The 72,089-nt window shown below is 36.1% G+C and overlaps 2 protein-coding genes across 2 annotated transcripts; one reads left to right on the top strand and one right to left on the bottom strand.

The window, feature by feature from the left end:
• Window positions 1-46,407: 46,407 nt before the first annotated feature.
• Window positions 46,408-47,704, bottom strand: LOC115961574 (zinc finger BED domain-containing protein RICESLEEPER 1-like). Its single transcript, XM_031080533.1, has 4 exons — window positions 47,320-47,704; window positions 46,807-47,222; window positions 46,616-46,709; window positions 46,408-46,478 (listed from the first exon to the last, which is right to left on the bottom strand). The coding sequence occupies exons 1-4, from the start codon at window positions 47,702-47,704 to the stop codon at window positions 46,408-46,410; spliced, it is 966 nt and encodes a 321-aa protein (XP_030936393.1).
• Window positions 47,705-53,475: 5,771 nt separating this feature from the next.
• LOC115961575 lies at window positions 53,476-54,264 on the top strand. The gene has a single exon (XM_031080534.1). The coding sequence runs from the start codon at window positions 53,476-53,478 to the stop codon at window positions 54,262-54,264; it is 789 nt and encodes a 262-aa protein (XP_030936394.1).
• Window positions 54,265-72,089: the final 17,825 nt, after the last annotated feature.

The raw sequence follows: 72,089 nt of genomic DNA on the forward strand, positions 1-72,089 counted from the left end.
AGGCTAGTAGATCTGGAAGGGGTAGAAGAAGAAAGAGAGCTGGCCAAGAAAAGGAGTCAGAGATACCAGCAAAGAATGACTAGAGCATATGCACAAGCAGTACGCCCAAGAGTGTTCACTGAAGGGCAATTAGTACTAAGGATGGCGGAGCACGTGGGGAGGAACCTGCCAGGGCCTTCCAAGTTCACCCCAAAATAGGAAGGACCCTACATCATCAATGCAGCTCATGAGAGTGGTTATTATTACCTTACCAAAGAAGATGGGACAATCCTGACAGAACCTATAAACGGGAAATGGTTGAAGCAATACTATGCATAAGGACGATGGGATCCCGGTACCTCAGGGTCCTTTTACCAGCTTCACTATCTGCTAAGTTTTTTTTATTTTATCTTTTTATTTCAGCCTTATCATGAATTCTGGTCTAAAATGATTATGTTCAGGAACATATGATAGATTGACACTTTGTGGTCTACTGCATTAAATGATTTTTCTTTGTTCCTTAAAAATGACCATGTTTTAATGAAGTTCCTGTTTCTTCAACATTTAAGTTTTTCTTTAAATACTACAAAAGACCAAGTTTGGATAGATTTAAGGAAGGATACCTGAGTCAAAAAAAAAAAAAAGGTATGTAATACCCTTTTACATATGGCCCAGGATCCACCTCACAGATAACTTCAGATATCCCACAGACAGTTCCAAGTGCATAGGTCTAAGATCACAAAATAAAAGTAAAGTATCCAGGATACCTAGCCTAGCACTTGGCAAAAGGGGAACCTGTCAAAGGTCATGAACTGGGACCGTATCTCAAAAAAAATATACATAGGAAAGGACACCAATGTACCCAGTTCAGTACTTGCATAATAGATTACTGGGTACCTGGAATAGAACTTATAGTGAAGCCTGTGGAAACCATGGTCCAGGACTCAGGAAAGAAAAGAGTCATAGGAAAGAAAAGGCAATATATCAAAGAAAAATGCAGATTCACATACTAAGAAATGAGAAGCAGTTTTGAAACACAAAAAAAAAAAAAAGAGAAACAAAGAGTAGAGCAATATTCAAAAAAAAAATTATACAACCCCAAATTGTTTATGTAAATCTAAAATAAGCTAAGGAATGAGGCCGGCCAACAGGGAGGCATCCGGAGAAATAACAGGCACAGTCAAAGTAGAAAGGATCCTCTGCCACTTGACCTTCAAGTCTTGTAAAACCTTGTGAGCATGAGCCAAAACTTCCTCAGCAGCAGCTATCTTAGTGTCTATACTCTTGAATGATTGTCTCTGAAACAGCATATGAGCCAGCAGACGCAAGTGATCCAGCAGAAAAGACAAATTGAACTTGGCCTCCAGAAGGTCTTGCCTCACTCCTCTCCACTCCAGAAGCTTTCCTTCAGACAAAGAATCTACAGAAGAATTCCTCAGGGAAACCAGCACAGCACATAGCAATTCCATCAAAATATTGCCCAGAAAAACGCCTCCCCTGAAGCCACTGGTGAAATCCCCATGACTCTTGAGCAGACTCTCTAACAGCGGCAGGCCTTCAACAGGAACAGAGAAGCGCAGGAAGCTGCCATAGGAAGACCCAAAAACATGGAAATGGCTGGCAGGAAGACTGTTAAATTCCAAGAGATCAAAGCGAGCCAGGAAGGAGGAAAGCCTTGAATCAAGATCTGAGGCAGCCACTTTCGAGGCGTCCCCCATCACTGTGTCACCACTTGCAGAGACAGGAGGACTTGCAGCCTTTCTCTCTGAATGAAGGTCAGCAACTTGAACGGGTCTCACAATTCCTTCAGGGATAACAGGCTCAGAGCCTGCAAAGCCTGTATCAATATTTAAAAAAGAAAAAGAAAAGGAAGAAAAAAAAAAAAAAAAAAAAAAAAAAAAAAAGGGAGAAAGAAGGACAAACCAGTACTGGCTTCTTGGGGCAGAGCCTCTTCTTCCTGATCCCCTGACTTCCTCAAGGATTCTGGGAAAGAACATAAGGCAAGTTGAAGAAAGGGTGAAGAACCAATGGCAAAGTGGCTAAAGGAAGGAATAGATGCAGGGGGCTTCGCCATAATAATAAAAAAAAAAAGAAAAGAGAAGGGCGAAGGGAAGGAAATAAGGAAAAAGGAAACACAATGGGAGCAGCTCGCACTCATCTTTTGAGCTTTTTGATTCTAAAGAAGAGGCAACACTGGAAGCGGATTTCTCACTGGTTTGACCTAAAAGGAGAAAGAAAAGGAGAAACTCAAAAAAAAAAAAAAAAACTGGAAAAGAAAATAAAGATATAACGCTATTTCAAGGAAACAAGGCTCACCTGTTTGTTTTGATAAAGGAGTGTCTCCCAAAGCGCCTTTATCTGAAAAGGTTTGAGGAAACACAGTCCTGATGGGACTAGGAGTGCGCTCTAGATGGGGATTTTGAGATGAAGGGATCCTAGAGGCTTTGGGATCCTGAGAATCCTGGGAACCCTGCATCGGTTGCCCGGTTTCCTCAGCCAGACCACCAATAGGGGGCTCCTCCCCCACAGTAGGAAAAGTAACAGAAAGAGCTGTGACAGTTTCCTCTCCCAAAGCCTTGCCAGTCATAGGAGGAGATACCTCCACCTTAAGAAGAAGAAAAAAAAAAAAAAAAACAGTGCCAAGTAAAAAATAGCGGGGTAATGCTAATAACACAATGCCAGAACAAAAGGGAGAGAACAAAAAAAAAAGGGGGACACACATACCACGTCGTCACCAGAAGATTGGCTTTTGCCCTTCTTGTAATTAGACTTGCGCTTGGACTGCAAAGGAAACCACCACTCGTCAGCAAAATAGAAATAAGTGCAACAAGGTGAACAAGTGAAAAAGAGAGAAGAAGGAAAGAAGTCTTGCCCTTCTCTCTCTCTCTACAGATTCTCTGAAAGTCTTTTGCTTACTACGGGTACGCCCAGAGGATCCTAAAGGAGGCTGGGATACAAAATCAGAGGATCCTAAAGAACTATGGACTGAAGCAGTCACAGGAACCTGGGAAAAAGAAGACTCTACCTTGGTCTTCTTCCGGGTCCTTGAAGCCAAAGGTTCCCTGACATCCTTGCCTTCCTGAGATGCTAAGGGTGTTTGAGATTTCCCAGTTTTTCTTCTTTTCATCTCAGAACCTATCTCCACACCCCCTGTACTTTCATCAACATCAACAGCTTTCATTTTCTTCGGCCTGACATCCTTACCTTTACTCGGAGCAGTGACAGCACCTATTGTCTCCACTGCACCTTTCTTGATGGGCACTCCAGAGGAAGCGCCAATGATGAGACCATAACCCAGCCAAGTCTCAGGAAAATCCTGTCCATAAGTCACCCAACCTCCCCTGGAGGCATGCCACTCTGCAAACCCAGTCTTGCTGCTTGCAGCAACAGAAACAATCCCAGCAGTAGGAAGGGATAAACGCCTATTGGATGTCGGAGCAGAAACAATACTAAGATTTGGGGTTTCCCGAACTGTACCGGAGCCAACATAGTCAACAAAAGACTTCTGTACTCTTCTCCAATAACTGGTATAGCCACTAGAAGCAAAGACTCCTCTCTGGGAGTTAGGCACTACAAATTGGAGGCTCCTCCGTGACCAATATGAAAAGGCCTGCAGCCTCAGGAAAGGATCCAAAGAAGGAAGGGACGGCACCACATCCTTAAAAACTGGAGGAACGTCCTGGTCAAAACCAAACTGTCGGAGCACCCGGTGTGCTGAATAGTGGATATATTTTGGGCCACTCGAAGAAGGCACAGGAAGCCAAGAGGGGCTAATGCAGGCAAGATAAGCTAGACTGCCCTCATCACCACGGCGCAAGTCAAAGGTATTACCTGTAGAAGATAAAAAAGAAGACAATACAGAATCACATGCAAAGCCAGGGCCAAACTCACGAGGGGATCTCCAATGTAAGTTCCCTACTTGGTCAAATAACTCCACAAGATTGAGGCCACCACCTTTCAAGCTAATCCAAAGAAAGATAATGGGAAAGGCATCAGTAGAATTGCCACAAAGACCCTTCACTATGTCAGGGGATCCTTGGAATTTGTCCTTCACAAATTTCAAATTCCTGCACTTGGCCAAAGTAGCTGCAGAACGGTCCCACATGAAAATCTGAAGGATAGCACAGTGAAGAGATGAGGTAATCACATAACAAGAATCACCCTCGGTCTCATCTCCATGAAGCTGGTCCAATTGAGAGTAAACATGACCCAAAAACAGAGGGGTCAAAGGATATTGGGTACCTCGAGCCAACTTGATTGCCAACGGAAAAAAGGAAGACTTAACTCCGTACCCAGGAAACTCACTAAACAAGAACTTACTAAGCCAAAAAGCCAGAAAACCGCCCTACCTCACTTCCTTATCTTTCTCACGAGAGAGGGTCATCACCCATCTCCCCATCCTAGCCGGCTTACCACCAGAAGAGGCAGCACGACCACCAAAATGACCAAACAATTTATCTTCCACCACGAGATCCTCCCCAGAAAGGTTGATATCAAAGGGGCTCTCGTCACCAAATACCAGGAGGAGGAAGTTATTAACCACATCTTCCAAGGTAATTGTCAATTCACCAACAAAAAAGAAAAAAGTATGAAGGGAAGGGCACCAACGACGTACCTGATGCCTGAGCCCTTTGGCGTCTCTGAAGCCCTTAAGGTTTCTGGAAATAGCCACTGCCTTTAGGATATCGGCACGCTCCAAGCGACCCACAAACTCAGCATCAGACAGTTCCTTGTCTACCCAGATAGGCCAGCCCTGAATTTTTCTCGGGACAAAATCAAAGAAGATAGGAACCGCCTCTCGAATTCCTTGTCTAATCTGAAGATCAAAAATCTCTCTAGGATCAGGAACCTGGGCGGAACCAGCGAAACCCGCTTGGCCAGAAAACATCCAAGCATGAGGAGATGGAGGAGCCTTACCATGAGATACATGAGGGAAAAATGAACTGAGAGAATACCAAGGATCCCGTAAAGGGAAGGCCGGATGTTTGGTAATCTCGCGAGAATCACTCGGAGCAGAACCAGAAGAACCTTCACCCTCAGAAGGACTGGGGGTACGCTCTCTCCTCTTTCGGGAAGAAGAAGAAGCCATTGGAACAACAACGTACAATGAAAAGAGAAGAGATTGAAAGTGCGAAAAAGGGGAAGACCGGAGTAACAGAGAAGAAGAGAAAAAGAAAGAGAAACCCAAAGAATGAAAGACTCAGATAAGCAAAGTGATAAGATGAAACGGCTACAATAAAGGCACAAATAGCAGTTGGGAAAGACAGTGTATGGAAAGATGCGCCAGTTGCCAAAAAATTTAATTTGAAGAAGGGATTAATCAGCCGTTATTAAGGAGAAGTAACGGGACGAGAAAAGTGGGTAGAGGAGTTTTACCTCAAATACTCAACTGCCACATCCCGTGCAAAGAGGAAACTGCAAAAATAATAATTGTAAGGGAATGCGACACACAAAAAGGAGGTGACCAAAAGCAGCAGAAAAGGGCTGGGATCCCAAGTAAAAAAAGAAGGGAACCCAGTAAAAGTTAAAAAAGAGGGGATCCTACGAAAATCTTAGAAAACCTAAATCACTCACGCGTGGGCTTCAGGCAACCCACGAGTTCGGGGGGCTAAATGTTGAGGTCTAAAAGTGATCATAGTGAAGGAAGCCCAAAAGAATGAGTCAAGCCCAAAAGGAAAAATCAAGCTAAGCCCAAAGTAGCAGATGCAGGAGACCCATGAAGGAATAAAAAGGCCCAGGGGATCTTGAAGCCCAAACAAAGAAGCATCCAAAAAAGAGGACCACGGCAAGGGATAAGAAGCAAGGATCCTCAGGAACCATCAAGAGGCGCGGATCCCTTCAGGCACAAAGACAAAGGAAGACTAGGACAGCTCGAAAGAAAAAAGACAGAAGAAGAAAACAAGAAACAAAAGCAAAAAAGAACGCAAACGCCAGTAGAACCCAACGACCTCTCATGGCACAGACAGAAAAAGCCTCGGGGAACCAGAATGGAGAAGCATAAAAGAAAGAATGATAACAAGCGGCTTTCAAAATGGCAGAACAGGATTCCGCCCAGATGGGAAAGAAAAGGGAAAAGTGGAAAACGCCAGAAACGGGGATGTCGAGAAGGGCATACCTCAGCACATCCCAAAGAAAATGGCTAACCAGGAACTTTCAAAAGAATCAGAGCTAAAAGAAGGAAAGAATGAGAAAAAACAGAAATGGGACTTACCAAGATGATGGATACAGGACGTGCTCTGTTTGCAAAAGGGTAAAACAGGGGAACCAACGGTTCCCCGGGAAGACCAAAAACTCCATTATAAAAGGAGGGGATGGTTTGCGAAGAAAAGGCAGCGAAAAAAGGAGAAAAACACAAAAAAGAAGAGATTCTCTAGAAAAACTATCAGAAAAATCTAGAGTGAAGAGAAAATACTAAGGAAAAAACAAACATTGCTTCCCGGTATCTTGTAAAAACCACTATTGCACATACTCGGATTCAACGAGAATCAAACTTTGCAAGTTTTGAAGGCTGAAATAGCCATTCAAGACTGCAATTTTTGAGCTTGATTGAACCTTGTATCATGTCCTAGTGAACTTTCTGTAATTAAACAGATAATGTATTAATGAAACATGCTTCATATTTCCCGAGATCCCCTCAGCATCAATTTTTTTATCGCTTTGCTAATCCTGTTTCTTTCCTTCTGAATTTACCTTGTTGATTTTGGCATTCTTCGATACGAATATCTTTGCTTGTCATTTTTTTTTTTTTATATTGTCAGGAGCATCCTCTGTATTCCACTTGATTCTTAAACAGCTCATTAGCTGTGGTGAGTCAAGGCCCGGTTCACCAAACTCTTTTCATTTAGGCCCGGGATCCTTAGGCTTGAGTGTCATGAAAAAGGCACTCTCACAATGTTATATTTGGTTATGATTAAGTTATTTGGGTTAAATTTGTTCATGTTTATCTATCTATGTTGTCTAGGTTAAAACACAAGGGAATGAATTTAAAGAACTTCAAGTCTCAGTCTCTTTTGGACAATTTGAATGTCAAAATAGAGCAGGAGATTATTCTAGACAAAGTTATAAACAATACAAATCAAGTTGGAAGGAAAAAGTAAATTGAGAGTTTTTCCTTAATCCAAATCCTATAGTAACGTGAATCTCTGTGGAGGGAAGGCTTTTCAATTTCTTCAATTTTTTTTATCCTGTTGAAAAATGAAAGAATAAGGTGATGAATTTAGAGGGTATAGGACATATTTTGTTGAGTTCATTTTTATTGCCAATTAGTTATGTATGGTACAATCTTGGTATTATAGAAATAAAATAATGTCTTACCTTAAATGTGGCCTCATGACTGAGTAAGATGTGTATTCAAGTCATGATACTTTGTGATCAATTTATATTCTAATCATGCACCACAAATGTGTAATACTAATATCCATATTCCCAAGTCCCAAGAGCATTGACTTTTTATCTTTTGTGGCTACTTTGCTTTAAGTGGATGTGTTTTAAGACTAATTGTGAGAATTAACACAAATCTATCTTTTGAGAAAGGAATATATTTATCTTCAAAAGAAAGATAAGCAGAGAACTTACTAGATAGGACTGCTTCATTAATAGAAAAAATATTCCCTACAGCCACAATTAATTTGCAAACAATCAGTGAAACTCAAATGGAAACAAATGCAACTTAGATTTATGGGAGAAGCTGTGTTTCATTTTTGTTTAATTTGGTAAAAGTCTTGGAGGTGGTAAATGTTTGTGTGTCAAGGCAAGTGTGTGGTATGGAGTCTAATACGGGTCAGCCCTCTTTTTAATGCTATTTCTTGGTTCTCTTTTAGAATAAGTTTTTGTTATTGCCTTTTGGCTTTTCTTTCATATTTTCTATTAAAAGTTTTTATTGCCTTCCACTCTATCTGCATAATTAATGCGGTTAGGTACTTTAAACTTTTGTTTTAATGGTAAACAATTGCGGACAATGTGTTTTGTTATTGTAGTTTTACAGTTGCTGGTGTGTGAATCGTATTAACACAACCGAAAAATGAGTGGTCACTATTAAGTTTGCAAGTAATAAAAATACTGCAAAGATGCACTATTCATGTACTTCTTTTATACAGAATAGGTACAATATTATTCTAATAAGTATTGTTTTGGTTCTTAAGCTCATTGGCATATCCAGCTGAATTCCAATGAGCCAGAAAATCGTGTTTTAGTGGTGGAACTCTCCCTCTCAATATTCATTCATTCTAACTACCAACTACATTGTTCATTCTTTGCCCTATCCCTTCCCTTCTAATTGCCATCTGCTCTATCCGTACTTTGCCTCAATCCTTGCTGCTCTGTTCATTTTTCCTACCCCTATCCCTTCTCTGCAATAGTATATCTAGAAGGTAAGCACACTCTTTCCCACTTCACCCACTATTTTCAATTCCTGTAACTTTTCAATAGTACTTTTCTTATTTGAATTTCTATATTTAAAATTTTCCACTCTTGCTGAATTTTCTAGGGTTTTCCTTCGATCCCTATTGAAGGATAGATGGCTTTATTCTCTTTCTTTGGATGATTTGGTCTCAAATTATCATCTCTATATTTTGGTTTGGGTAATATTAGGGATTTCACTCTTGATTTTAATAGTTAGAGTAAAGTTCAAAACTTAGTTTTTAACTAAGATCCTTGCAACATTTTTTCTTTGTGAATGCACTTGAAATTCCAATGTCTCTTTAGTTTCACAAGTTTACATAATTTCTGTTTATTTTTGATGGATCAAACCTTTCTTTTGTAGTCTCTCTTTCATCTTTCTCTCCTATAATTTGAAAAACCTTCTAACCCTACATTTTGTTGAAATATAGATTTGCTTAGTTCTTTGCCAAGCACAACACTTGGAAAATTTACAAGAAGAGTCGAGGAACAAACTGAAAGGTAAGGACAGCCTGTTTTTCTCTTTGTTTATCTCGTACTTTGTACTAGATTTTGTCCAATATGGTCCGTTTGGATTGAGGGGGAAGGAGAGGGAGTAGAGTAGAGTAAATTTGGCCCAAAATTAGCTTAATTTTAACCAACTCTACTCTACTCCTCTCCACTCTCCCTCTTTCTCCCCTCAATCCAAATAGGCCTTTAGTGTATTTGTGTTTGAATTGGCTCTGATTTGCATATTTTAGCCAGCTTTCTCTTCAAAGAAAAAAATATTTTCTTTCAATTAATTCTTATTCTGTATTCAACTAACCTGTCAAGCTATTATGTTCTCTTTTAAAAATAATTGCCACAAACCATATTGGGTTTTTGATTTTTCCTAACTACATAAGCTGTTTGCGATTCTCTTTCATTAGTTTATAGCATTAAAAGCTCCACAACAGGAGATTTATTTGCATGGGAACAAAAGAAGGCAAATCAAATGAGTATTCAAAAAATAAAATACCTATTGAGAGGGCTTTTGTAGAACACCTAGCAGATATAATAATTTTTTTTTACTTACATAATCCTTATGGAAAAAAATAAACAAGATATATGGTTCTATAGAGCCTAAGTATTAACAACCAAAACATACCCTATACTTTTGGCCAAATTAATTAACAGCAAAGTGATGCCATGTTGTCTTTGGCAAGATGCTAAATGGGATGGATGTTGTCTACAAGAGTGAAGTAGAAGGATATCTTCCTTTGAGTTTTATAGAGTGCAACTCAATGCATCATTTATGTGTTATGCTAATGCTATTTTTTATGAATATTTTATTCTTATTTTGCTAGGTCTTAATTGATACTTAGAGCCAGAGAGTAGTTGAAAAAGAGGTAGAGAAAAATAAGAAAATGAATCTTGGTGATATTGAGAAAAGTGCAAATTTTATCAAGATCCTAATGAAGTAGGAGTTGATGGAAAAGGACAGTAGTAGGAAGCATCAAGAAATTGAAAACCAAATGTACACAGCTCAAGGAAAGAGCAAGGCAATGCAAATTTCTATTGGTACTGGCTCTTATCTTTTAATGATTGCTATTAAGAAAATTCTATAATGGAAGACTTGGTTAGGCCTACCATAGCCACTTTCTTTGCTTTTACATAGGCTTGGACATTTGATCTTGAGGGACCAATTTTTAGTTTCAATCAATGCAAGTGCAAAATAAGGATTGGCTTTAAGGGATCTCATTTTCTCTCCCCCCTACCTCAAGATATATATATATTTTTTTTGACCTTGAATTCTTGGAATTAATTGTCCTCTTTGCAACGTAAATTGGGGAGCTATAGTAAGAATCCTATAATGGTGATGAGGTGTTTTGTATTTTCCTCATTATGTTTCATTTGAATATATTTCATACATAAACACAGATTAAAAGGAATTTTATAATCTCCTTAAAAAAAAAAAAAAGGCTGGTTATGAAAAAAAATAATAGGGAATATTTTTGTCATTTGAATAATTTTTGTCTTTTTCTTTTTTGACAGAAGTATTTAGTTTTCTATTAATCATCTATAGAGCTATCATAAGATTTTTATGATATCATATTTATGATTAGTTGGCTTAAGGAGCTATCATGGAGTTTTTATGATATCATGTTTATATTATTAGAGAATAATATTGGTAGGATTAAACACTTAGTGAAAATAGCAATTTCCTAACAATAGAATTTAAATATTTTATTATTATTATTACTTTTAAATATTCTACCATGAATAAGAATTAAAGTGTCCCGCGCATTGCGCGGGTTGAACGCTAGTTAAAATAAAAGGAGATTCTTTTTTAAAAAGTTCTGGGATGTGCTGATTTGTATATTATAGCTAGGAGAATTCCACTTGTTTTGAAGGGGTTATAATTAGGATGTGTTGTGGCTAAGCGTTGAAAATTTTGTCTAGAAGGGGTGGATAAAAATGGGGAGGCTAAAGGTATAGAAAAATCTTTATACAATGATTGTTTAGGTTGGTAAGGGGTGTAGACAAATATTGGGGAGGGTTGGGAAGCTGTCCCCTGTGACCTTTTTATGGACTGAAGTTGTGTCAGCAATTGCTTTCTTTCATTTTCTTTATGCCCTATGAGAGAGAATGAAATAGGCATATTTTTTATTGTGGATACAATTGTTGCAAGCTCTTGTTCAATCATCTTGATTTTTTTTTTTTTTTCAAATTATTGATAAGAGTCTAAGGATGAAGAGGTGTGGGTAACTACCTCAGCTAACTTCTATTGGTTATCAAGGATTTTTGGAAGAGCTTGTTTTGTGTCACAACATTTCTGTTTGCCCATTTAAAGCTGCTTCTTAGGGTGCGTTTGTTTTCTTAGGGTGCGTTTGTTTTGGGGGAAAATGATTTCAGGAACGGAAAATGATTTAAAGCTGCCTATGTGTGTTTGGCAGCAACGGAAAATGAAATTTTCCAGAAAATCATTTCTTGTTGACCAACATTTACTCCTTTGACTCGGAAATGATTTTACACCCTCATTTTCACTTCAAATCATTTCCGGAGAGAGAGAGAGAGAGAGAGAGAGAGAGAGAGAGAGAGAGAGAGAGAGAGAGAGAGAGAGAGAGAGAGAGAGAGAAAAGAGAGCCCAAATCGGAAAGAGAGAGAGAGAAGAGAGAGCCCAGATCGAAGAGCACCGATCGTCGATTGCGCCGCTTGTCGGACGATCGCACCACGCTGATCGTCGATCGACGAGTGGCGCGATCGACGAGCAGTGCGATCGTCCGACGAGCGCGCTTGTTGATCGCGCCGCTCGTCAGACGATCGCACCGATCTCGCCTACGCTCGATCTCGCCTTCACCGCGCGATCTCATCTTCTCCACTGCCGCGCAATCTCAATTTGACCGGATTTGATGAATTTTTTTCTTGGTTTTTGTTTCTTTTGTTGGATTTTTTTGCACGATCTCAATTTCACTTACATGAGTGTCTATGGAAAATTGGGTATGTAAAGTATTTTCTGTAAAAATGTTTGAATGAACCAAACACCAAAATTGATTTTTCGTAAAACGAATTTTGTGGCAACCAAACACATGAAAACATTTTCCTTTCCGGAAAATAGCATTTCCGGAAAATAGAATATTTTCCGAAAATGCTTTTACATGAACCAAACACAGCCTTAAATCGGCCGAAATTAAAGATTCTTCCAGAATACAAAATTATAAAGGCACCCAGTTTGGTGTTGGCCTTTTTCCTCAAATTTTTGCAATATTTCTTCAGTCTTGAGTCTTTGACTTTTGGCGGTCCCCACCATGTGTTGCTCCTCTCTCTCTCTCTCTCTCTCTCTATCACGTCACTCTTTCTCTCTCTCTCTTACAGCCGGTCCAAAACAAAAGTTCTACATTTTATTTTTTGGGTAAAAAGTTCTACATTTTAGATTTTACCCTTTTTTGCTAAATACATTCTACCCTTTTTGTTTTTAAAGGGTTGCATAGTTTTATACATAGATATTGAATAACTATTAGTAGTACATATACAAGCATTGGTTCTAAGTTTTACATTTTTAAACCTATTTTACATGTGAAATACAGATATAAAGTATATTATTATTTAATTAAAATAATATAGCTTTATTTATGTTTGTTTCTTTTTGCCAATCCACTAACATTATAGGAAACAAATTGTCACAGCCCATTCATCATTGGAAGAGAGAAAAAAAAAAAAAAAAAAAGCAAAGCAAAGCAAAGCCAAACCCCCTTGAATGAAAAGAACCACTCTCCCTTGATTTCGGGTAAAGACTAAGAAATTAAGAATTACTCCTGTTCGAAATGCAAGACATGTGTTCTTTTCTAAAAGGCCTTTTGAGTTTTGCCAATGACTTATCACTGTTCACTTAACCCTTTTATGTTGAACCCTAAATCTGAACCCCACTTCGAATTTTTTTTTTTTTTTTTGCTGTTGGTTTGGGAATGATGGCCTTGCGAGCTTTTCCCATTCTGAATTCGTTGCATAATTTCTATTCTGTGTCTTAGCCATACAAATGCTTATAACAATAAGATTTGTTTCTTAGGGATATATTTTTTTTCTTTATATTGCATTAAATTGAAGTACTGGTCTGTTATTTTGCTGAATTAAATGGATTTTGTCTAATATATGACCGTGGTTGTCGTAATCCTCGGACAACATGACTCAGTGGGGTGACTGTAGTGAATGGGTAGGGTTACTGGTGTCAAACGGGTCCACCTATTATATTGGGAATCAAGCCATAAGGGAAACTAACAAAAATTAATACCATAAAGATGGACTTTTTGTCTGAAAATTTGCTTGATTATCTAAAAGAAATGGATCATCTCTTTTAAAAATTTCACCGTTAGGCCTTAGGGGTCAATAACAAGAACCCAAAACAAAAACAGGCTGTGCTGTTAAGGTTGCCGTTGTCCTGTAATTGCTGAAAGAGTCGGCTGGCTGTTTTGTTTTGTCAGGGAAATTCATAAACATAACTTAGTAATTTTCTCATGTACAAGGGCAGCAAAACGCAAATATTCCCTGCTTTAGAATGGATTGAGGTACTCCAATTGAAAAAAGAAAAAGTTTAAAAGCACACTCGCAAACTCTACCGGATCACGCAAAGAAGCGGCGCAGCCGCGTCTCTTCCCGAGACCTGGTGGCGCTGAAACCCACACCGCCGCCGCCGCCGCACCGTCAAGCCCAACAAAGCGAACCCCCACGCGCGCACACAGCCCATTCATCCCACCAAACCAGACACAAACACCATTGCCCCAAAAGGACCAAAACCACCCCCACAGACCACCAATCGGTCCCAATTGACATCAGCACATCGCAAATTTTCCGATGCGACCAATTGATCAAATACCCAGTAGATCCAAAGAAAACTAAAAAGGAATAAAACTCAAAAAGCCTTTCTTTGTAAATGCTCTGTTCCATTTTTTTTTTCTTTCATTCCTATCTGGTATACAGAAAAACTGTGTCCGGTAGAGAATTCGTAGAATTCACAATTTCACATACAATAATACACTAGACCCACTAAGCAAAATCAAGGCAAACATTCAAAATCGAAAATTTTTGCACTCTGTAATTGTAAGTGCTAAAACTGGATACTAATAATTCACCCTCAAATACACTGCAGACCAGTCACAAAAAACTATTTAACACATACGGAGCACAAAAAGGCTAAAATAATAGTGCCGAGGTACTAAACTATAGCATGTGCGGCTGAATAGGCGTAGCCTCACCGTTGTTGACGCAGCATGAGGCTACAGACGAAGAGAATAATTGAGCAAAGCGCTCAAACACCATTTTCAACACAGATTTCTTCTTCTTCGGAATCACACTTCCGAGATTTGCTTTGTTGAGACATGGCGGCTTTGTGTCGAACCCTTCCGCAGCTGGGTTCAATTTCACCATCTCCACCTTCTCTGACTCTGGCTCTGACAGTTTTTTGCTCATTTCCATACCTCTCTCTTCTTTGTAATTTTCAATCTCAAATTGTGAATGGAGCAATCGTGCGTATTTAAAGAGAGACAAAACTTGGGCGCCAAGCTGACAAAAGAGATGTATAAGAGTGAAAGTGAGTGAGAGTGGCACTAATAACTGTATAAACTATATACTTTGAGCTAGGTGGAGCCGACGCTTTGACCGTTCTTAATGATAAATACAGAGATTGGAATGGTACCTTTTTTTTTTTTAAGCTTATACTACTGTTAGTTATGAATTTATGATTGGACTTCCCTTTTCCCATTTGTGGCTAGCTCTCTGTTTTTTACTTTTTTTTTACCTTAAGATTCTTCTGGATGCTGAGATGATAAAAAGAAATAGTAATTATTGCCTCTCATTCTTCCGTGTTTTTATTTTTTTTTTAATTCAAAGGATTGAAGGCCAAAATGCCAAAACAAAGACAGCAAAAATAAACTTAAAATTGTCTTTTTCAATGATAGTGGTTGGCTTGGCTAAGCCTTGTCTCAAGCAAAAAGAAGGTATAAAGACAGTTAGATTGTCGGTTTGCTTTTGCTTTTGCTTTTCCCATGGTCTACAAATCCAATCCACTTAAAATGGGTTCTATCAACAAATGTTCTCGTTAATAAATCAATTTTAAAAAAATTTGACATCAAATTTGCGAAGAATGTAAAAAATTGTCATAAAAATTAATTAAATTTTCTTATTTCATAAAAAAAAATTTCATAAATAAATACTCGTAGAATATCTATTAATTTTTTTTCCACTTGTAATAAATATGAGATCCAACCTCTTTATTAAACCCTTATACTATTATATAAGGACTTCGACCCTGATTTTGCGCTGTTCTAGTCTATTGCGGTAGTGTGGCAGTGGTAATGGTAGATGGACGTTTGTGAAAAAATGAATAATCTGCTAAATCATAGATATGGCTGACGTTTTGTTCCATTGTTTTATTCTTTGGTTCACATCATTCTCTTTTTCATCGATTTCATCTAAAAAATTTTAATTTTTAATAAGCAAGCTAATTTTTTAATGCACAAAACAACTATTTAGTGAGAAATACATAACCCTGTGCTAGACAGCTCAAGACCCACAAAACAGAATTTAGAACTGTATAAAGCCCTGTTAAATAACAAACTACAAAGAAAGAGACAGGGCAAACTCAAGTTAACTCTAAGAATTAAAATAAAAATAAAAAAGTAATCTAAAATCACTTTAGGGAGATTCTTGAAGCATAGCAGATGAGATCCCCCATGAACAATGTAAAGCTATATTGATGACAGTTTTTAAAATCTTCCTAGAGATTTATCCTAGATTTCACTTCCCACTTGACAGCTTGGAGTCCACTTTCTTCAATTTCAAATCTTCTACTTAAGATGATTTCTAAATAACACAGTCCAATTTTTCCGATATGGTCACATTTTGTTGTCAACCAATTTAAAAATGTATGAATGACTTATTGTATCGGTTAAAGTCTGAAAGACTACGTATTAACCTGTACATAATAAAGTGCAATGGTCTGTCTTATATATAAGTGAAAATTGTGTGATGTACAAATAACCTAAACTATGGGCTTATATTCTAACAGTATCAAAGTATATTAATAAAATACGGGACTGTTAAATAAACAATATATGTGTACTGTACCAATAAGGGTCCGGTTCCATTTTTGAAAACATTTTCTTAGAAATTGAAAAAGTTGTCAATACTTTTTCAATTCTCGAGAAAAAAGTATTCGGTACAAGAAAACCTAGTATAGGTACATTGGGCCTAAGCCCCATTATGCTTATATTCTAACACAGTTATTTATAACGAATGAATTTTTTTGGTATTTGATGGGATTGGTTCCGTTAAGATATCCATTCCTTTTTTAGTTGATCCCCTTCTCCGATATGTCAAGGGTTAATGTCTATTGAAATATTATATTTTTCCCATTTTTAGTAGAGTAAATTATGTACATTTTAAGGCATTCTAAAATCTTTTAAGGTTGGTTTGAATTAAAAAATTATATGATTTTAAGAATTTCACGTTAAAGTTTAGGAAAGTTACAAATTTTTTTTTTTGAAAGCTAAGAATGTTACAAATTAAACTTTATCAAACTCTAACTTCTAAAATTGTACCGTATTAATTTAACCTTTAACTTTTTGGGTTTGCTTATTACGTTTAAATTTACATGGTTTTAAAAATCTAAATTTCAAAGAAAAACTAATGGAACTATGAGGTTTCATATATATCTTAAATATTTAAAATTTTCAAAACTATAGAATTTAATCACACACTATCCCTAAAGCAAAGGAGTTAAAATGTTAAAAAAAAAAAAAAAAAAAAGAGTCTGAAAAGTAACAGATCGTAAGTTCAAAAAATGTGCACTTGTGTTAGGTATTGCAATAAAGAGGGCCGGGGGGGGGGGTGACAAAGGAAGAAAAATAACCAAATGGGCTCTTTCGAGCATGTTGATACTTATCACGATGAAAGAAATCCATCAACTTTTATGTCTATTAGAAAGACAATTGATTGATTGCTGGTTCAAGCTAATTAGCTCAATTAATGAAGTCTCTTATTATCAAATAAGGAACTATGGATCAAATTCAACTTACATAAAAAACAAAACCAAAAACTATATATATATATATATGGTAAAGACTAAAAACAAATATCTTAAAGTAACTGCTATAAATTTAGATCTTATCCCATCTATAAGGTAGGGGAAAAAATAGTGATTGATAAAGCTATGGACAAAATAAATGCTAGTATTTGAATTGGATAATGATTTTTTTTTTTTAGAGAATTTTAACCTATGATGTTTACTCCTAATGATAGCTCTTTATCAACGGACTAAAACACCAATTAGTTTTTGGTATAGTTGGGGATTAAGTCCCAGATCTCTTATACAACCATCAGAAACTTTACCAGTTGAGCTAATTAGAACCCATGGATAATAAATTAATGATTCTCTCACCTAACTTATTTCACATTTACTTTTCATATTTAAATGTAAAATGTCACTTTTTTACCTTTCAAAAATTGTGTTTTTTTTTTTTTTTTTTTTGGGTAATAAAAAAAAGTGTGTATATAGGCATACAATTATGAATATTAACTGAAGGAGTGTATGTCAATGAATGTGAAAATATTAAGTGAAGGAGTGTATGTCAATGAATGTGAAAAGAATATTTATTATTCGCAATTTGATGCAGAATTCAATAATCAAGCAAAAGCATATCTAACCAAGAAAAATAGAGTAGAAGACAATCATTATAAAATCTACGTAGACTTTGGTCTTTCAAGAAAGCATCATAGAATGATGCTACTACTACCTTTTCAACATATGAAAGAAATCCATCAACTTTTATGTCTATTAGAAAGACAATTGATTGATTGCAGGTTCAACTAATTAGCTCAATTAATGAAATCTCTTATTATCAAATAAGGAACTATGGATCAAATTCAACTTACATAAAAAACAAAACCAAAAACTATCTATATATATATATATATATATATATATATATGGTAAAGACTAAAAACAAACATCATAAAGTAGCTGCTATAAATTTAGATCTTATCCTATTTATATAAGGTAGGAGAAAAAAAGAGTGATTGATAAAGCTATGGACAAATTAAATGATTGATAAAGCTATGGACAAAATAAATGCTAGTATTTGAATTGGAAAATGAATTAATGATTTTCTCACTTAACTTATTTCACATTTACTTTTCATATTTAAATGTAAAATATCACCTTTTTTACCTTTTAAAAAATGTGCATACAGGCATACAATTATGAATATTAAGTGAAGGAGTACTGTATGTCAATGAATGTGAAAAGAATATTTATCATTCGCAATTTGATGCAGAATTCAATAATCAAAGCGAAAGCATATCTAACCAAGAAAAATAGAGTAGAAGACAAGCATTATAAAACCTACGTAGACTTGGTCTTTCAAGAGAGCATCATTATATTTATATGATGCTACTACTGATATTTCAACACATGTCGGCTATATCATGTACATTCTTTAGGCATACTGTACTAATGTACGTAAATTCATAATAAATTAGTAATGTGTGTATTTAATAAAAATTATATTTGCCAACTTATTTTATTATTAAGCTTATTTTTGTTACTATTCATAGATCACACTACACTTTTTGATACTATTTATGAATTCTACTGTACTATTTCAGCTAACTTTTACCTTTATCTATAGTACTTTCAGCAAAAAGTTCTCAATTTTAGAAAAATAAGTAGATCTCAAACAAACCTAGCCTATATTTGGATTGTACTGAAATTATTTCAGTACCAGCATTTGGCGTTTTTGTGTAGATCTCGTGCACTGTTCATGATACCCACAAGTATGAATTTCAGCAAATCTAACTTTAAAACTGAGTTTCATGGCACTATTCACATATTTAAAAATTATTTCATTACAGTGTTTTCAATTTTCAATTTTGAGCAATAAGCAGTATCCAAACAGGCTCCTAATGTCTCACTTTATTTTATTATTTATGAATGTACTGCTTACTAATTTATTTGCACTGTACTATTTGTATTACAGTACTGTATTATTATATCCTTGAACTTATACTCCTCGAACAAGGCTGACCGGTCCCTCTCTATTTATACGCACCCTCTATACGATTTCAAAATACCAAAATTTTAAGCAATGATGTGAGTCTTAAAAGGTGAGGAGTGAGTGAGATTTGTGGAAAATAGGGAGTAAGGTTGCCGCGGTTTACTTAAATGGTTGTAACAAAGGGACTGCCCTGGCAACTTATAGGAAGTTTCCTTGAACACAAAATCTAAACACTAATTTCATGATATATAGTATCATTTTTTTTTAGATAGATACAGTATGCTGCTAATTCTGCAGCTCAAACATTTTTTTTCTTAAACTCTCAAACACTTTGTTCATGAGGAAATACCAATTAAGTTACAAGGTTCTATAACAATATCTCAATATCATATTAACTAGTATTAGTAAATGTTAAGTGTAGGGACGCGATTCGTGGCGGACCGTAATAGTGTCGGGTTCGCACGTAAAAAAGGCCCCTAACAATGTCATTTGTAGAGCGTGGGTTTGGAAGGCTAGGCCTTGATCGACAGGCGGTGGGTTTTCGCGGTGTTCGTACAAGTTTAAGTTTTCCTTCACCCTTGGAGTCTTTTCTCCTGGAGGTGGGCTGGGAGGCTCTGGTTTTTGGCCATTTTTCCCAACCCCCTTCTTTAGGTTACTTATTTTTCCTTTTATATTTGCCTGCGTTCATTGTCCTTCGTCCACGTATTGGATCAACCTTTCCAAGATTGATACTTGTCCCATCAGCCCATATTCAAAGTCGTTGGGGGTGGTTGTCAAAGCCAAAGAATGCGGCTCTGTCAGGTTAAGAGCATTGAATGGCAGTAAGGGCAGCTTTCCCTGGATATTTTAGATCTTTCTTCCAAGTTGCAGTCCTATACCGTTTTTACCCTTATTTCTTTTTGGGGGGACTTTGGGTCTGCCGAGGACTGAGCTGTCCTCGGCGGTATCCAAAGGCTATTTTGTCGAGCTTGGGCCATAACCCTCCTCGGCTTGGGCCTCTGGATTCTCCTCGGGTAGATGGGCCTGGCCCATAAATCATTTGGGCCCCACAATAGCCCCTCAAAACCCGGCTGTCCAACATCTTGGTTGGAAAGGGGGGTTTTGGTGATGTCCAACCTCGTCCTACGGCCCAATCAATTTGGCCTATTAATAATGCTGGCGGCTCTTCATCTGTCCAAGAAATGCACCGGTCTATGAGACGGTTTTTTGATTTCGCGCTTGATGCGTTCTTATCGTTTGGGTATCCAAAACGCGCTTTTAATGACCACTATTTACGAGACTACTTTAATTCGGCGGTTTGTTTTGATGGGGTGGAGAAACGGAACCGGCATGTTTGTGTTGGCAGATTCCTTTGGAGATCTGAACCTATTAAATGTCTCCCGCTCCACCCTCTGTATAAGAAGGAAGGGAGGAGGTTATTGTTTTTGTAAAGAATTCCTTTTCATCCTTCTGAGATTTGAAATACTTGGCCTCCCCTAGGGTTCATTTTTCCCACTGGTTCACAAACTAAATCGTGATACACTTTACCATAACAACGAGTGATGCAGGAGCCAAACCCCTCCCATAAACGCCGTGTTCCAATAAAGCTCATTATGGCTCGATCGGGGCAGGGATGGCGAAGACTCAAAATCAACCTCACCCTTCTTTCAGTCAAAATCCGAAGCAGGGACTTGTCACGTCAAACTTTCGGCGTGACTGAGTCGAGAACACCCATCATCAGTACCAACCGCTCTCCTATGAGCATACCTAGTATGGCTCCAGTGTGTTGGGAGTCAGGATCGAGGCAGGGACTAAGTGTCTCTACTTCTTCCTCTCTTCCTTCACTGGTGCTATCCTCCGTCTCCCTTTCTTAGTCTTCCCAGCACCAGATCCATCCTGGTGCTTTCACTTCTCCTTCTTTTGCTCCTTTTTCTTTCTTTTCATCTCTTCTCTCTTCTTCTCCTCCTTCTTTACTTATGTCCTCCATCTTCTTCATTCATCTCCTCCATCTTCTTCATTGATTTCTTCCTTACTATTTCCTTCTCCTTCATTTTTTTCCCAAAGAAGGTTCTTATCGTAATATGAGCAGTATTGAGGCAGAGATTGGAGAGACTTTGAAGACGAGTTTAAAAGACGCCTGACAGTTTACTTATCTGTACTACGGATGTAATTGTTGTTTAGGCAATTCACATTTTGTATAGGCTCGTTTGAGCCCCTCTTTGTACGTTGTAATAATTTTTCGTATTAATAAAAATTGTTGTTATTTTATTTCGCATGTTTTGTCTCTATGCCTTTTCTCTTTTTCTTTTAAATTTACAAACGCTACTCGGCACAATAATATAGCATCTAAATCAATGACGACTAAGACCAAAATACTTGATAATAAAAAGATATCGCCATAACCTTAATAGAAACGCTTGGCACACTAAGGCCGACCAGTGAAAAGTAATACTTACCCCATGCTAGCCGAGGAGCAAAACGAAGGTTTGATGCCATGTGAGGAATAACCATTTGAAGATATATCACCCACCAAATGAACAGCCTTCTTATACGACTAAACGCTGGGGCGTTTCACCACCTTCCTTACAACTTTATTGGTCTTAACCTTTTATGGTGTTTAAGCCGTGGATGAAGTGACCTGACATTTTTATTAAGTAACCCATCTTACAAAATTCAAACCTTTTCTTGTCCAAGTATTTGGTTTCCCCATTGGCTTGGGTCCGAGGACCATACAACGCCTTGGTTCTATCCAAAACTTGTGATTTTTTCTTTTTTGTACTTGGTTTCCCCATAGGCTTGAGTCCGAGGACCATGCAAGGCCTTGGTTCTGTCCAAAACTTGTGATTTTTTCCTTTTTGTACTTGGTTTCCCCATAGGCTTGAGTCCGAGGACCATGCAAGGCCTTGATTCTGTCCAAAACTTGTGATTTTTTTCCTTTTTGTACTTTGTTTCCCCATAGGCTCGAGTCCGAGGACCATGCAAGGCCTTGGCTCTGTCCCTGGGCCCATATGCCGAACGGGCCTGGGCCGCGAATTTACTGGGCCCAGAAATTAAGAGGTATTTCCGTAGTCTTTGATCACGCGGTACTTTTTGGCGTCCTAGTGTTCGAGGTGCGCCTTCTCGAGACTCCTTTAGCCTCAGGGTTGCAGACGACGTTGGAAATCGAGCCAGAGACGTTTTGTTTGTAGCGTTCCTTGGGACGCTACGTGAATTAAATGCCACCGGTTTACTTCTGGGTATAAATGGGATAGAGGATCACTTCACTTGCACATGACCTCTCCTGTTCCCTTCAGAACCATATTTCTTCCATATCCGCGATCTCTCTTTCTAGTGCCACTGCCTCAAAGCAAGATGTTTGAGGCGTGGATGGGGATGAAAGGTCTCCGCACGCTTCAAAGGCACCGAATCCTCACGGTGATATGGTATGGATAAGGATGGCACAGATTCAAGCCAGCCCTCCGTCTTGACAGGAGGAAGATGGTGTTCCTCCTTCTTTTAGTCAAAATCCGAAGCAGGTTCTGGTCATGCCAGATTTTTGGGTATGTCAGAAAAAGGAATTTCCGCCATCAGCGTCGTCTGCCCTGTAGCAGGCAAATTTTTGCGGGGGCTCCCCAACTTCCGGCTCCCTGCACCTTTTCTGTAGATGGTGTTAGCCTGAGGTCAGGTTCCCTGCACCTTTTCTTCACCGGTGCAGGCCCCAAGTTGGGTTCTTTTGCTGCCTGAGTTATGGGCGTGCAAAAGCGTTGAGGAGGAACAAGGTCTCGAGGCAGTAGCCAACTTCTCCTCTGAGCTACCTCCTCGACTTTATCTTCACTCTCTTGCATTTTTCTTTTACTTACGTAGTTAACTTTAATGTAAGCTTGTTTCAGCTTTTCATTGTACATTGTAATGTTCCTTTGTCTTAGCAAAAGATGTGTTTATTTCTTTATACATACTTTTCCTTTCTGCAACAACTACTTTGTGCATGAATATTAAATCTAAGCTTGCCCTTAATGATACTCCGGGCAGAAAAATGCCTTAACACAGATTCCTATTGGTTTAAACTCACAAGTATTATCAAGTATAACAATGGTAATCCTCAGTAAATTAAACTCTTAGAACTAACTGGGATAACTGCTGAGTGCTGCGCGATGCACGCTAGACCAATGTCCAAAACTTAGCTTCCCTCCTCCAAGTAGTTGGTTTCCCCATAGGCTTGAGTCCGAGGACTATGCAATGCCTTGGTTCTGTCCAGAACTTAGTTTTCCTCATCCAGGTAGTTGGTTTCCCCACAGGCTTGAGTCCGAGAACTATGCAAGGCCTTGGTTCTGTCCAACACCTAGTTTTCCTCATCCAGGTAGTTGGTTTCCCCACAGGCTTGAGTCCGAGGACTATGCAATGCCTTGGTTCTGTCCAACACCTAGTTTTCCTCATCCAGGTAGTTGGTTTCCCCAGAGGCTTGAGTCCGAGGACTATGCAATGCCCTGGTTCTGTCCAAAACCTAGTTTTCCATCATCCAAGTAGTTGGTTTCCCCATAGGCTTGAGTCCGGGACTACAATGCGTGGTTCTGTCCAAAACCTAGTTTTCCATCATTCCAAGTAGTTGGTTTCCCCAGAGGTTTGATTCCGTGGCCATGCAATGTCTTGGGTTCTGTCCAAAACCTAGTTTTCCATCATCCAAGTAGTTGTTTCCCCAGAGGCTTGAGTCCTGACATGCAATGCCTTGGTTCTGTCTCCAAAAACCTAGTTTTCCATCATCCAAGTAGTTGTTTCCCATAGGCTTGAGTCCGTGGACCATGCAATGCCTTGGTTCTGTCCAAAACTGTTTCCTCATCAAGTAGTTGTTCCCCATAGGTTGGATAGTCGTGACTCCATTACCAATGCCCTGTCTGTGTCCCAAAACCTAGTTTTTCCTCATCCAGGTAGTTTTCCCCCATAGGCTTGAGTCCGTGGACCATACAATGCCCTGGTTCTGTCCAAAACCTAGTTTTCCTCAACCAGGTAGTTGGTTTCCCCATAGGCTTGAGTCCGTGGACCATACAATGCCCTGGTTCTGTCCAAAACCTAGTTTTCCTCATCCAGGTAGTTGGTTTCCCCATAGGCTTGAGTCTGTGGACCATACAATGCCCTGGTTCTGTCTAAAACCTAGTTTTCCTCATCCAGGTAGTTGGTTTCCCCATAGGCTTGAGTCTGTGGACCATACAATGCCCTAGTTCTGTCCAAAACCTAGTTTTCTCTTTGTGTGGGATCTTGGCTTTAGGGGAGTTAGCTCCTCAACCAAGCCCCTAGAGTTTATCCATACGATTAACGCTATCAAGCGCCTAGTTTGCTCTTTACGGGAGACCTTGGCTTTAAGGGAATTAGCTCCTCAGCCAAGCCCCTAGTCAAGAAACGTAGCCCCTAGCAGAACTCTATACTAGAACCAACGGTTAGAAATAACGAAGAAACTCTATCGACCCACATCCTATACCAACACACAAGCCTTTCCCACAGACGGCGCCAATTGTAGGGACGCGATTCGTGGCGGACCGTAACAGTGTCGGGTTCACACGTAAAAAAGGCCCCTAACAATATCATTTGTAGAGCGTGGGTTTGGAAGGCTAGGCCTTGATCGACAGGCGGTGGGTTTTCGCGGTGTTCGTACAAGTTTAAGTTTTCCTTCACCCCTGGAGTCTTTTCTCCTGGAGGTGGGCTGGGAGGCTCTGGTTTTTGGCCATTTTTCCCAACCCCCTTCTCTAGGTTACTTATTTTTCCTTTTATATTTGCCTGCGTTCATTGTCCTTCGTCCACGTATTGGATCAACCTTTCCAAGATTGATACTTGTCCCATCAGCCCATATTCAAAGTCGTTGGGGGTGGTTGTCAAAGCCAAAGAATGCGGCTCTGTCAGGTTCAGAGCATTGAATGGCAGTAAGGGCAGCTTTCCCTGGATATTTTAGATCTTTTTTCCAAGTTGCAGTCCTATACCGTTTTTACCCTTATTTCTTTTTGGGGGGACTTTGGGTCTGTCGAGGACTGAGCTGTCCTCGGCGGTATCCAAAGGCTATTTTGTCGAGCTTGGGCCATAGCCCTCCTCGGCTTGGGCCTCTGGATTCTCCCCGGGTAGATGGGCCTGGCCCATAAATCATTTGGGCCCGACATTAACTAATGGGATTTAGTCACTCATATATGTATTATGATAATATCAAATAGTATCAAACTAAGTGCTATTATAATAATATTTTTAATACTCTATTAAGAAAGTCTTAGTGAATGCTAATTATACCGGACTAAATGATAAAATCTATATATAGTTTCTATCAACGCAAAAATTAACGAGGCCTTGTTTGACTTTCCTTTTCAGTCACATTTTTTTTTGGGCAAGAAGACTTAAGTTAAAAACTGATGCAAAAGGAAATGGAATTTTTTTGACCATACGGTGGCAATATTAGGCGATTGAGATAGTAATCCTAAACTTTGACCCAGTGGGGCTCCAAATTGATATATGGATTTCTTCTTTCTTTTGATTTCATTGTCACCAAAAAAAGGCCTTATTGACTCAAATTCTTGTTTTTTTTTTTAAGGAAGTGGGAACTGGATGAGCTCCTTTATAGCACATGTCTGTGGATAATGTGAAATGAATAACAAATATTTTCACTTTAGTTATTAACTTATTACATTATCACTTTTGTTATGAATACATTGTTGCAACATTATTTGAAGTGAGACTTAAGTTAAAAACTGATGCAAAAGGAAATGGAATTTTTTTGACCATACAGTGGCAATATTAGGCGATTGAGATAGTAACAAGGATGTCAATACCGTACTGGAGGCCGTACTGGTTTGGCTACCGGTACGATATATTTCGGATACCGGTCAATACCGGTGTACCGTTTCGGGTTTACCGCTATTTTTTATATTTATAAATATATATATATATATATATGTATGTATGTATGTATGTATGTGTTTGTATATATATATATATATTATAATAAATATAAAAGTTTACCATAAAACATTTCCTCAATTCAGAACTAATTATTCATGGTTTTAAACTTTAGTATCAATTAAAAGGGGAAAAAAATAAAAAAAATAAAATAGAAAGCTTAAAAGTTACCATTGCATACTAAAAAAACAAATAATACTAATAAGTTAATGCAAATAAGTTACCATTCTTTCCTAACAAAAATTCAAAAATTACAAAACTTAAAAAAAAAAAAAAAAAATTTCTGTACCGGCCGGTACGCCCGGTACCGGCCGGTATTGCCCGGTATTACCATTCTTTCCTAACAAAAATTCAAAAATTACAAAACTTAAAAAAAAAAAAAAAAAAAAAAAATTCTATACCGGCCGGTATTGCCCGGTACGGCTGGTATTTTTACCAGTACGAAACGTAGGTGTTAACCGTACCGGATCACCGGCCGGTACAGTACGGTATCAACAACACTGGATAGTAATCCTAAACTTTGACCCAGTGGGGCTCCAAATTGATATATGGATTTCTTCTTTCTTTTGATTTCATTGTCACCGAAAAAAGGCCTTATTGACTCAAATTCTTGTTTTTTTTTAAAGGAAGTGGGAACTGGATGAGCTCCTTTATAGCACATGTCTGTGGATAATGTGAAATGAATAACAAATATTTTCACTTTAGTTATTAACTTATTACATTATCACTTTTGTTATGAATACATTGTTGCAACATTATTTGAAGTGAGATTTTTTTTTTAAAAAAAAAAATTATTTTAAATTGCCCATATAGACACAGTATAGGAAGTGCACAATAAGTTTAAACATGCTAAGCATTCATTTGTGAATTCAACATACTCTCTTCTATTGTATAACTAATATTATTGTAATAAATCTTCAAATTGCATTACTAAATCCTAGTAATATTTGATTTAACATTGCTAACTTTTGATTTGACACAATTATTATTTTTATTTATATTTTAGTTAATTATAATATTTTAATTATGACATAATTATAATCTATTTAAAAAATTCCAGCTGCTATTCAAGGGCTGGTGCTTTACCTGCCACTAGATTTGTTGTCTCCAAAAAGACAAAGCTCCAGCCGTCCAAATATGGACCAAAAGCTATCCAGATTCCAAGGAACTCATTTTCTCCAAAAGCTGTCCATTTCCATCCTAATTATATTGGTTCACATCACACAGTTCACACATGATTTCCCATTTCTTTAATTCTGTGAGACTAACCTTCTTTTAGAAAGATTAATGGCAAATTTTACCGAACACCATTGAAATTCAGTAAATTTAAATTCGTTAAATCTTATTATTTGATTTTTAAGACAATAACATTCGCACCCAAAGAATCAAAATGATTCAATATAAAAATAATAATAATAATTTGATTTCAAAATACCTCACAATCCAACCAAGGGTTTGTGTTCGTAATTTGAGTTCACATGGAGTTTCTTTATTTTGTAGGTTTGGTTGGAACCTTCCTCGAAATGGGACTAGAATTTATTTAATCTTTTAAGATAACTAGTTTCTGTTTTAAATTTCACATAAAAATTAAAAATTAAATATTAAAAATCTTTTTTTTTTCTTTTTAGTAAATGGGGAAGTGCTTTATAAAAAAAGAAAAAGAAAAAGAAAAAATAAGAATATATAGTCCAAGTGAAATCATACTAGACTAGGCATGCGTTTGAATTGCTGAAAAACTCCTGTATTTTTAGCATTTTGTTTATTTTTTAGCTAGAGGTGGGTCCCTTTTCACTGTTTATAGGGCCCACTCCCAAGAAAAAAACGCAGCTTATTTTGCCCAAAGCGCACTGTTTAGCAACGTTAATATTTTGAAATATAAAGCTTTCTCTTCAACCTGACGGTGCATATCTTGTAAGATCTCCATTCTTCAATCCTGGCAACTAGACCTTGTCATCAATTCTCTTAAATTTTACATCTACCCACCAATTGCCCGAATTTATGCTTCACATCTGACACACAAACTCTGTTCTTCCTTTATTTGGACAAACCACCAATAGCCACTCTTTTCTTCCTTTATCCGGACAAACTCTTACCGGTGATTTTCTTGGCAGATAGAGAAAATCAACCACAAAGCTAATGATGCCACTGTGTGGGAAAGATGCCGATGTTGTTGGTGAGTTGTATTTAAATTTTTTATATTTTGATGCGTCAGTGTGTTTTCCCTTTCTTTCTTTGTTTGTATATGGACTGTGTGGGTTTCATTTGGATTTTTCTATGTGGGCATGTATCCACCAGTAAACTGTGCATAGCAATGTTGTTGTGGGTTTCAATTTTTTGAGTTATTAGTGAGGTTTGGTGAAGTGAGTTGATTTAGTTTTGTAAAGATATTTTTGGAGATTTTATGTTTTTTACAGTTTAAGTGGCTCTAATTGAAATGCAATTAACTGTTTGATGAAATGCCTCTATGAGCTATCTATTATTGGCAATGTCCTCAGCCTTATCTTCCTTTAACGCCAATCTGATACATGGTAGGCCCACACCAACTTGTTGTTTGTGTTGATTTTCTATCATGTTTGTCAGATAATATGTAACATATAATTACTTATCAACAATTTCATGCAATTGATATGTGAAAGGGACTAGCTAAGCCATTTACACAAGTAATGAAAGAATTGTTTAGCTGAAACCTTGTATGACCAAACTTTGCACAAATGCATGATTCTACATTGTTAGAATAGCTACACAACATGCATGATGCTAAGTAGTGGTTTGGGAAAAAAATATATGATGAAAGATGTTTGGAACAATATCACAGCATCGATATGTAGGATGCCTCCATCCTAGGACTTCCTTTGTTAATAATGTTATAATTACCATTCATATTATGGTTTTTTTTTTTTTTTTTTTTCAAAATCTAAAAACTTGTGGTAATAATTACCATTAACATTATGGTATTTTTTTGGTAACCATAATTGATGGCTTTGATGAAATATGTATCTTAATTATGATACACAAACTTGATAGTAAATTAATATCTAAGACAAACAAAATTAGTTATTATTATTGTTGTTGTTGTTAAATATTTTTCTTTCATATTTGGAATTCACTTTGCATATTCAAGCATTAAAATAGGGTTCAAATGACAACCAAAAAAAAAAAAAAAATCTATCATACTTTCAGCACTTTCAGCTTTAGCTACAGTACTTTCACCCAAAAAACAATCAGCTAGCTTTTAAATAATTTTGTTACAACACTTTCAGTAATAAGTTTTCAATTTATGCAAAATAAGGGAATCTCAAACAGACCCTAGGAGAGCACATATTGGAGTTACCAAAAGCAATTAAAGAAGGAACATTACCTCCAATAAATTGCACCCCTTCCATTTGTTAGTATGTACCTAAGATTATGGTATTTGAATGGATTGCAAATTATCAAAAAAATGAGCTCGACCAAATGGACACTAGATCTCTGGTACCTAGGCTTATGGAAATTTCCACAAGTCCCAGCTTGACACTGACAACTAGTGTGACTTTGACTAACCCACTAGGCTAATCACATTAACTAACAAAGTGAAGTGTGTGTAGGGGTGTGCGCGATTCGGTCGGCTCGGGTTTTCCCAAATTTATTATCAAATCAATAGGGATTAGTTTTCTAATAATTAAAACCGATGCATACCGCTTAGTGTCGGTTTTCCAACCTATAGCAGTCCGGTTTCTTGCGGTCGGTTTAATTAGTTTTGTCGGTTTGAAACATTAAAAATTCTATTTGTTTTTTTTATAAAAGAAAAAAATCTTTTCAACCTGTGCACACATAAAATCTATTTAATATGTTCAAAAAACAGCAACAAAATCTATTTAAATTTCACAGAAACTTCATAAAAAAATCTATTCAACCTGTTCACACATAAAATCTATTCAAAAAACAGCAACAAAATCTGTTCAAATTTCACAGAAACTTCATAAAAAAATCTATTCAACCTATTCACACATAAAATATGTTCAAAAACCTGTTCAATCTATTCAAAAATCTATTCACACAAACAATCTGTCCAAATTTCATCATTTCATACACACAAAAACAACTTGTCCAAATTTCATCATTTCATCATAAACTCGTCCAACCTATTCACACATGAAAAACTGTCCAAATTTTTTTATTTCAACCATGCAAAAATGTTTTGAAATTGTCTCAATAAGAGCTCAACTCCTGAAACACTATCATGTAGTATATAATATCATTAGTGTCACTGTGTGTGTCAGTGTCAATAACAATAAGTATTAATGTATTCACTTAATAACGTATTACAAACAAGGTTATCGATTCCGTACCGTACTGGCCGGTACGGCTGGAATATACCGTACTGGCCAGCAATTCGGTACGCTCGACCCCCCTGTTTCGTACCGAAAAAAATACCGGCCGTACCGGCCAATTTTGGGCAATATCGGCCGGTACTGGGCGTACTGGCCGGTACAGAAAAAAGTTTTTTTTTTTTTTTTTTTTAAGTTTTGTAATTTTTGAATTTTTGTTAGGACAGAATGGTAACTTATTTACATTAACTTATTAGTATTATTTGTTTTCTTAGTATGCAATGGTAACTTTTAAGCTTTCTCTTTTTTTTTTTTATTTTTTTTCCCTTTTAATTGATACTAAAGTCTAAAACCATGAATAATTAGTTCTGAATTGAGGAAATGTTTTATGGTAAACTTTTATATTTATTATAATATATATATACACAGACACATACATACATATATATATATATTTATTTATTTATAAATATAAAAAATAGTGGTAAACCCGAAATGGTACACCGGTATCCGAAATATATTGTACCGGTGGCCAAACCAGTACGGCCTCTAGTACGGTATTGACATGCTTGATTATAGAACCAATTGTCGTTGTCCACAAATGTCAAAATAAAGATATACAAATTAAATTATCATTTAGGCAAAAGAATGCTAATTGCTTGTATCCCTAATGATAATCCGACCCATGAATAACTAAATAACTACCATTAGTGAAAAGTCTACTACCAATAAGATATACAAATATAATTAGCATATAGGCAAAAGAATGCTAATTCTTGTAAGTCTATTTGTCTAGTAAGTCTGTGTACTATGCATCATTCTAGAACTCCTACAAAATACTAAACAAAACAAAATAAACACATGTTAATAACAATAAAACGTTTATAAACAATAAAATATTTATAATTAGCACAAACGAATGATAATGAAAAGTATACTTACATAATAATAACTACTAACTAACTCCAAGTAAAGAGCAACACATCACTCATCATCATCCAACACAACGGTGAGGAGATATCGATTAAGTTACAAGATTCTATAACAATATCTCAATATCATATTAACTAGTATTAGTAAATGTTAACTAACGGGATTTAGTCACTCATATATGTATTATGATAATATTAAATAGTATCAAACTAAGTGCTATTATAATAATATTTTTAATACTCTATTGTGAAAGTCTTTGTGAATGCTAATTATACCGGAATAAATGATAAAATCTATATATTGTTTCTATCAACGCAAAAATTAACAAGGCATTGTATGACTTTCCCCTTCAGTCACGTTTTTCTTGGGCAAGAAGACTCAAGTTAAAAGCTGATGCAAAAGGAAATGGAATTTTTTTGAACAAGGCATTGTATGACTTTCCCCTTCAGTCACGTTTTTCTTGGGCAAGAAGACTCAAGTTAAAAGCTGATGCAAAAGGAAATGGAATTTTTTTGACTATACGGTGGCAATATTAGGCAATTGGGAGAGTAATCCTAAACTTTGACCTGGTGGGGCTTTAAATTGACAAAGGTATACGAATTTATTCCTTCTTTTGATTTCATTGTCACCAAAAAAAAGGCCTTATTGACCCAAATTCTTCTTGTTTTTTGAAGGGAAGTGGGAACTGGATTAGCTCCTTTATAGCACATGTCAGTGGATAATATGAAACGGATAACAAATATTTTCACTTTTACTTATTGACTTATTACATTATCACTTTTGTTATGAGTACATTGTTGCAACATTATTTAAAGTGAGATTTTTTTTTTTTTTTTTTTTTTTTTAAATTGCCCATATAGATACAGTACAAGCCACAAGGAACTCATTTTAAATTGCCCAACTATACACCAAAAGCTATCCAGATTCCAAGGAACTCATTTTCTCCAAAAGCTGTCCATTTCCATCCTAATTATATTGGTACACATCACACAGTTCACACATGATTTCTCATTTCTTTAATTCTGTGAGACTCACCTCTTTTAGAAAGATTAATGGCAAATTTTACCGAACACCATTGAAATTCAGTAAATTTAAATTCGTTAAATCTTATTATTTGATTTTTAAGACAATAACATTCGCACCCAAAGAATCAAAATGATTCAATATAAAAATAATAATAATAATTTGATTTCAAAATACCTCACAATCCAACCAAGGGTTTGTGTTCGTAATTTGAGTTCACATGGAGTTTCTTTATTTGGTAGGTTTGGTTGGAACCTTCCTCGAAATGGGACTAGAATTTATTTAATCTTTTAAAATAACACGTTTCTGTTTTAAATTTCACATAAAAATTAAAATTTAAAAATATTTTTTTTGTTTCTTTTTAGTAAATGGGGAAGTGCTTTATAATAAAAAAAGAAAAAGAAAAAATTGAGAATATATAGTCCGAGTGAAATCAGACTAGACTAGGCGTGTGTTTAGATAGCTGAAAAACTCCTGTGTTTTCAGTGTTTTGCTTATTTTTGAGTTGGAGGTGGGTCCCTTTTCACTGTGCATGGGGCCCACTCACAAGAAAAAAACACAGCTTATTTTGCCCAAACCGCACCGTTTAGCAACGGTAATATTTTAAAATATTAAGCTTTCTCTTCAGCTTAACGGTGCGTATCTTGTAAGATCTCCATTCTTCAGTTCTGGCAACCAGACCTCATCAATGCCCCAACTTCTTTCTCTTCAGTGCTCTTAAATTTTACTTCTACTTACCAACTGCCTAAATTTATGCTTCACATCTATTAGGACATATGCGGTTCATGTTAAGAATATATGTCAACATTTTTATGTAATTGGCTAATCTTTTGACAAAACGCACTTTACTTGTAATTGAGTAGATCTAGGATGTGTTTAATGCTTCAAGAAACAAGGTTTTAAGTTCAAGTGTTAAAGTCATGCAAGACTGTTCAAGAATCAAGTGAGAAAGTGTAGGATTTTAAAGCTCAACAGCTAGCATTTATCAAGGTTTAAAAGCAGCCGAAGTCCGTGGCTCGACAGCTAGCTCGATAGATGGCTATCTATCAAGGTTTATGAAGTTCAATTTTTTAAGCTGATTTTCATCCAATCCGTGAATGTATGTTTGGGCTTTCTTTTCTCACAACTTTAAACATATATAAGGATTATTTTAAGGGCCGTAATAGGTGAAGAAAGTTGCACAAGAGCACAATTCCACAAGTGTGAAGAAAGGTGTAATCGGAGACCTAGTTTGCCCTAGTTCTTCTTTTTCTTGAAGAAGCTGTTGTGTTTGTGCACCAAATGGTTTTGTGACCAAGCAACTTCATGATCTTCATCATGTGATGTACAGAAGAACTTTGCAGCCAACATTCTTCTCAAGTTGGTGATCAAGTCGCGTATTGGGATTCGCGCAATTGGTTAGTCACGTACTGGGAGCCGTGCATTGAAAAGGCTAGATTGTCACTATAGAACTAGTCCAATAGGGTATTGGGGTAAGGGTTCAACTGTAAGTTAGTATAAGGTACTGGAATTCCTTTACTTGTAACCGCTTGTTTTGATAATAGTGGATTCTCGAGAGTAGTGACCATAAAATCACCTAGTGGGGTTTTTACCGTGTAGGTTTTCCCCATTTGTAAACAAATCACTATGTCAATTTATTTTCCACTACATACTTTAGTTAATTGGTGATTTGTTTGTACTGTCAAGTACAATTGCATGTTAATTTGATTAATTAATAAATTTGGCTAATTAATAAATTTGGCTAATTAATCAATTAACTCATCACAAGGGGTCAATACATTTTTGGCCTATCAACATCTGATACACAAACTCTGTTCTTCCATTATTCGGACAAACCCACTAATAGCCAATATTTTCTTCCTTTACTCAGACAAACCCTTACCGGTGATTGTCTTGGCTGAGAGAGAAAATTGATGGATATCAACATGGAGATTATCTAGATGAAAGACGATCTTAGCCACACTCAGATCAAGAAGAAGATTGAAGGCAAGACCCCATCGCCATACATAACCCATAACTGCACCTATCCATAGCAAGCTATAAAAAGGAGAATAGAACTCAGGTAAAGGGCATGTAAGAATTTTGGATATTCACCTGTAATAGAATTCCTTTGAAGGCTGTTTTTGCTAACTTAAGCATCAGAGTATTTTCAATCGGCACCATGTCGAAGAAACCTCCCTTGCTTCCCTTTTTCTTGACAACAGGTATCGGAAACCGTCCATCAGCACTGACAAGGAGCATACTGACAAGGTCATTATCCAGCTTCATCAGTTTGGCACTGTTTGTGGGGAACGACTGATTGATCTTTTCTCAAACCATTGTGCTCCTCCCGAAAAAACTCCTATCACTTGATGGACTTTGCACCAGCACCACCCCCAGATCTTGTGGTGATGGCTCAATAGATCCAAGCTCTAACTGCAAATGTACAAGAGCTAATGAAGCAAAATGAAGAGTTGAAGCATTAAGCCCATCCTGGGGCAGCAACGCCTCCCATCATCGACGTAGCCTTAGTAGACAAGACGAGAAGGCTAGTAGCCCTGAAAACAGTAACGGAAAAGACGCAACCGAATACACAGTGCAATCCATGCATGATAATGATCACATGATGAAAAGCTTAAGAAGGGAACTTAACGAAGTGAAGAATCCAAAGTTTCGTTTGCTACAATTGGAGTTCTATGATGGCATGAAGGACCCATTTGACCACATAGGGGCCTTCAAGACTATCCTAAATCTCCAACAGACCCCGGACGAAGTTATCTGCAGATCTTTCCCTGCCACCCTCAAAAGGGCTGCTAGGGTATGGCTTAGTAAGTTGCCAGCGTCTTCTATAGCAAATTTTGAATAGCTCAGCGACTCGTTTGTTCGCCGTTTCATTGGAGGACAGAGTCATAAAAGGCCAACCTCTTATTTGTTAACAGTAAGGTAGTAAGAAGGGGAAAGCCTAAGGGATTATGTAAAACGTTTCAACAAGGCCATGTTGGAGATTGACGAAACTGACGACCAAGTGATAATGACGACCTTCCAGGCTAGACTTAATAACCCCAATTTTATCTTTTCGTTGGGAAAGACACTACTAACTTCTATGACGGATCTCCAGTTCAAAACCCGAAGAAGTACTGTCATTTTCATAAGGATCACGACCATTACACTGATGAATGTCGCGATCTGAAAGAACAGATAGAAGAACTGAATCAACAAGGAAAACTCCAAATGTTCATCATGAGGGACCACCTCCCCAGAGCAAGGGCTGATGACAAACCCCATAACGACGTCAAGGATGATGGACGAGACCATCCAAAGCAAGCCGTTGGAGAGATTCGGATGATAACAGGAGGACCCGTATCAGGAGGGTCGTACAAGTCCTTGAAGAAGAATTATTACAGGCAGATCAATAATGTTCACATCAAACATTCGTCTCCAAAATGTCGACGATCAGAGAGTGACGATATCACATTTTCTAAATGAGATGCAAGTGGGATTAAGCAACCCCACGATGATCCACTCAACATTATGCTGGAGATTGAAAGTTTCAAAACAAGGAGAGTATTGGTTGATAACGGGAGCTCCGCAAACATAATGTACATTATGGCCTACCAACAGTTGATGTTGGATTTGAAGAAGCTTAGACTTTTCAATTCCCCACTGGTTAGTTTCAGTGGAGATAGAATTTATCCAAGAGGAATTGTCTCATTGTCCATCACAGCAGGAACACATCTAGCCCAAGTAACAATCCAGGTTGACTTCCTGATCGTCGATTCTCCATCGTCCTATAGTGTCATCCTGGGACGACCTACACTGAATCGGCTTAAGGCTGTAACCTTGACTTATTGTCTAAAAGTGAAGTTTCCAACCCCGCACGAGAGAGGGAAAATATGCGGGGATCAACTTCTGGCTAGAGAGTGTTACCAAGCAATATTAACTTCAAGAGAGAACCACACTTGTGTGGTGGAAGAAGAAACGTGGAAAACTACTCCAGAGCTAGAAGATGTGAGCCTAGTAGAAGGAGACGTTACCAAAGTAACAAAGGTGGGAGCAGGACTTGACTCAGACCTGAAGGGCAATGTAACACCCCGACCCAATTTTTATAATTAAACTATGTGTTTAAGTGGTTAAGTATTATTAGTATTTTTAAGCCACTTACTTACAAAAAATAATAGAAGAGTATTTAATAAGCATATTATTTTATAATGCCATTGAATGAGAATTGTAAAGATTATACATAATTGAATTGCTATCGGTATTTTAAATATATACTAAGTATGTGTAAAATTATATTAAGTGGTTTAAGTTATTAGATATATAATTGTTGGTGTTTAATTAATGTATAAAGGTAAGGATATATATAAATATATATATATATATATATATATATATTATAAGTGTGAAGGCAAGAAAAGTTGAAAGTGGGTGGGATATTTCTTTCCCTAGCCATACACGTATCCACCCCAACCCTCTGTTGCTTCTACACGGCAGCCCTCCCTTTCTCACCAACACAATATATTCTTCTCTAAAGATGAAATTAAACAATTAACCCTAAGGTTTCAGCTTCAAATTGTTGTGGGTAAGTAATTAAACCTCATCTGATTTTGTGTATTTGGATAGTATAATTGTTTGCTTACTTTCCCTCTTTGTTCTCTGCTCTGTTTTTGGAAGTTGAATTGGTGATTCTGTTTTAGTGATTTGAAGGTTTAATGATATTATGGTTTATTTAATGTTTAATAACATAATTTAGTATGTTAATTATAGGTATAAAAATACCCAAATGAAATTAAGGCTTATTGCTATTTGTTGATGATTTTGTAAGAATATGTTCTGAAGCTGTCACTGTGACAGATTCTGTGTTCATGCATGTTAAATTATGTATTAAATTTTATATAGTGAATTTGGATGCTAGGGATAATTCCTATGAAACTTAAGACACTTTTGGTTGTTATTGAATTGGTCTCATAGCATTTGGATGAACATAAAATTAATGGTTTAATTTATAAGTTGCATGAATTTCTGACAGGACAGATTTGAGTATGCTGTCTTTCGTGATTTTTAGTAAATCATGGGTTTATGCTTTGACTCCGAAATTTTTAGGGTATATACTGGACATATAGGGGAGTAGTTATGTAAAATTTCATGACAATTGGATGTGTTTGAGTAGCCCGTTTGTATTTTACAAATGGAGCCTATGCTGCTGGAATAGAACAGTGAATAGTAAGGGACATGCCTAACTTTGTGGATTTAATTATTAAGTTAGGGTGAATGTTTTGAGCTATAATTTGATATGCTTATCTTTTGGTATGTTTCGATCATAGATTAATTTTGTGTAACTTGTTTTGAGGTTTAGTACCCAAAGGAAGGGGTTGTAAACCATGAGATGGTTGTATGTATGAAGCTGTTTTGCCCGACGTGTTGTATGTTATCATATGAATCTATATAGTTACATGATCATGCTTAAAAGATTTTATATTTATGCATGCATTATTGCCCTAACCTTAAAGCACTTTTTGAAATAAAGTTAGCTCTTTTAGAGATATGAGATTAATATAAGAATGTTGGTTTCTCTAGGATTTTGTACTTGTTGTTGATGAATGTATTTTTGTTTGTGGGAACCTCGTTGAGGTGAGATTAGGATTTCCTTAATTCTAAGAAATAGGCTTTGAGATGAATGTGAAGTTTATGGTAAAGAATTATGGATAGTAATAAGCTTTGATTTATGGTTTAGGTGTTACCAGTATCCAAGTCTAAGCTCCTTCGACTTTAGGCTCTCGGTTCCTCTGCTTTCAGGTAAGGGATAAGTTATATGGGCATTCGGTAAGTCATGAGGTTATTTTAAAGTATATTATGCATTAAAATGTTTTTTTGATTAGAGATATGGCATGTAATCATTAATCTGACAAAGATATGTTTGTGAGCTTTCAAAACCCCATGTATATGATTTCTGCATATTGATGCTATTATTGATTTCACGAACATAATGTTTAATGAAAAGAATGGAAGTGCTATGATTATGAAATGTTATGCAAAAGAAGAAAATTTCAGTATGATGTAAAGTATGAAATGTTTTCGGGTTATGTCCTCTGGTAATCTGAACTCGGCTAGTAGGGGTTAATTACTGGCTTTCCATGGAAATATGTTATCTGTTTGGCCATTTAAAGTAGAGGAAATGGGGCTGCCCGTAACTCTAGGCCATTTAAAGTAGAGGAAATGGGGTTGCCCGTAACTCTAATTTGATTAAGGCCTTCTCCCCAATGTGTACGGACGGCGGGGAGGAACAAAACTTGGAGGGGATGTGCCATCAGGCCTCCCAAAGGGGACAATATCATACACACGGGGGCACCCAAATGTGATGAGGCCTTCTCTGTACAGCTTATCAGATATGGACTAACTAATATGATATGAACAGCTATGTTATGTTATTAATCATGAGAGAATTATTTTGTTTAAATGCATTATGAAAAGTTAAAAGCTCTCATGAAAATAAGAAGTTTCTAATGAAAAGAAAGCTGTTCATTAAAGATAAAGTTTCTGATGAAAGTGCGGGTTATGTTTAAAAGTTATCAGATATCTGTTTTTATGAAACGTTAAGTTTTATTATCATGAAAGTTATAGCATTCTATGAGAAGAAGTTTATAAAGAAAAGTTTTCTTATTAGTCAAGTTGTTTCTAACTTAATACAAAGTTGCCGATTATTTGATTTAAGTTAAAATAATTATCTTGTAATGAGAAAATATGTATGAAGACTTTGTAGGAAGTGAAAGAAGTTTAATCTGAAAGGTTTTTGGTAATATTAAACTGATAAGAAAAAGGAGAACAATTATTTTCTATGAAGAGCGTATACTATTATTATGAATAGTATTAAATACTATGCATGAAAAGATGTTCTCCTATTCGAATATTCATAGAATGAAATGATCTGATTTACATGCATCCTTATTGAATTCTCATATATCTTACCTTTACTGAGCTGTGTAGCTCACCCCTTCCACTCTTTCAGTTAACAGGTTTTATTTTGGAGCAGAGGGAGCCTTAGTCGAGTTTTGGAAGGAGCTGGTTTTAGTTTGATATGTATAGATCCTAAATTAGCATTCTGACGTTTAGCTTTATAGTTATTGTGTATTTTAGGATCAAATGAAGGTTGTGTATACCTTAAAGTATCAAGATATGTATTATGTAAAAGTGTGGAAATTAAATGATTGGTGGATTATGTTATTCTTTGGAGTACAATGTAGATGCTCTGAATGTCAAGTCAAAGGTTATATAATTTAAGTAATGAAACAAGGATTGAAAAGAAAAGGAAAGCTTTCGGTAAAAGTTTTGTAAAAGTTAAGTGGTTCTTGTTAATATCAGGTTTAGGCTTGATATTAGCATGCCGGTCATGGTCACAAATCTGAGTATTGGGTTTGGGGCGTGACAGGCAAGATCGTGGAGTTCTTGAAGTAGAACCTGGATATTTTCGCTTGGACTCATGAAGACATGCCAGGCATAGACAAAAAAGTGATAGAACACAAGTTGAATGTCGATCCTACCAGAAGCCTGTCCAGTAGGAGCGACGAATTTTTGATCCTTAAAGGAACAAAGCTATTGTGGAAGAGGTGGAGAAGCTTTTCACAGCTAGGTTCATCAGGGAAGTATACTACCTTGAATGGCTAGCCAATGTTGTCATGGTGAAGGAGTCCAATGGGAATGGCGCATGTGTGTTGAATTTATAGACCTCAACCATGGTTGCTCGAAGGATAGCTTTCCACTTCCCACGATTGACCAGCTAGTGGATTCAACAGCAGGCCATGAGCTGTTAACCTTCATGGATGCGTTTTCAGGCTACAACCAAATCTGCATGAACAAGGATGACCAGGCTACAACCAAACCTTAACTTCGTCTTCAAGTATCTCCATATCAATTTCTAGAAGTCCAAATTAGAAAAGTCCACGGCTAAACAGTGATGCTTTATTGTCCACCAACACAGAAGCTTGAACCCTTTGAAGTATTGCATAAACTGAAGGTCTGAAAACTCCTCTGACTGTTTGAACTTCTAGATAATCTTCTCTCTCTCTTCATCAGTCTATAAAAGGGCAGCCTGAATCTCTCCATCCTTCTGGATGACGAGCGCCTTTTCCACGCGCAAAGCTTTAACAAGCTCCTTTACCTTCTGTTTCACGTCATTCACCTCATTCATGGCATTAATCAAATCTTTCCTTAATGTGGAGCACTCAACCTCAACGGATTCCACCTTTGAAGTAGCCACCACAACCCTCTCCTTAGTGTTCAAATAGTCGGTTGTAATGCTCAGCGACTCCCCAAGAACCTAATAGGAAACCAGTAAGTAAGGAGAACATTATGCATAATCACTTGTACAAAAGACTATAAAAGGGACGCTGGAAGAGCAAAACTACATACTTGCACCAACTTATAAATATGTCGACTGACTAACTCATGGGAAGGGATAAACGACAAACCCTTGAGTTCATCATCGGTAATCGCATTATGAGCTCGGCCTATAGCGGTGGCAAGATCATCCCAAACGCTCCTCCCAATTTTAGATTTTCCCTTCGCACGAGTAGTTGGGGGAGTGAAGGCAGTCACTTCCAAGGATGGAGTATGAGAAGAAGGGGCTGTATGAATGGATGGAGAAGCAGCAATCTCAGTTTTCTCGTCAGTCAACTTCCTTTTCTTCGAGTCAGTAGTCAGATTGGACAAGGGCTCATTCTTCAGATCCTTGATACGGGCGTACTTATCTTTGCTTTACCTAGTGGCCATTTTTGCTAAAAAAAAAAGAAAAGCAAGTAAGAAGGTCAAGCAGGGAATAGACGAAGCTAAGGAATTTATGAACAGACAATCTTACTCTTTTCCTCTCGGCAAATTTTTTCCAATACATATTTTGAAGGCTCGGGACCTAAATAGCAGTCAAACAAATGACGAGGATCAACGAGGTCATTAAAGTCCTCAATCTCACGAGCGTATGCAAGAGCAGCCCGGACCTGATGACGATGTTTATCTTCTAAATTAGGACGATCAAGCACTGCAAAAAGACAGAAGGAAGACATTATTAGACGAACACTTACGATTTGAATGAAAAACAAGGAAAGAAAATTAAAATACGCACCAAGTACTGGGACTTCCCATTTTTGTAATAACCTTGGGACTTCCCCCCAAAGATCGTCAAACAGGGTTTCCTAACCCTTACTAGAAATAAAAAAGTATCACGATTTCCAATCATGGAAGGACAAAGGAAAACCTCTAACAACCCTAGATTTCCAGTCCCAAGGTAAAAGTTCAAAATACCTATAGTGGGTAGAAGCTTTTAAATGATACAGAAACAGGAATTCATTCAATGTTATCATCTCCGCATCACAGGCAGACACCCAGATTGACATACAACTTATGATCGTCCTCCAAGCATTAGGGACAAGTTGACCTGGGGCGATTTGAAATCCATTCAAAAGCTGTATGATGAATGGATGGACCGGAAAATGGAGGTTGCACAGAAAGTCAACCTCGTAAAAGCATACCTCTCTGTGGGCAAAATTACAAGCTTTTTCACCCAGGCAAGGCAATCTGATAGAGGTACCCTTAGGAAATTGGAAACTCTTCCTAAAACCCTTTAAATGACTCTCTTTTAAGGAACAAGACTCGGAAAGGGCGTGCAAAGGGCGTGAGGAAGAAGATGAGGGCAACTTTGAAGCCGTGGTATCAACTAACTTATTCAAAGACTCAGCATTGGAAGATAATCCAATCTCCAACTCACTAGACCTAACATCATCTGCCCTATACTCAACGGGGTCCATCTCGTAATGGTGCCTAATCAAAGATTGACGGATTAAAGGTTAGAGAGAGAACAAAACGGGCCTAAGTGCTGAAAAACGGGACACGAACAAACCCACTCGGGGACGCCGACCAGAAGAATACTCTAAGAAAACTCCCAACCGAGCAAAGAAAAACGAGACCGAGGGGCACTGTTGACTTAGGAATTCAAAACCAACCATCAAAACATAGGGAAAAGAAACCTTACCAGGAAATTTTGAAAGATGAAGATCTCTCAGCGCTTTGAAGTTCAGACCAAATAGGGCGGGGGATGAGGAACAGTTTTCTCTAAAAGGAAAACTTGGAATTAATGCGTGCCAAAAATCAAGAAAGCTTCGCACGTGCCACGAACAGGAAACTAACATGTGTTCGTTCCCTGAAGAATAGTCGCTTCAAATTTAAAATGAGAGGCCGAATTTCGGGAATTGTAAGGATATGAAGTGTCACGTCCAGTCACATTCCAAAGATCGTCCAACACCTTGACGACCAAGGAATGGGGGGCCAACTGACGGATATCAACGTGGAGATCGTCTAGATAAAAGACGATCTTAGCCACACTCAGATCAGGAAGAAGATTGAGGGCAAGACCCCGTCACCCTCATAGATGAGACAAGCCATCACTCATTGAAGTACGAATAACTGCCCACAAGACAGCTGTCAAGCAATGAGTGCGCCAGAACAGTTACAAGAGCAATGATAGCTTGACGGCTATCCGTTACACCTTAAAGGGAATCATCAGTGTCAATTAATGTTACGTTTCTCTCAGGAAAAAAACGCTCAGAAAAACAATTGCATTAACAGACATAACTGCACCTATCCATAGCAAGCTATAAAAAGGAGAATAGAACTCAGGTAAAAGGCATGTAAGAATTTTGGATATTCACCTGTAATAGAATTCCTTTGAAGGTTGTTTTTGCTGACTTAAGCATCAGAGTATTTTCAATCAGCACCACGCAAGAGAAACCTCCCTTGCTTCCCTTTTTCTTGACAACAAGTATCAAAGACTGTCCATCAGCACTGACGAGGAGCATATTGACGAGGTCATTATCCAGCCTCATCAAAAATCAACCACGAAGATAATGCTGCCACTATGAGGGAAAGATGCTGATGTTGTTGGTGAGTTGTATTTAAATTTTTTTATATTCTGATGTGTTGGTGTGTTTCCCTTTTGTTGGGTGTGGCTGAATTTTGCATTAACAAAATATCAATGGAATTGTATGGGTTTGTTTATGGGTTTTGTATTTTGTGTGACTTATTTGTGGGTTTATTTCTATTTCATTTAATTTTGTGGGTTTGTCTTTCTATCTTTGTTTGTATTTGGATTGTGTGGGTTTCATTTGGATTTTTCTATGTGGCCATGTGTCCACTGGTAAACTGTGCATAGCAATGTTGTTGTGGGTTTCAATTTTTTGAGTTATTTGTGAGGTTTGGTTAACTGAGTTGATTTAGTTTTGTAAAGATATTTTTGGTGATTTTATGTTTTTTATAGTTCAAGTGGCTCTAATTGAAATGAAATTAACTGTTTGAAGAAATGCCTCTATGAGTTATCTATTATTGGCAATGTCTTTACCCTTATCTTCCTTTAACCCCAATGTAATACATGGTAGCCCCACACCAACTTGTTGTTCGTGTTGATTTTCTATCATGTTTCTCTGATAATATGTAACATGTAATTACTTATCAACAATTTCATGCAATTGATATGTGAAAGGGACTAGCTAAGCCATTTGAACAAGTAACGAAAGAATTGTTTAGCTGAAACCTTGTATGACCAAACTTTGCACAAATGTATGATCCTACATTTTTAGAATAGCTACACAATATGCATGATGCTGAGTAGTGGTTTGAGAAAAAAATTTATGATGAAAGTGGTTCGGAACAATATCACAGCATCGATATGTGGGATGCCTCCATCCTAGGACTTCCTTTGTTACTAATGTTCTAATTACCATTCATATTATGGTTTTTTTATTTTCTCAAAATCTAAAAACTTAAGGTTATAATTACCATTAACATTATGGTTTTTTTTTTTTTTTGGGTAACCATAATTGATGGCTTTGATGAAACATGTATCTTAATTACGATACACAAACTTGATAGTAAATTAATATCTAAGACAAAAAAATTGGTTATTATTATTGTTGTTGTTGTTGTTGTTAAATATTTGTCTTTCATATTTGGAAGTCACTTTGCATATTCAAGCATTAAAATATGATTCAAAAGAGACACACACACACACACACACACACACACACAAAAAAAAAAAAAATTCTATAGTACTTTCAGCACTTTTAGCTTCAGCTACAACACTTTTAGCTGAAAAACAATCAGCTAGCTTTTAAATTATTTTGCTACAGCACTTTCAGCAATAAGTTTTCAATTTCAGTAAAATAAGTAAATCCCAAACAGACCCTAGGAGAGCACATATCGGAGTTACCAAAAGCAATTAAAGAAGGAATATTACCTCCAATAAATTGCACCCCTTCCATTTGTTAGTATGTACATAAGATTATGGTATTTGAATGGATTGCAGATTATCAAAAAAAGGAGCCCGAACAAATGGATCGTGGATCTCTGGTACCTAGGCTTATGGAAATTTCCACAAGTCCCAGCATGACACTGACAACTAGTGTCACTTTGACTGACCCACTAGGCTAATCACATGAACTAACAAAGTGAAGTGTGTGTAGGGGTGTGCACGGTTCGGTGAGCTCAATTTTTCCCAAATTTATTACCGAACCAATAGGGATCAGTTTTCTAATAATTAAAACCGATGCATACCGCTTAGGGTTGGTTTCCCAACCTAGAGCGGTGCGGTTTCCTGCAGTCGGTTTAATCGGTTTGGTCGATTTGAAAAGTTAAAAATTATATTTGTTTTTAATATATTAAAAAAAATATATTCAACTTGTGCATACATAAAAATCTGTTCAATCTATTCAAAAAACAGAAACAAAATCTATTCAAATTTCACAGAAACTTCATAAAAAATCTGTTAACCTGTTCACACATAAAATCTATTCAATCTATTCAAAAAACAACAACAAAATCTGTTCAAATTTCATAGAAACTTCATAAAAAAATCTGTTCAACCTGCTCACACAAAATCTAATCAATTTTTTTTTAAAAATAACAACAAAATCTGTTCAAATTTCACAGAAACTTCATAAAAAAATCGGTTCAACCTGTTCACACATAAAATCTATTCAAAAACCTGTTCAATCTATTCAAAAATCTGTTCAGTCTGTTCAAAATATTCAAATCTGTTCACACAAACAGTCTGTCAAAATTTCATCATTTCATACACACATAAACAATCTGTCCAAATTTTATCATTTCATCATAAACTTGTCCAACCTATTCACACATGACAAATTGTCCAAATTTTTTCATTTCAACCATGCTAAAATGTTTTTAAATTGCCTCAATAAGAGCTTAACTCCCAAAACACTATCACGTAGCGTATAATATCATTAGTGTCACTGTGTGTGTTAGTGGCAATAACAATTGTGGGAGCCCGAGGATTGAGGATGAAGTTGAAGGATTGCAACATTGGTGTGGGAATGCTGCAGGCCACGAGCCCGAGGAAGAAAGCCACCTGAGGAAAGGAAGAAATGAATCAAGGTACTCTGTAGTATTCTAAGCGGGAGCTAGAATCTGAAGAGAGTGGAAGTCAGTGGACAGTAAGGAAGTGACCTGAACAGTGTAAGTCACAGCTAAGCAGATTTCTTCCACTATCTTCTTCAGATGTTAAAAGTAACAATTGTCATAAAAGGAGGGAAGTTAGGTGAGAATGGATGGTGGAGATATGATAGAGGTAGAGATATATAAGGCAAAGGAGGAGTGCTGGAAGAGGGGATCAAGATAGAGGCATCAAAAAGTGATAAGCACAAAAGAGAGAGAAAAACAATAGTGAACAGTGTAACTATCTATACAAACTTATCCTCCTCGGGCAAGCTGGGAGAGGGATAGATTCCCCCTTTGTTTTATAAGATTAACATTTTCTTCTCTATTTCTATCCACGGGCAAAGTCCCCTCTTGTTGTTTGTTTCTCTCTCTTACAAATTCTATTGATTTGGGCCAAGGTTGAATTGTGACACTCATTGTTCTAAGTGGGCTTGGCCCGCTAGATATTTTGGTCCTTACAACAATAAGGATTAATGTATCCACTTAATAACGTATAACATAACCATTTTTCATTGTCCACAAATGCCAAAATAAAGATATACAAATTAAATTAACATTTAGGCAAAAGAATGCCAATTGCTTGTATCCCTAATGATAATCCCACCCATGAATAACTAAATAACTACCATTAGTGAAAATTCCACTACCAATAACATGTACAAATATAATTAGCATATAGGCAAAAGAATGCTAATTCCCGTAAGTTCATTTGTCCAATAAATCTGTGCACTATGCATCATTTTAGAACTTCTACAAAATACTAAACAAAACAAAATAAACACATGTTAATAACAATAAAATGTTTATAAACAATAAAATATTTATAATTAGTACAAACGAATGATAATGGCAAGTATACTTACATAATACTAACTACTAACTAACTCCAAGCAAAGAGCAGCACATCACTCATCATCATCCAACACAACGGTGATTGGATCCTCCTCCATAGGCATTGGGCAAACTAATGCAATTTCTACAATCCCATTAAAAAAAAAAAAAGATTCTTAAGCATTTAGCAAATAAATAAACAATTGATGCATACAACAAACGAAATGAACAAATATATATATAAATATATATATATATATATATATTTATATATATTTTTACCGTTGTCAATCTCAAAACCATCCATATCCTTCACATTATCCATGCACTCTTGAAGCTTTATTGGTCTTTTTTTCTTTGCATCCTTCAACCAATTCTGAGTACAAATAAGGGCTTCAATTGTATTAGAAGATAGTGAACTACGGAACAAATCCAAAAGGACTACTGTAGAGACAGTGAACTACTATAGAGACAAGAATAGCCAACACATCACGGGTAATTTGGAAAAGGACTCGATATCTAGAAGAATTCATTTTCCACCACATCAAAATGTCAAAATCTTCCACATCAGGGTCCTCACAAGATTCCAACAAATACCTATCCAACTCAGATTTGCATTCCACACTGTCCTCATCTGCCAAGTGTTGCTTAAACCTATTATTATAGCTTTTAATGCGATCAGAAAATGAAGCATTACCAACACTTGGCCCAGAGTCCCTAGACAATGAAGCTCTCCTACCACTACCACTAGAACTCGAGGCTCCATTTTGACCCACTCTCTCCATATACAACCTCTTCAACGCATCCCGAACCCTAGAGCTCATCACATCCCCCTTGTCCTTTCCATACCATTCCCTAAACCAAAACTTGACATACTTCAAATCTATACCTTGGGGTAAGAACAATAGCAACAAAAGGCATCAAATTGATATTATCTATACTTCCCCAATACTTATCATATTTTTGTTTCATCTCTACTCCCATACTCCTCAAAAGTGGATCCCCATCAACACTACACAACTGCTGCAATTGATCTTCAATGCTAATTAGCTCATGGAAGTATGTATTAGAAGTGACAAATAAGGACCCAATAAATTTCACAAAAGTCTTGACATTTTCCCAATCAAGATAGTTAGGAGGACCAATGGGCTTTTTTCCATTTCTATCTGCTTCACAAAAATGAAGTTTGTGACGCCCATCCTCCTCTTTCGACCTATCAAATGCTCTCACAAATTTCAAAGCACAATTTAACTTGAGATAAGTCGAATTCCACATTGTTGGCACATCAAGGGACAACAAACATTTGGCTTTAATTTTCTCATTTTCAACACATTCTTGAAACTTCTCAAAACTTGCGGGAGAGGCTCTCATGTATCACACTGCATTCCAAATCTTGGAAATTGATTCATGAATGGAGTTCAACCCACTTTTCACTATCAAATTTAAGATATGCGCACAACAACACATATGCATGAACTCAGTACCCAATATGCTACTATCTCTTTCTTTTGTTTTCATCTTCACATAATCAATTGCCACATCATTAGAACTAGCATTATCTACGGTAATTGTAAACAATTGGTCTATACCCCACTTCAACAAACATGACTCAACCGCCCTACCTATGATGTCCCCTTTGTGATTAGCTATAAGGTAAAAGTTTAAGGTTTTCTTTTAGTAAGTCCAATCCCCATCAATGAAGTGTGCGGTGACTACCATGTAGTTTAAGTTTTGTATGGAGGTCCAAGTATCCGTTGTCACACAAACTAGTCGCCCAACAAAAGCCTTTCTCAAAATACCCACCTCACTAGAATAAATCTTCACACAAGCCCTTGCAATAGTAGTGCAATGAAGGATAGGTAACCTAGGCTCAACTATTTTCATAAATTCTTGAAAGCCATGATGCTCCACAAATTTAAAAGGTAATTTATCAATAATGATCATCCTTGCCAACGCCAACCTTATCCTCTCTTCACTATAGTTTGCAACCACTAACACATTTGAACCACTTTCCTCTTCCCTCTTAGCTTGGAAAAACAAAGTTTTTTGCTTATCATCATAGGGAAAATGCCACTTCTTACATGCCTCCATGTGGTGCAACATGCTCGAAGTACCATTTTTCTTACCATGGCAATTATATTGATTTTTACAATACTTGCATTCAGACCTTGGCTTCTTGGGATCAGGACTAGCTAATTTAATGAAGTGTTGCCATAGTATAGATGGGTCCTTACCACCTTGTTTAGGTGGCATTGGGGGAAGTGATGCACTAAGTCCAATTGGTGTTGTAGGTTTAGATGGGTTAGGAGGAGGGGGGTCCCCAGGTGCACCAAATCTAGGTGGAGGATCGACATCAATCTAATAAAAAAAAAATTCCAATCAACAAAAAACAAAGTTTCCACAACAATGTCAAAAAAAAAAAAAATTCTATTAAATACAATGTCAAATAGCTCACTCTCCATCAATGAATGTCATAACTAGATCCAATAATTGCAATAAATTCTTTACAGTTTACAATGAATTTAAAAGATCACTTCAAAAGATGATGCACAAACTGAAAGTTATTTTGTTGATCTTAGAAGTGAAATGCTCATGGATAGATGCAAACAATGGGATAAAATAATATGAAATAAAATGCTCCTTGCCCGAATACCTCAACTCGAAAACAATTGATATATAAGCAATAAAGCAAGAAATTGATATATATGCCCTGAAACAGATTGATATTAAAACAATTGATAATTTGATATATAAGCAATAAAGAAATATGCCCAGAAACAGATATATAAATAGATTGATATATAAGCAATTAGCCTAGAAACAGATTGATAATATAGTTAGTAGTTACTGGCTCTTGTACTTTGTGTTAACTTGTGCTTGTTCTTTTTATGCTTTGGCTAGCCCTTGAACCAATCTGTTAGAACATATGTGATTCACTTGTTAGGAACATATATCACTATTTTATATAATTGGCTTATTCATTGACAAAACGCACTTTACTTGTATTTGGGTAGATTTAGAATGTGTTTAATACTTAAGAAACTGTGTTTCAAGATCAAGTGTTGAAGACATGCAAGTCTGTCCAAGATTCAAGCTGAAGAAGTGCTGTTCATTAAAGCTCGACAGCTAGCTATCCATCGAGCTTAAGAAGCTGTTCCAGCCCTGTGGCTCGACAGCTACTCGATAGCATCTTGACAGACAACTATTTGTCGAGCTTTATGAAAAACAGAATTCCAGTTCTGTTTTGACTATAATCCGGGATTATGTTTTTGGGCTTTATTTTCTTTTAACCCTAGACATATAAAAGGATTATTTTAAGGGCCGTCAAAGTGTATACAAGTTGCACAAGTGTTAAGTAAATTTTGTTCAAGCAATTTGTAACTGAAGACAAATTTTTGCCCTAGTTCATCATTCTTGTGAAGAAGTTGCTGTGTATGTGCACCGTAGGGTTTTGTGACCAAGCATCTTCTTGATCTTCATTGTTGGGATGAATTGAAGAATTTTGCAACCAACAACCTTCTCTAGTTGGTGATTGAAGTCGCATACTGGGATCCGCGCATTGGTTAGTCACGTACTTGGGAGCCGTGCATCGAAAGGGGAAATTGTCACTACAAAATAAGTCCAATTGGGTATTAGGGTAAGGGTTCAATTGTAGGTTGGTATAAGGTACTGAGATTACTTTACTTGTAACCGCTTGTTTTGATAATAGTGGAATTTCAGGAATGGTGACCTGAAAATCACCTAGTGGGGTTTTTGCCGTTAAGTTTTCCCCATTCGTAAACAAATCACCGTGTCATTTATTTCCATTGCGTATTTAGTTATTTTGGTGATTTGTTTGTGCTATCACGCGCTTTGCATGTTAATTTGATTAATTAATAAATTTGGTTAATTAATCAATTAATTTATCACAAGGGGTCAATTTGTTTTTGGCCTATAACAATCTAACAAACTAGTCAAAAGAAGTAAAGATAAAGAGCCAAACACCATATATAAATCCCAATTCCAGTTTGTTTGTACTCCATAATTTTTTTTAACTTATAAAAAAAAAAAAAAAATTACCTGTCCATGAAGGATTGAAGAGTGAAAGAACTCTCTCAGTCTCAATCTCCCATCCCTAACAATCAAAATGCAGAAAAAAAAAAAAAAAAAAAAGTTAGCAGACTTAAAATTATAATTGATTTGATTAACAATTAAAGTGTTAATTTTGGTGGGTTTCTTTTCTTCTTAAAGGCTACTACTACATGTATGTAATGATTAGACGAACTTCATAACTCAATTAAATTTTTATCTCAACTCCATCTCAGCCATTACTAATACAACTCCAAAAAAATTCTAGCTTTGAGAGTGAAAGAAAGAGAAAAACTAGGCATTATTAAAGAACTGGGTTTCATATGTTCTAACTTTGTTGTGTCACAAACACACAGAGAGAGAGAGAGAGAGAGAGAGAGAGAGAGAGAGAGAGAGAGAGAGAGAGAGAGAAGGGAGTGAGTTACTGGCGAACAGCGGTAGGCAGTAGCTGGCCAAGTCGTGAATGGTGAGCCTACCGAGTTGCAAGAGGCGACTAATGGTCAGTTGTCGGTCAAGAGAGAGTGAGAGATACCGAGATAGAGCGTTTGAGAGAGTTGAGTGGCTGAGAGTAGAAATATGCTATTCATACTAGGGCAGAAATTAGCAACCCTAACTCAAAACAACGCCGTTTTGATAAATATATATTATATATATATATATATATATATATTTATATTTTTAATTAATAAGTGAAATGAATCATTTTTGTCAACAAAACACTAATGAAACATAATGATACAAACTAATATTGGGCGTCGGTTTTGTAACCAACTCGGTTTAGAGTTACAGTTCCAATGGTAGCATTGCATTGGTGCTGGAGCGGGATTCTACATCTGATCAGTAGCCTCGGCTCAGTCGGTCGGTGCCAGAGGCAGTATGGTTAGGTCGGCTCTAGTATCAGTTTGCTCACCCCTAAGTGTGTGTACCATGAATCATTGTCGTAGAAGACAAAAAAGGCATACCATATAAAAATAAAAACATCACAAATCTTTGCAGTAAAGTAATTAAGTTTTGTTCTTAATTTTAAAAGTTATATCCATAACCCCACTGATTTCACAAAAATTTTGGAGGCAGTCACGCATAAGGTGAGCATGGACAAGAATCAAAACCTCACTAGGGACTTCACTGCAATGGAAGTCAAGATGGCACTAAAACAAATGTTCTCACTGAAAGCTCCAGGCTCGGATGGAATGCCACATCTATTTTTTCAGCATTTTTGGCCAAAGATCGGTGATGAAGTGACAACGACAGTCCTGGACTTCCTTAATTTAGATATCTCTCCCCCAAAATTTAATGAAACTCATATTGGGCTTATTCCAAAGTGTAAAGAGCCAAAGAAAATCATAGAATATAGACCAATTAGTCTACGTATTGTGGTTTATAAAATTGCTTCGAAAGCTATTGCTAACAAGTTAAAGAAGATCCTACCTACCATTATTAGTAATACCCAAAGTGCTTTTGTGCATGGAAGGTTAATCACTGATAATGTTTTGGTAGCTTTTAAGGCTATGCACCACATTAGTAAGAAAAAAAGTGGAAAGGTAGGGGAGATAGCATTACAATTAGACATGAGCAAGGCATATGACAGGGCTGAGTGGGTTTTCTTGGAGAAGATAATGCAGAAAATGGGGTTTGTTGATAAGTGGAGGGCTCTGATTATGAAATGTATCACTACTGTGTCCTACTCCATTAAGATAAATGGTAAACCACGGGGCTGTATTGTTCCTAGTAAGGGGATTTGACAAGGAGACCCATTATCTCCATACCTCTTTTTGTTGTGTGCAGAAGGCCTTTTTGCATTAATAAAAAAGGAGGTGGATGAGAGACAGATGAGTGGAATAACAGTTAGTCATGGAGGTCCAAGATTATTTCACCTGTTTTTTGCTGATGACAGTTTGATTTTTTGTAAAGCCTCCATTGAAGAATGTAGTACTCTACAAAGGATTCTAGAGGTCTATGAGAATGCTTCAGGCCAACAGCTGAACCATGCCAAGGCTTCACTTTTTTTTAGTAGTAACAATCCAAGGCTGATACAAGAAGATATAAAGGGAAGATTTGGGGCGCAGGTGATTAAGCAACATGAAAAGTATTTAGGATTGCCTTCCCTAGTGAGTAAAAATAAAAGGAGCACTTTCAATGACATTAAGGAAAAGTTGAGGAAGAAATTAACTGGGTGGAAAGAAAAATTACTGTCTAAGGCTGGGAAAGAAATTTTAATTAAGGCGGTGGCCCAAGCAATTCCGACATACTCAATGGGTTGCTTCAAATTGCCTGATTCTTTTTGTGAGGATTTGACTAAATTGATTCAGAACTTTTGGTGGGGCCAAAGACAGGAGGAGAAGAAAATGGCGTGGCTGAGTTGGGAGAAACTGTGTGCTCCCAAAGCCAGTGGTGGTATAGGCTTTAAGAGCTTAAAGGAGTTTAATTTGGCTATGCTAGCCAAACAAGGGTGGCGGCTGCAACAAAGGCAAAATTCTCTCGCCTACCATGTGCTTAAATCCAAATATTTCCCACACTGTGATTTTTCCCAAGCAACGTTGGGAAACAATCCATCCTTTACGTGGTGTAGCTTAATGGCAGCACGGGATATAGTAAAATATGGCCTATGTTGGAGAATTGGAAATGGCGAAAAGGTAAAGGTTTGGGGAGATAAGTGGCTGCCCACAACATCTACGTACCAAATGACCTCTCCAAGAATGTTTCTGCAAGCTGAAACGTTGGTGTGTGACTTAATAGATCGAGAGAAAGCTTGCTGGAAAATTGGGGCAATTGATGCTCTGTTCTTACCACATGAAGCTGAGGAAATTAAAAAGATTCCATTAAGCACCCATTTACCAGCTGATAAACAAATATGGGCATGCAATCCTAATGGTTTGTTCACAGTGCGTAGCGCTTATTGGGTGGCTTGAGAAATGTCAAGGCCTAGGAATTTCAATTCCAGTTCAGATGAAGGAAGGAATAGGCAGTTCTGGACAAAAATTTGGAGGATTCAAGCCCCACACAAAATACGGCATTTCACTTGGAGGGCATGTCATGATTTACTCCCTACAAAATTTAATTTGATGAGAAGGAAAATGTTGCAGGATGATCAGTGTGAGGAGAGCAATGCGGCTTCGGAAAAATCAAACCATCTGTTTTGGACTTGTAAGCGGGCTCGTGAGATGTGGGAAAGCTCCAAGCTCGTAATGCAATTTACAGCTGAGCAGAATTGTTCCTTTAAAGACCTGCTGTGGAGCTTATGTATGGAGGTGGAGAGTTCACCGGAGCTGGTAGCAAAGATGGTGACGCGTGCCTGGGTGTTATGGGGAAATCGGAATGAAATGCACAAGGGAGGAAAGCGGAAATCAGGTCTGGAACTGGTTCGTTGGGCAACACAATATTTAGAGGAGTATTATGCTACTACGATCGTTGAGCCTGATGTAAGACCTCCAAGCATCCAACCAGTTAGGTGGCTACCTCCTCAAGGTCAGACGTACAAGGCCAATGTGGACGGGGCAGTATTCGCAAAGCTAAAGGCAGTGGGCATAGGGGTGGTCATACAGGATAAGGAAGGGAGAGTTAAGGCTGCTTTGAGCAAGAAAATAATGTTGCCACTAGGACCTGTTGAAGCAGAAGCTAAGGCAGTTGAAGTGGGAGTGCAGTTTGCAAAGGATGTGGGCATTAGGGATGTCATGGTGGAAGGTGACTCCCTTATTATGCAGCATGCTTTGAATGAGTTGGCTCCGCCTCCACCATTAGTGGATGCTGTCATTGTGGATATAGAAGCTTCTTGTGCAGAATTCCATCACATAGCATTTACACGTGTGTCGTCAAGGAAACAACCCAGCCCATCTATTAGCAAAATATGTCAAAGGCATCGATGATAGCTCAGTTTGGATTGAAGAGTCCCTTGTTTTATACAACAAGTTCTTATTCATGATGTAATGTATTCTCAATAATTTAATGAAATTTCAGCTTTCTTATAAAAAAAAATAAAATAATAAGTAGTTGCTTTTCTATTTCGCAGCCATACTGATACACGTGTTTATAATGATATTATCTGTTTCTTATGGATTTTTGGTTCTCTGTTTTGCATTTGATTAAATTGAAGTATTTGTCGGTTATTATGCTAAATCAAATGGATTTGTCTGATTTGTGCCCTTGTTAGTCGCAATTCTCGGCCAACATTACTGTGGGGGTGACGTAGTCAAAGAAAGAGGTAGTGATTTCACCACCCACTTGACACCTTGGAGTACACCTTCTTCAGTTGTACTTTTACACTGAGATCTATGATATGAATGATAAGATTTCTTTTTTACCAAAAATAATAATAATAATAATAATAATAATGATAAGATTTCTATGGGCCCACCTTTAAATTTATGTGACTTAGTTTAAGCTGCGGTTTAAAACTAACAGAACTATTAGATTTAATATGTAACTGTCTTAAATCTCATAATTTCATGTAAAATTGTCAAAGTTTTAATCTGAAACTACTGAAATGTAATAAGTGGAAGCATGTTAGGTATTGCAATTTTGCAATAAGGGGGAAAAACAAAAAACAAAGAGAATGTGCAGAAAATACCCATGTGAGCTCTTTTGTGAATGTTGATACTTATGACAAGTAAAAGTAATCCATCAGCTTTTATGTACTTAGAAAGGCAAATTTTAGATTATGATTTTTAGTTAACTTAATTGGTAAAATTTTATATTGTCGAATAAGAGATTAGGATAATCATTTGTCCAATGGTAAAAGGCAATTATTATGAAACTAACACAATAAATCGAAATCCTATCAAATCTATAAAGGGAGGAAAGATGCAATTGATAAAGTTATGGATAAAATCCAATAAAGGGGAAAAACCCAACTATTGAGTAAAATGGGTTATCCTATATGGTTGTACCTGTTTTGAGCCTTTTCAAAATAATTTTTTTTTTAAAAATTTTTTTTTTAATTATTTGAAAGTAATATACAAAATTGAATATTCTCTCTTGGCAAAGAGAGAATTACACATAAATTTTTTAGTTCTTTTTAATAGTATGCGATCTTTTGAGCATTCATATAACCAGAGTTGTTTCTAAATCAACTTCTAGCCTTCAAAGTAAAATTCTTAATTACTAAGTGTTAATCTTGACTTTTGCCTTAGAATTGGGAAGCTTTGTTGTGCACTTGAAGTTGGTTATAGAGATTTCAAGGTTATTTAATTCATTTATAGAGTAGTCATTCTTGTAAAATTTTAATTAAGCTATCTTCTCCATCTTGCCTTCTATAATTAGTACCCACACCACCAAATTAAGGGACTTTACTTTCAGATTATTGATTTCTCCTGCAATTATATTAAAAATAATGACTAGTGAGGTACCCTGCTGCATAAATTTTGAGAGAAAATGTTTAGAGGAGATATTAGGATGCTCATGAAACATTTACTCCTCTTAAATCTTTAAACACATTCACTTATACACATTTGTACTCATCAACATCTTCATCAAATTCTTCAAGACACCACATCAAGTAAGTTATTACATAACAACATACGATGTTTCATGCTCAACCACACGTGCGCATATCTCCCTCAATCAATCAAACGGAAAATTGGTGAGTAAAAATGGTTTAGCATGGTAAGAGGAATCGAATTCACCATCAAGCTGTTCGAAAGAGATCTTGCATGCGAGTATAACATCTCGACAATCCCAATATGCATATAAAAGAATAAAACATGATTCACCATATTGGATTATATTACTGTTTTTTTTTTTTAATTTTTTTTATAACCATATTGGATTATATTACTGAGGCACAACATGTTTGAGATCTCTCATGCGTGCCATGTACTACCCATCTTAATTATTTTTAAATAGTAAAAAAACAGTCACAGCGCGTGTGCCGTGTTCACTAGATTTTTAGATAGTAGAGAGAGAAAGTTCGTACTTGAAAGAAACATTACAACAGGGTCCAAGATATCATATAATATAAGTATTAATTAACGTTGTTTTCCTTGAACTGTGGCAACATGTGACTGCTTCATGAACATCGAGTATCGGGGCCCACTCAGGATTTTGCTGTTATTTTCTTCCTTTTTTTTAAGTATTAAAACGTCCGTACAGATTTTTGTTCGTTTCCAGAAAGTCATGTTTTTTTTTTTTTTTTTTTTTTTTAATCAATGGGAAAGTCAAGCCTGGTGGTTTCACTTGTATCCAGTGAAATGTTCTTTTTTGTTGTTTTTATTTTTATTTTTTGTTTTCAAGAGTAAAATGTTCATTCATTTATTGTTGTATTTAATTGGACAAAAAGTTTGAATGGAATAAATTTGAAATTTAATAAAAGATTCAATTGAACAAAAATAAAATTAAATGACTGAAATGAATTTCAATCAAGATTTGAATGTGCAATTTACATTCTATTCTATAATATATTAAAATTGATTGAATAGAATATAAAAAATTAAAAATTAAATAGAGAATAGAGAATTTTATTGAATAGATTTTTTATCTAACGGTACTGATAAGAATAAAAACAATGATAGGTTTTAGTTAACTTAACTGGTAAAGTCTCTATTGATTGAATAAGAGATTTGGAGTTCAATTCCCGCCTACACCAAAAACTGATTGGTGTCTTAATCTGATGATAAAAAGTTATCATCAAGAGCGGACGTTATATGCTGAAACTCTTTAAAAAAAATGGAATATTATGAATTTATTCATCCATAAGATAATTAATAGCTTTGTATGGGTTGAATATAAATTCTGTATTCCATATCTAATTTTATTATTATTATTATTATTTTATTCTATTCATTCAATTGTAATATATTATAGGATAGAATGTAAATTACACATTCAAAGTTTGATTGAAATTCATTTTAGTCTTTTAACTTTATTTTCGTTCAATTAAGTCTTTTAGTAAGTTTCAAATTTATTCAATTCAAACTTTTTGTCCAATTTCGTTGAAAATTTTTCGTTAAATATGCAATTAACTAATAAAAAATTTGGAAAAATTCTCACAAAAAATACTTTTATTAATTTTACAAATTTTTTCATGTGAGAAATTTATGTTAATAAAGAGTAAATTTTGCATTTTACTCTATATTATGTATACCTCTGAGTTTTTGTATTTTAAACTCTGGTTGTTTTATGAAAAAATGACAAAAATAAAAATGCTCGAAATGGGATAAAATGATTTTTATCCATGGCTCAATTACTAACCATAAATTTGAAGACTATATATATATAATTTTATTAATGCTACTAAAATAAAATGATTGATATTCAAAAAAAAAAAAAAAAGGTTAATTGAACAAATCCACCTTAAAAATATTTGGATATTTGCATACTATATTCGGATTAACTATTAAGATTAACATTCACATGTAAGTCATGTGATCCAATAATAAAAACAATAATTGTCTTAGACTTAAGCTTTTAAGATCAAATATGAATTTTAATAGATTAGTTATATCAGCCATATATATATATATATATTTTTTTTTCCGTCATTCTATTGTATAATAGACTCATAGAGTATGATTGGTTATGTAACCTTAAAAAGTATAAATTCTTTTTACCCTTACACATGTTAAAATTACTAAATTACTTTTTCAATTTTCTCAAACAAACCAAAATATCCACTCGTTTCTTTTAGCAATTACACGGCAATTTTCCTCATAAATCTTTAACTTTTTTAATCCCACTCTAACGATCAAAGTTTTGAATTTCATTCCACTCCGATTGGAATAAGTGGAATTCTTTCGTACTGATATACAAACTGGAGAAACTCCTTTGTTCCACCTCCAAAAAAAGTTGGATCCACTCCTACTCGTTTCGGCCATTCCAATAAAATACCAGCAAAAATTATAAAGGCAACCAGTTTTGTGTTGGTCTTTTTGTTCAATTTCTGCAATATCTCTGTAGTCATGAGTTCTTGACTTTACTACCCCGGGCCCACCCATTTCCACACCACATTCAATGTGTTGTACCATTTTTTTAATAAAAAAATTCTCTCTCTCTCCCTCACAGAGTCGGTCAAAAAGTTCTTTATTTTTAAAAAGGGTTACATAGTTTTTTTTGAGAATGAGATTGCATAGTTTTATACTTTGCTAGATATTGAATAACTATTAGTACATTAATATCATATACAAGCATTGGTTCTATGTCCGCCGAGTTTACATTCAAACATATTCTTCTTGCTACTAAATGGTTGAATGCTAATGTGGTTTACCTTATGGAGTTTTTTAACTTGATATTGGACTGAAAGTGGCTCCTTAATAGGGATTGAGAGGCACATGTTGAGCACATGTGGAAAGAGGCAAATAGCTATGCAGATATATTGGCAAAAAGGGGTACATCTTAGTCTAAGAGGGAAATTTTGTACGATAGATGTCCAATCTTTTTGTGTCAATGTTTATATTAGGACCCCATGAATTTTGATCCATCTCGGAGTTGTCGCAGTCAATAATGGTCCAGTTGTCTTGCTTTTTTTTTTTTTTTTTTGGTATCAGATGTTGGCTCTCATGGTTTGTGGTAGTAGGTTGTACTGTTGTTGCCCTCTGTGGTTTGGTGGACGGTTTATGTGTTGTTCTAGCTTGGTTTAGTGTCTATATATTGCTATATGTACTGTAGTCGAGTTGTGCTTGTACTCTCTTAAGTTTATCTATTAAGTTTATCTAATATACACTATTATTTTCAGTGCAAAAAAAAAATATACACTATTATTTTAATTAAATAATAGTGACATATATATTATTTAATTAAAATAATTTACTTTTATGATTTTTTTCTTTTTGTTAATCCACTAACATGTGACTATAAGGAGACAAATTGTCCCAACCCGTCATCATTGGATTCCCCCCCCCCCCCCCCCCCCCCCCAAATGGAAAGAAGTCCCTCCCTTGATTTCTGGTGAATTCTGTCCGAATTGTAATACTAGTGCTCTTTCTAAAAAGGCCTTTTGCCAATGACTAATCACATGACCCTTTTATGTTGAAGCCTAAATCTGAACCCCACTTCGATTTCTTCTTTTCTATCGGTTTGGCAATGATGGCATTTCGAGCTTTCCCATTCTGAATTTGTTGCATAATTTCTATTCTATGTCGTAGCCTAGCCATACATACAATGCTTATGACAATATGATCTGTTTCTTAGGGATTTTTTTTGTTCTCTATTTTGCATTGACTTAAATTAAATTACTTGTCTGTTATTTTGCTGAATCAAATGGATTTGTCTAATATGGGCCCGTGGTTGTCATAATCCTCCTCGGCCAACATGACTCAGTGGGTGACTGTAGTGAAAGGGGCACTGGTGTCAAACGGATCCATTTAGGCAAGGAATAGTAACAAAAATTAATATAAAGATGGGCTTTTGACTGAATTGCTTGATTATCTAAAAAAAAATGGACCATCTCCATTAAACATTTAACCTTAATGGTATTGGTTGCCCTAAGGCAAAAACAAGCTGTGCTGTTAAGGTTGCCGGTGTCCTGTGGCTGTAATTGCTGAAAGAGTCAGCTGGTTGTTTTGGTTTGTCTGTGAAATTTATAAAAATAACTTAGAATGGATTACTGTACTCCAACTGAAAATCGCAAATATTCCCTAATTTAGAATGGATTAATGTACTCCAATTGAAAATAGATTAAAAAACTTAAAAGCACACCCACAAAAGAGCTCTACACTACAGTACAATTACTCCCACCGGCGGCGCAGTCGTGTCTTTTCCCAAGATCTGGCGGCGCTGAATTCCACACCACCGCCGCCCAACAAAGCAGACCCCCACTCGCGCACACAGCCCATTCATCCGACCAAAACCAGGCACAAACACAGCCACACCATCGCTTCAAAACCACCAAACGGTCCCAATTGACATCAACACATCAAAAATTTTCCGATCCGATCAAACACCCAGATCCAAAGAAAATCAAAAAGGGGAAAAAACCTTTCTTTTTAAATGCTTTGTTCCATTTTTCTTTCATTTCTATCTGGTACAGCAAAACCGTGTCGCCGGATAGGCAATTCGTAGAGTTCACTTACAATAATACACTAGACTCACTTAGCAAAATCAAGGCAAACATTCAAAATCGAAAATTTTGCACTACATAAATGCTAAAACAAGGCGAATTATTAGGTAGTCCCGGAGCTCTGAGCTCCGGGACTACCTAATAATTTGCCCTCAAATACACTGCAGATTAGTAACAATATCTGCAATTATTTAACTCATATCATACGGATCCTAAAACGGCTAAAACAACAGTAGTGCCAAGGTATACTATGGTGTGTGTGGGTGTATAGCCTCACCCTTGTTGAAGCAGCAACAGGTTTTGTTGGGAAGTGATGAGGCTCCAGAGGTAGAGGGACGGCTTGTACTGAAAACTTGTACAATGAATTGAGCTAAGCGCTCAAACACCATTCTCTTCACTGACTTCCTCTTCTTCGGAATCACACTTCCAAGCTTTTGTTTGTTCAGCCATGGCTTTGTGTAGAACCCATCGGCCAATTCTGCAGCTGGGTTCAGCTTTACCATCTCCATCTCCAGCTTCTCTAACTCTGGCTTTGAGAGTTTTTTGTTCATAGCCATGTCTGTCTTCTCTCTAATTTTCAAAAAAAAATTTGTGGATGGGGCAATCAACAATGATTTCATGTATTTAAAGAAGGACAAAACTTGGTCGCCAAGCTGACAAGGAAGAGAGAGAGAGAGAGAGAGAGAGAGAGAGAGAGAGTGTGAGAGTGAGAGTGTCAATAACTGTGAAAACCATAAACTTTGAGCATTTTATTGTAATAATAAATTGTCGATTTATTTCATGAAGCTAGGTGGAGCCGACACTTTGACGGTTCTTAATGGTGAATAAAGAGATTGGAATAGTACCTTCTTTTTTTTTTTTTTAAGCTTTAAGTCTTTAACCTTTAAGATTGGATTTCCCTTTTCCCCATTTGTGGCCAATTCACTTTTTACTTTAAGATTCTTCTAGATGCTGAGAAGATAAAAAAGACATGGTGATCACTGCAGGTACTGCCCCTCATTCTTTCGTTCATTTTATGTTTACTTGATTCAAAAGATTGAAGGTCCAAAATGGCAAAACGCAAAAAAACAACCATACACTTGTTAAAATTGTCTCTCTTAAATCTCAATGATGGTGGAATTGGCTAAGCCTCTTGTCTCAAGAAAAATGGAAGTGTAATAAGACAGTTTTAGATGGTCGGTTTGCTTTTGCTTCTCCCATGGGTCCACAAATCCAATCCACTAATAATCATATGTTAATTGTTAATAAATATGAAATCGAACTTCTTTCTGAGCTATAATTAGATTATGATCTCGGATAATTCGTATATATTATGTAAGGACTTTGACCCAGTTTATGTGCTATTCCTGTTGGTTGCCTATCTTTTGTTTATTATGGTAGTGGTTGATGGATCTTAGTGAATGAACTATCGTCTAAATCTCAGATATGGTTGACTGGTATGTATCTATTTTGGCTTGACGTTTTGTTCCTTTGTTTTATTCTTTGGTTCAAATCATTCTCTTTTTCATTGATTTCATCAAAAAATATGTATTTAATAAGCAAAGCCAAAATAGTTTAATGCACAAAACAACTATTAAGTGAGATACATAACCCTGAGCTAGACAGCTCAAGACCCTCAAAACGTAATTTACAACTGTATAAACCCTTGTTAACAAACTATAAAGAAAGAGACTAGGCAAACTCAAGTTTACACTAAAAAAAAAAAAAAAAAGAAAGTAATCTAAGATCACTTAGAGATTCTATAATCTATCGATGACTGAGTTTTTCTCTTCCTACTTGGCAGCTTGGACTCCACTTTCTTCAATTTGACATTGACTTCTATGAATGATCAGATATCTTTGGAGCCAAAGTTGGTAAACTGTAGAACCAAAGCCAGCTTGTAAATAATTGGCTTTCAAGCCTTATCCCTATCCAATCCAGCTTGTAAAAAAGTGCACTTCAGCATACAATTATGAATATCAAATGATGGAGTGTATTTGAAGATGAAAGAATATTTATCATTCCCAATTTGATGCAGAATTCAACAATCAAAGCGAAATTATATCAATAACCAATAAAAAATGGAGTAGAAGACGAGCATTATAAAACCTGAGTAGACTCTGGTCTTTCAAAAAAGCATCATTTAATGATGCTACTAGTATTTTTTGAGCATACGTCGGCTATACCAAGTCCATTCTTTAGGCTTACTGTATTAATGTGCTTAAATTCATAATATTTATATGAATTTAGGGCATACATTAAATAGGAATTTAGTAAATCCCTATTTATATATATATTAATGTACTCACTTTTTTTTTTTAAATGTAATTACTAATTTATTTTTCCTGTACTATTTGTATCACAGTACAGTATTAATTTTTATATCCTTGAACTTATGCTTTTATTTTTTGAGGGGGACGATGAACTTATACTTCTAGTACAAGGCTTACTTGCCTCTCTCTATATATAGGCACCCTCTATACGGTTTCAAAAATACCAAAATTTTAAGCAATGATGTGAGTCTCTTAAACTTCTAATCATTTAAGTAATATATTAACTTTTGGAAAATTTAACTTAAATATAAAGTATAGAATGAAATGAAATTGTGAGTTAGGATTACTTTCTCAAGATCATGAAGAAAATTTGATTTTTTTTTTCATTGAATATTTAGTTTGGTTATAACTCATCAATGAATGGTTCACATAAAAAATACAATAATAAATTAGTATAAAAGCAAGTTTGTGTAACTACGTGGAATATCACATAAAAAAAATGTGGAATATATATAATATCCAAAATAATTTGAATTTTCTTCTTGATAAAAATCTTTTGCACTTTATTCATATTTTTCTTTGTGGCAAAAAAGGGATGACCAAAAAAAAACAAGGAAATGGGTGGGAAAGGTGATGAGTGAGAGTGAGATGTGTGGAAAATAGGGAGTATATATGGTTGACGCAGTTACTTAAATAGTTAAATGTTTGTAATAAAGGGACTGCATGCTCTCGCAACTTCTATGAAATTTCCTTGAATATTTATATATATATATATATATATATATATATATATATATAATCTAAACACTGAATCTCATGATAGTATATAAAATAAAAAATTTGAAATAGTTAGCATAAGTTGTTAATTCCGCAACTCAAATCCTTTCTCTCTTAACTCAAACCTTTTCTCTCTTAATCCTCTAAATACTTTGTACATTAGAAAGTGCTAATTAAGCTATAAGGGCTCTATAACAATATCTTATTAACTAGTATTAATAAATCTTAACTAATGGGATTTAATCATTCATGTATCAAGATAAAATCTAATTCTGTAGTAATGTGGTATCAAACTAAGTGCTACAATAATAATATTTTAAATATTCTATTATCAACGTTAATTATACAGGACTAAATGATAAAATTTTTATATAGTTTCTATAAACAGAAAAATTATCGCGACACTGTATGACTTTCCTCTTCAGGTTGGGCAAGAAGATGAAGGTTAAAGTTAATGCAGAAGGACATCGAATATCTTTGATTATACAGTGACTTATTCATCATGATTCGAGTGGCATTAGGCAACTAAGAGAATAATCCTAAAGTTTGACCCGGTGGGGCTCCAAATAGAAAAAGGTATACGGATTTCTTTTTTCTTTTGATTTCAATGTCTCCAAAAAAAAGCTTTTTGACCCAAATTCTTGTTTTTTCCATTTTTTTGGAAAGGAAGTGGGAACTGGATGAGCTCCCTTATAGAATGTCTGAATAATGTGAAACGAATAACAAATATTTTTCACTTTAGTGATTATATGTTATCACTTTTGTTATGAATACATTGTTGCAACATTATTGTAAGTGAGATTTTTTTTTTTTTTTAATTGCCCATATAGTACAACAAGTGCATAATAAATTCAATATGTTAGTGTATAAGTAATGTTATTGTAATAAATCTTCAAGTTTCATGAGTACTATTTGAATTAACATTGCTAAATTTTGACACATTTATTATATTTATATGTATTTTAGTTTATTATATTATTTTAATTATGAAATAATCACCATCTATTTAAGAAATTCCAGCAGCCAAGCAGTCAGGGCTGGTGCTATACCAGCCACTAGATTTGCTGTCTCCAAAACGATAAAGCTCCAACCGTCCAACTATACACCAAAAGCTATCCAGAATTCCAGGACCAAGGAACTCACTTTCACAATGGTGCTGGATCATCTCTCTTTATGTCCGCTTTTATTTTTAAGATAAATTGTAATGAATATGATAAATTTATTAGTGTGTTCGACATTCTACTTATATTTTTTACACATCCCACATAATTTCTCATTTCTTAGATAGATTAATGGCAAATTTTGGTTCTTTGACATTCATGTCTTAATACTTCAAAAGCATCTTATCAAATATCAACAAAAAACGTTAAGTCTCAACCGTATGCATGATAGGTTCCTTTCTCTCCGTTTAAGGGTCCGTTTGGATTGAACTTATTGTTGCTGAAACTGAAAACTAAAAATACTGTAACAAAATAATTTTTTAAATGTGTGAATAGTGTCATAGGACCCATGAACAGTACATAAACAGTACGTAAACAGTGTGTGAACAGTATTTTTTTTTCTACACAGTAATTTTACTGTTCACGTGCAGGGAAAAATATAAAAATAAGCATGAAAACGCAGCCTGGTTTCAGCCACTTTCAGTCCAAAACAAACGCTCACTAAGACAACATTTTATATCTTAATCAACAGCTAAGTCTAAATCATGATGGGGTTCATTTGTCTCCGTATAATTAAGACGTTTAGGTCCTACTCCTATTTTGGTGATGGATGAAAGATGCTTCGCTTTCCAACATAAGAAATAAATCATATGAATCCAACCCGACCAAGTTGAGATTTTTGCTAGGATATATCCAAAGATTAAGAACCACCACAAACGAAGCCAAAATTTTATACACAAGTTTTATCAAATCCAAATACTAAGCCGAAAAACTGACATGATTTTTATTTCTAGCAATTGAGAGTAGAAAATTTTATTTCAAACCCAACATGTAAATCCAACCCACAGAGAAAGAAAATAAACAGCCTCAAAAAGCTTATTGCTATGAAATACACGTCATTACCTTTTGGAGTGGAAAGGAAGGGCTAGCTAGGCAGCGGAAATGAAGTTTTATTGCTATGAAATACGCATAAATCAAATTAAAGTCGAGAAAGGATGTTAGCCATAGGAGGACATGTCACATGGAGTACAAACAGCCTCCAAAGACAACAAATAATCCGGAACCTACGGTCAAGTCCACCATTTCCTTCCCAACCCTTTCCCAATCAAAGCACTGAATGAGTGCACCCACTGCTAATGAAATCACACGCAATGCCAAAAAGATAAAGCTCCAAAAGCTATCCAGATTCCAAGGAACTCACTTTCACAATGGTGTTGGATCATCTCTTTTTATGTCCCTTTTTATTTTAAAGATAAATTGTAATGAATATGATAAATTTATTAGTGTGTTCCACAACGTCAGGAAAAACATTCTACTTATATTTTTTACACATCCCACATAATTTCTCATTCTTAGATAGATTATTGGCAAATTTTACTGACGCAGTTGAAGTATAACAATTTAAATTCGTTATATTTTCTTATATGATCGATTTTTAATATATAACAATCCACACTCAAATAATCAAAATAATTCTATATAAAAATCTTATTTCAATGTAATTTAACTTTAGAGTTCAATAGCACTTCATCCACACTCAAATAATCAAAATAATTCTATATAAAAATCTTATTTCAATGTAATTTAACTTTAGAGTACAATAGCACTTCTTGGTGAGTAGTCTGTCATGATGACAAATCCAACGGTTTGTGTTCATAATTTGAGGCCACATGGAGTTTTTTATTCGGTAGGTTTGGTTGGAACATTCTTCGAAATGGGACTATAATTAAGAATCTATTGAATCTTTTAAAATAATGCGTTTCTATTTTAAATTTTATATAAAGTTTTAAAATCTCTTGTTTCTTTTTAGTAAATGGAGGAGTGCTTAAAAAATATTTTAAAAAAAATAAAAAAAAATAAAAAAATAAAGGTCCGAGTGGACTGACCATAAGAGTACACATAAAGCAACTAAAGAAACAGAAATTGAACCTCTTCCATTTGTTTCTTTTTGGAGGATGTACCATCGATTATGGTATTGAATTGAACAAGCCCGACAAGTCAAAAAGGGCCATGAAGATCTGGTAGTCAGGGCAGGCTAGCTTGACAACTAGTTTAATTTGAATTTGACCGATCCACTAGGTCAGTCATATTGAAGTAAGGAAGTGAAGTTTGTACCCTCAATCATTGTCGTAAAACACAAAAAGCAGGCCATGTCAAAATAAGAGTATTCTACCCACCTCATCTATTTGATAATTGTATAAAAATATCTTAATCCTAGCATAATTTGTTTGTTAAACGGGTTAATATGATATAGCTTATTTCAACTAATTTAATAGATAATTTAAATAAGAATTACAAAACATTAATTATTTTCTCGTCGTTTTAGGTAAAAGAGTTAGGAATTTTTTAGGTAAAAGAGTTAGGAATTTTAGAGTTTTAATAGATAAAACTTAGAATTCAAATTTATCAGTATAACCAATAAAATTCTTTTAATTACTTCATTATATTTATAATTCAAATTTATATACATAAAATAAAAATGAAACTTATTTATATTTATTGGACCATTTCAAGTTAATTGCTGGTTAAGCAAGTTAATACAAACTTGATCTATTTATTAATTGGGTTGAAGTGTGTCGACCCATTTTTGACACAAACCCATTGGATTAAACACTAAATGGAAGGAAAAAAAAAAGTTGTTTCATGTCCGTGTGTCATATATATATATAATTTGATAGTTATAACAGGAGAGAGAGATATTATTACTATTTTTAGCATGATGAATACATTAACTGGGTTTGGATACGAATGAAAAGGAACGCGTCTGCATCTGCATCTGTGCGTTTCCTTTTTTTTTTTTTTTTTTGAGCATTTTGTGGCTGTGGTGTCACACCAATGGGTCCCGTGCACTGTTCACAAGACCCACAAACCTCTTTTTTCACTAATTTTTTTTATTAAAAATAGGTAACATGATACTATTTACACATTTAAAAATTATTTTGCTACAATATTTTCAGTTTTCAGTAAAATAAGCGGTGTCCAAACGAACCCATTGTTGCAACACTATTGTAAATGAGGTTTTTCTTTTGTGCATCTATTATAATATTCATCGACCAATACCATATCATTGCCATGTATATATTTCTCTCAAACTTTTCTTTATATTCAAATAAAAAAAATTATATATATATATATATATATTTATTTATTATTTCGTCATGTTATGCTTTATACTAGGGTAATTATTGTATAGTTTTAAAGTAGTGCTTAAGGTTCTCACAATGGGTGCAGGCCTCATGGTGGTTCACATGTGTGGAGCCCACTCTTATTCTGAGAGCCCCCCATAACACTACTAGAGTCCAAACTACACGATAAGTTTCGATCATACAAAACACTGTGGAACCCAACTGTGCTTGTATGCATGGTTTGACGTTAGGCATTATCCCTCCTTTGAATCCTTTCACATCAGTGTGAAAGTTGAAAGGTACTATGAATTACTTTTCTTTTTTCTTTTTTTTTTTTTGGGTAAATTATTAGTATACACATATTGTATTTCTTTTTTCTTTTTCTTTTTTGGTAAATTATTAGTATACACATATTGTATTTCTTTTTTCTTTTTCTTTTTTGGTAAATTATTCTGTATAGTCATCGATTATTATTATTTTTCATATTACTTAAATTTTTATGGCACTGATATATATTGTATTGGTAGATGAATATTATGATAGATGCACAAAATTCATTAAGGGCTATTTTTTTTCCCCTTATCATGATATCACAATTAATTAGATAATTAACTAAAATATAATAAATTGGGTCGAAATGGACAGAAGAATCACCTTATTCATCTATCCTGATGAGAAAAGGACTCAAGGGAGGGCTGGTGCTTGTTGAGGGGAAAATTTTAATGTTTCCAAATAGAATATGGGGTAACCAAGCCGAAACTCAATAATGGGCTCTTGAAATAAAGCCCAAAGGCTTTCGATGTCGTGTAAGCCCGCCCAAGCAAGAGATAGAGACTGCACCCTAACAAGAAGACAATAATAAAGCCCAATAAACATGTTACTGTTATTAGTTTGTTATATTATTAGTCCTTTTACAGTATCATAGTTCAAATCAGTCCTCCAGTGATACGGTATTATTTCCAGCGGTAGGGTAATTTATATTTAATTATTAAATAAATTTAATAAAGTATTAACTTCAGGATTCTTGTGTATTTTGTTTAATAGGGTCCACAGTACTCTCAGCCATCATTACATTAATATGAAGAAAAAATTCCAAAAAAATCTCAAATATATTATAGCCTCCCATAGTAAAACAATAAGTAAATATTAGTGGCTGCATAGTGATGAAAAATGAGTTATTTGGCATGGTATAAAGGGAGAGAGGGAATCTCAGCTCAGTGCAGCATGTGGTTACCAAGATCCTTAAGGGAAATGTGGGTGGTATGCTAGGAGAAGGTTTTTTGTTGGGTGAGCGTGTGAGCCTATGAGAAGTTGGTTAAGAGGAAGCTTGGCCGAGTTTCATGGAGGGAATTTAGGCTGGTTATGGTCAGTTATGGGACGTTTATGGAGTAGAAAGGTGTAAGCAAGGTGGGGAATGTTGGTGTTATGGTGACTATAGGCTGAGAAAGGTTATGAGTAAGCTCAAGAGAGCTTGGGGAAGCTTAAAGAAAGCTTAAGAGGGACTGAATTTCTGCAGAATGCAGTCAATGACAGAAATTTTTAGAGAGGCCTCCTCCCCCCCCCCCCCCCTTAGAGGCTGGGGTGGTTTACCTTTTATAAAGAGGATTAGAGCAAGCATTAATTAGCTAAAATCCAAAAAAACGTAGGTCTGATTCAAGGGAGTAGGACAGCTGAATTAATAACCTAGATTTGGCCTGAAAATGGGAGATTTGCTTTTGGGGCTATTTTGCTTCTTTGGGCAATGTCACACATGGGTAGTATTTGGGGTAATCTTGCATTAAATGCTAAGCTTGCTGAGATTGTGCTCAGCCAATGGGATTAAGGCAAGTATTAAGGAAGAATCCTAGTGCTGCAACTAAGATTTGGATCCTAGGAAGTAGAATTCAACATCCCAAGCCAGGTGTCAAAGTTTAAGTCCACTTTAGAGGGTTTCGCTGGAGATCCCTTTATGCCCTTCAAACCACATATTCCCGAATTTTCCCCTTTAGGATTCATGGGCTTGGTTTATGAACCAATTACATACATTTTTAGTAATAAAATAAACTATTTGGTTGAGGATTTCATGAGCTTGAAGGTCTTGGTTATGGCTTCCTTGAGTTGTGACCAAAACTTAGGTAAGAAGGGCATTTACTGCCCATTAGCCTTTAAGTGTTAGCCTCTAGTACTGTTCACGTCAGAGTTGGCAGTGGGATAGGTGGCCAACACCTAATTTGGTTTGGGAGCTTGGTTACTTCTTGAGGTGACCTCCAGCGAAAGGCAGGATTGAATGGAGTTCTCCAGCGGGGTCAGTTTACACATATGGGCTGTTTTAGCTGAGATTTCATGTTAGGCTTTGCCATGAGGGCTGAGTATTTTGGTGGGCCTTTGACTTAGTGGTTCTCTCCACTTAGGCCTATCCTTTTGCTTTCTCATTGTGAGCTCTACAAAATGGACAAAGCTACCATATATTGCCATGGATTTTTATTCCATATGGGCTTTAGTTGTTAGTAGAAATAAAATGAATGATAGGTTTTGGGTATTAATTTCCATGGGCTTTAAATAACAACTTGTATAGTTTCTCATAATTTTTGCTATGGATTACTTTATAAATGATATTTTCTTTGAGGCTTTTTAAATAATGACTGATGATGCATAGAAAATCAGTAGGCTGAATGTTCTGGGCTTGAATGATCTAACAATTGTTTGAATGGCCTGAAAAGAAAAACAAAGGATCAAAGGAGACTGGGGCTGACCGGCCAAGAACCCTTCAATGCTTAAGTTAGTTTCTCTTAAATTATGGAATTCCAACTTTTTGGGAGTTGTCTCAAACTTACCTTCATTTGTCTTGAATGAGTGTTTATATAGTGTACTCTTGAAGCGGTTACTTATAACTTCCCCTATATTTGAGGAGGTCAGAGGTTTCAATGTTAATTTCCACAACTGCTTTAGGAGTTAGAATATTTTTCTGTAACCGTCGTTGGAAGTTATGGCGATGAACCCGGATTTTACTCATGCCTTGAAATGATAACATGTGGTTCAATTTTACTAGCTCTTGTAAATAAATCTCCATAAAATATTCCAAGTGTTTGGGGTCGTCCAGGCACTTTCCTCATAGACAACCTATAGACTCTTGGACGACCATTTTGCTAAGCACAATCCTTCTTGCCTTCTTGGCTTGGACGACCCTCATGGATGAATGGGAGTTGAGTTTAGTTCACCATCAGTTGCCCCCTAGTCCAAGGGTCGTCCAGAGCACTACAAAATTTACAGCTGTTCTTTGGACGTGCTTTCACATTGGTTGTTAAACGTTATGCCACATGTCATGACCTTATTGGTGACTAGTCGCGTCGATTTACCTCTTCAAGGAATATGCCACGTGTCATTTTCTGATTGGTTGTGTTGTTTCAGATGCCAAATTCTACTGCCTATAAATAGTAGAATTTCTCTCCTACCCTTCACATTTTTGAAATTTTCGTCCTTGACACTTGTCATCTAGCGCCTCGTCTAGAAGTGTTTCCTCATCCTTAGTTTTCCTCCGTTTAGAGCTTGGTACTTTCTTCATCCTCCTTTGGTTTTCCTTAGAATTTCAAAATGTTTGAGATTGTTCTTTCCTTGTCTAGCAATAGTGTAGATAAGGCTATAGACAAGTACCATGACTTCACTAGCTACACTAATTTTAGTAGCCATAGTAGTAGTAGTAGTAGTAGTAGTGGGAATACTATCGAGGAATACACGTTTGGTGTTCTTGGGGTTCCCCTAGAGGTCTTCAAAGAACACCTTAGGACGAGGGTTGCCTCAGGGTTTCAAGCTGGTACTGCAACGAGTGTTCCTCTATCCACTCCTATAAACGAGGTAGAGACTGTATATAGCTGTGCTATAGGTATTCCTTCCAAGACAGATGAAAGGAGACTAGCTGCCCTTAGGAGTTGGTATCAAATCCCAAACGACCTTAACCGTAGGTTAGCTGTTCGTGGGGAATGGTGCTGCCAACCTCGTTTTGGGATAGGCATCTACGAGGCTTACCTTCTAGGGGGGCTTAGGTTACCCCTAAATGCTTTTGCTAGAGAATTCCTTACTAGGTTAGGTTTAGGAGTTTGTCAATTTAACCCTAAGGCATGGAGACTCGTCGTCTCTATGTAAGTTTTCTGGAGGGAAGTATTTGAAGGGGATCGTCCTCTCACTGTGGATGAGTTCCTCTTCTGTTACAAACCTTCAAAGATTAATCAGTCCTTGGGCTTTTATCAATTTACAGCTAGGGATAGTGACTGTATATTGATTAAGTCCTTGGTTACATCCGACAGAAACTAGAAAACGGAGTTCTTCTTCATATTTGGTTTCTAGTCTAGGCACCCTGTTGAGGTTGGCAAGGATACATTTGCCCCATATACTAGAGAATTAGGCAACCTTTGT

Source organism: Quercus lobata, chromosome 9 (assembly GCF_001633185.2).
Source record: "Quercus lobata isolate SW786 chromosome 9, ValleyOak3.0 Primary Assembly, whole genome shotgun sequence".
Classification (NCBI taxonomy): Eukaryota; Viridiplantae; Streptophyta; class Magnoliopsida; order Fagales; family Fagaceae; genus Quercus; species Quercus lobata.

Coding starts and splice junctions, on each gene's coding strand:
- LOC115961574 (XM_031080533.1), bottom strand. CDS start 47,704: ATGAGAGCCTCTCCCGCAAGTTTTGAGAAGTTTCAAGAATGTGTTGAA. Junction 46,710..46,806: donor GTGATGTGTTGGCTATTCTT/GTCTCTATAGTA, acceptor ATTTGTACTCAG/AATTGGTTGAAGGATGCAAA. Junction 46,479..46,615: donor TGGTTTTGAGATTGACAACG/GTAAAAATATAT, acceptor ATGGGATTGTAG/AAATTGCATTAGTTTGCCCA.
- LOC115961575 (XM_031080534.1), top strand. CDS start 53,476: ATGTTGCAGGATGATCAGTGTGAGGAGAGCAATGCGGCTTCGGAAAAA.